Genomic DNA, 72,089 nt, shown 5'->3' with positions numbered 1-72,089 from the left:
GACTACTAAATCTACTTAGTTCTGTGAACTAGCTGTGTATGAACATATCCTAACACGTTTGGACTTTGTTAACTACTCCAATCTCTTTTTCAAACAATCTCTACTGAACTGCTTTCAAGAAAGGCTTTTGGTAAACACAGTTTCTTACTAAAACCTTTTCAATTTGTGTCTATCACTTCTCACTCTACTCTTAGTCAATAAGTTCTGCCCCCTTTAGTATGTGTACTGCCTTGGGATCCATTGAGAACCCTATGAACTCTGGCATACTAAGTGTCACACCTCCTTTTTCCTACACCCCCGGAAGGGGCATATAAGGGAGTTTTTTCCAATTTAAGTGACAATCGAAACAGGATTATTTTATAAAATAAGTCAGAGTCGCCACTTGGGATAATTTATGGTGTCCCAAGTCACCGGTTCAAATACCGCGTCGAGGAAAAGATTGACTCTGTATTCGATCCGCGAACCAAAAATCCGGGTAAATTCTGTTAACCCGGGAGAATGTGATAGGCATTCCCGGATTCCATGGTTCTAGCACGGTCGCTCAACTTTTATAATTGGCCTATTATCTGATTTTTAATACATGTTTTAGCCTATAGTATAACTTTAATTTTATAACCGCTTTTATTTAATATTAGGAAGATTTCAACGTTATTTAAAACATGTCTTGGACAACGTCACATAAATGCATCTGCGGTCCCCTACATATTTTATCTAACGTTGTTGAGATTTGAATTTGGGTCACATAAATTCACACCCGAGTTTAGGAAGGTAAATTATTGAATAGCGCGCCTAAAGCAAATACGCATTTTAAATTTGCGAGGGCCATGGAAATTCAACTAAATGGTACGCCTCGAATTCTAAAGATAAAAACAATTAAATGAGGGCCACGAAGGGATTTTGTTTTGCACGACACGCCTCGATTCCACTTTTAGAGGAAATAGCATCTAACTAAGTGAACTACGGATATGCATATTCAAAACTAATTTGAAATTATATCACAACCACTTCACAGGAACCGTACCCGTAGTTGTGATAGTTTAATTACGGGTCTAAACCATTGGAGTCTCTGATTTTCAAATGATTACTAGAAAATGAACTCATACGGTAGCATCCAAATATCTGCATCCATTAACCAACTTCATATTTAAACATAAGAATGAAACTATCATAATCTTCTAAATGAACCAGAGATTTTCTCAATGAATCAGGGACAAAGAATGAAACATGGACAAAGCACGGGCATGCCAAGATACATATTAAACTCGATCATAGACAGAGCACACCCAAAAGCAAACGATTCAGTTAACATTATGCTAAGAAGATTTGCGTCGTAGTATCACCATTTCATATATCTACTTAAGGAAACTCCAATATATACAAGAAATATAAAAATGAGAGCTGACAAGAATCACTAAAGAAGAATTTAAAACTTAGTTAAACAAACAGAAGGACTCATCAAGCAAGTCATATGCCAATACCTAAAAGGGAGACTTCAAACTAGGGGAAAAAGCAAGTCTAGACAGTAACTAGGATCGAAAAAAACCCAATTGCTTTATTCCATTGTTGTAATTCAAGTTCCTGGTGTGTGCCTTAGTGATAACCAAATGGAAGAGACAACTTAATGAAGAATACAACCAGAGAAGAGGAAAACTGGCATGTAGCAACAAATCTGGGAGGTCATGCAGCAACTAAAAAACTCTGTTTAATATGTAAATTTTACAGCTCAGAATAAACAAAACACTTAAAATTGTTTAGTCCTATGTCGTCAAGCTTCATCACATTCAGCTTGTTATCATTCCACACCAGAACTATCAAACGATCAAAGTTAATCCAAGCATAATTAAGATTTTTATCCAGCAACCCATCTCTGAACTCATCTCCTTGTTAAACCAACTTATCTATCTCCTTCACAGGTCGACACAGATTCATAAACGAGGATTCAACAATGTACTTTTATGCATCCAATCAAGATGGCAGTTTAAAAAAAACTTTCCCTGGTTACAAACTTGCGACTCAGTCGCTAGCTCGAGCTAGACACTGCCAACTTCTATAAAATGAAACCAAAATGAAACAACATGCATTAACCATCGATTAGAACAAAGCACTTTACCGTTTAAACAGGGACTGGATTCTCATCCTTTCCGCTTCAACAGGACAAAAGATTCAAGAAGAGCTAACAAATGCCAACTGATTTCAAGGAAAACAAAACACACACTAATAAGTTTCAGATTAAATTCTGTTTTAAGAAGTTCAACAGGCAGAAATGACTGCTGGAAACATGAACCTCACTGGTCATCTCAATATGGTAAACCATAAGGAGCACATACTATTGAGGAGAGCTTCAGCAGCTCCATACCAGCAAGAACAGGGCAAATAGTTACAAAATCAAGGGAAATAGAAAATTAAACAATCCTTTGAATTCTAATTAAAAAAATTCTGATAAACAAATAGATTTCACATTAATAGGTCATTTAGAATCCGGAAAACACACATAACGAGAAGTAACCTCATAGTTTCATGCTCGCTCATGCTTTTCAAAGCTGAACTCATCATTCATTTGAAAACGATGACATCTTGACTCGATAGTGATAACTCGACACCAAAATAGCGGTTAAAGCATAGAAAGCATAGAGGACGACTACTCAAAACGACTTACTGATTGAACGTACTCAAGCACATCATACCATTGAGAAGAAATTCATCAACAAGAAATCCAATTATAGAACAAAACACCATTCTGGACAGAGTCTCACAGCTCAAGAACACTTTAAAACAGAGATGCGGAAGAGAAAGAAATTGAACCTGAAATTTCAAACTTCTTTTAATAATTATAGACTCAACAATACACCTTTTGACTCCAAATCCTAGTGAAGTTCAGTAGTAACTCAGTAGGACAACAGTAGAAAACCAAGCCGACGGGTCTTGAACTTCAACTAATTTTTTACCTACTTGGGATTCGAAACCGGATTGAGGAATTAAAGCAAATGTATATGCTTCTTTGAACCCTTGAAAGAAATTTTTTAGAGAAGAAAGATTGGAAACTGAAAAATCCTCCAAACTTTTTTCTCTCCGATTGTTCTCTCCAAATCATTTCTACCAGAATCCCTCCCCCCTCAAAATCGGATCCAGTTCCTTTTTGAGAACGAACCCCTTGATGAATGTGGGGCTTGGATTGAGTGAAATCAATCCAACGCCTCACACACATCCAGCGAATCCTCCTCCAGAACCTTGCAATCATGAGATAAATCCAAATTCGAGCGAGTGAGAGGAGAGGGGAATCTTGACGTCAGAAACCATTAGAACGGCAAGAGGAGAGATGGAAGGACGCGCGGGTTAGGGATTTGTGACCACTCGCCATGGATTTGGCGAGTTGAAACGCGACTTTGTGAAGGAGACGATGAACAACGCGCGTCTTTGGGGATTTAGGGATTTTTGGGTCTCTATATGACTGTATGCATATTTGTTTGAGATGGGTCGGGTTTGGGAATGATTTGGGCCGGGTTTACACGGGTTTGGGAAGAGGAAATGCTTGGGCTGGGTGGAAAAGCTAAAGAATGGCCCAACTAATTCCTTCTCTCATTAAATTTCTTTTGTTTTCTCTTTTTTTTTTCAAAATTAAATTAATTCCTAAATTAATTCTTAGAGCCTAATTACTTAAATAAAACATTAATTAAACCTAAATAATAATTAACACAATTTTAAAAAATAAACTAAAAGAAAAACTAGTCAAAATTAAAAGTGCAAATTTAAACTATCTTTGTGATTTTCCCTTTTTATAAAATAACTTAATTACTTAATTAATCCTAAAATTCTAAATTAAATCATAAATGCAAATGCTCATATTTTGTATTTTTCATTAATTAAAATACATAGACAAAATGCAAACAATTAACAGAAAATGCCACAAAATCCATAAAATTGCAAACAATAAAAAGAAATTAATTTCTTTTTGAATTTGTGGGAGTAATTCATATAGGGAAAAAATCACGTACTGACAGCTGCCCCTCTTTGCTCGGAAACAAAAAGAGTTTTCGTGCAAAGATAAAGTGAGCGGATACAAGAGATTTTTGCCCGTTTGAATACTCCGTGGGAAGCATTTTTTAAAGAGTTGACCGCACCTTGCTTCTGAGGTTGCCTACATATCCTTCGCTAAAAAGGAATCAGGCCAGTGTAGTTCAGGATTGTCTGGTAGTTGGGAGTACCATGAAGCTGCAACTTCACTGTTGTTGTTGCTGTTGCTACTGCTTACTGAACCCTCTTATTACACCATGATAAAATAAAAAGAAGCTAGAATAGACTATAATCTATGCATTACAAAATCCTATCTACATCTTCAAACTTGCTCTTGTGGTTCTTGTAGACTTGCATTCTCCCAGTGGAGCCCCTTGTTGCCGCCTTGAATTGTAATCTGAGATGTTTACCCTTTATCGGGGTGGACGCCTGATTGCTAAAACTTGAATGTATTCCCTTGTTCTCCAGGTGGGCGCCTGACTGCTGAACTTGAAATGTATTCAATTGTTCTCTAGGTGGGCGCCTGATTGCTGAAACTTGAAAATGTATTCCCTTATTCTCCAGGTGGGCGCCTGATTTCTACAAAATAAACAAAGAAAACTTCTACCCGAGTTTGACATGTTACCAAATATCACTAAGAGCTTGAAACCTGAAACTTGGACTATACTCCCTTGTTCTCCAGGTGGGTGCCTGATTACTGAACCTTTAAATGTATTCCCTTGTTCTCCAGGTGGGCGCGTGGTTGCTGAATTTGAAATGTATTCCCTTGTTCTCCAGGTGGGCGCCTGATTACCAAAACTTGAAATGTATTCCCCTGTTTTTCAGGTGGGCGCCTGATTGCTGAACTTGAAATGTATTCCCTTGTTCTCCAGGTGGGCACCTGATTACCAAATCTTGAAATGTATTCCCTTGTTCTTCAGGTGGGCGCCTGATTACCAAAACTTGAAAGGTATTCCCTTATTCTCCAGGTGGGCGCCTGATTACCAAAACTTGAAATGTATTCCCTTGTTCTCCAGGTGGGCGCCTGATTGCCAAAAACTTAAACTGTATTCCCTTGTTCTCCAGGTGGGCGCTTGATTTCCACAAAATAAATAAAACAAAGAAAACGTCTGCCTCGATTTGATGCTGGGCGCATTGAATCATGTTACCAAATATCTCTATGAATTTGAAAGCTAAATCTCATTATCCAGGAGGGTCCTGAAAACTCCTAGTTAAATGACGGCTTTAAAAATCTAAATCATATCTTCTAAAGGTGTTACTCCTGCTATATCTTGTTATCCAAGAAAGTCTTAAACTACATCCCATTATCCAGGAGGGTCCTGACAAAAAAAATTAAATCCCATTATCCAGGAGGGTCCTGAAACCTTAAAACTAAATCCCATTATCCAGGAGGGTCATGAAAATTTAAAAACTAAATCCCATTATTCAGGAGGGTCCTGAAAACTCTTAGTTAAATGACGGCTTTAAAAATCTAAATCATATCTTCTAAAGGTGTTACTCCTGCTACATCTTGTTATCTAAGAAAGTCTTAAACTACATCCCATTATCCAGGAGGGTCCTGACAACAAAAAATTAAATCCCATTATCCAGGAGGGTCTTGAAACCTTAAAACTAAATCCCATTATCCAGGAGGGTCCTGAAAACTTAAAAGCTAAATCCCATTATCCAAGAGGGTTCTGAAAACTCCTAGTTAAATGACGGCTTTCAAAATCTAAACCATATCTTCTAAAGGTGTTACTCCTGCTACATCTTGTTATATAAGAAAGTCTTAAAATACATTCCATTATCCAGGAGGGTCTTGAAACCTTAAAACTAAATCCCATTATCCAGGAAGGACCTGGAAATTTTAAAACTAAATCTCATTATCCAAGAGGGTCCTGAGAATTTCAAAACTAGATCCCATTATCCAGGAAGGTCCTGAAAACTTAAAAAACTAAATTCCATTATCCAAGCAGGTCCTAAACACCTAAAACTAAATCCCATTATCCAGGAGGGTCCTGACAACGAAAAATTAAATCCCATTATCCAGGAGGGTCCTGAACACTTAAAACTAAATCCCATTATCCAAGAGGGTCCTGACAACGAAAAATTAAATCCCATTATATATGAGGGTCCTGAACACTTAAAACTATATCCCATTATCCAGGAGGGTCCTGACAACGAAAAATTAAATCCCATTATCCAGGAGGGTCCTGAAAGCTTAAAAAACTAAATCCCATTATCCAGGACGGTCCTGACAATGAAAAATTAAATCCCATTATCTAGGAGGGTCCTGAACAGTTAAAACTAAATCCCATTATCCAGGAGGGTCCTGACACGAAAAATTAAATCTCATTATCCAGGAGGGTCCTGAAAACTTAAAAACTAAATCCCATTATCTAGGAGGGTCTTGACAACAAAAAACTAAATCCCATTATCTAGGAGGGTCCTGACAACGAATAATTAAATCCCATTATCCATGAGGATCCTGAAAACTTTAAAAACTAAATCCCATTATCCAGGAGGGTCCTGACAATGAAAAATTAAATCCCATTATCCAGGAGGGTCCTGAACACTTAAAACTAAATCCCATTATCCAGGAGGGTCCTGACAACGAAAAATTAAATCCCATTATCTAGGAGGGTCCTGACAACGAAAAATTAAATCCCATTATCCAGGAGGGTCCTGAAAACTTAAAACTAAATCCCATTATCCAGGAGGGTCCTGACAACGACCAATTAAATCTCATTATCCAAGAGGGTCCTGAAAGCTTAAAATCTAAGTCCCATTATCCAGGAGGGTCCTGACAACGAAACATTAAATCCCATTATCCAGGAGGGTCCTGAAAACTCCTACTTGAATCCTATCTCAAACATGCAAACTTTGAAACCATCTTACATTCCTTGGAGTACATTTATGCTAGATTTTACTACTCATGATTGTTTTGAATTTTAAACTAGGTCCCATTTTTCAGGAGGGTCCTGAGAGTTTACGGTCAATCCTGATTAGTGCTTGCTTTTCCCTTACGGAGCGTTCCTCCAAAACAAACGAATTTTTTTGCCCCTGTTTCAATCAAAGGAAAATCTTGTCAATTTAAAATGGTGGTTAGTTGACGACATTCTTGCTGCAGGACTCTCCGCTACCATGTTTTGCTTTAACTGAACCCGAACTGGCTAAGAACCTTTTGACTTCCCGGCTGACTTTTAAACCTCCATGAATTTGGATGACCCGAGTGTTCTATACCTGAAAAGTTGTTTCACACCTCTAACCCCTTTAACTGAACCTCTACATCTCCATGAAATTATTGAATCATTCTGCCGATGGAACTTTGCTGGCACTTTATCCCACTTTACATCATGTTATCTTTGGTATGTTCTGGCCACACTGTGATTTGCAATTTTGAAGTCGGTAGTGAGCTTTGATATTCCTTCTTATTTGCTTAAACAGAATTGACACTGGGAACGTCTTAGAGAAATAAACCCAAAAGAAATGAAATGCAATGACTTTCAGAGTTAAAGATAAGAAAATCCAAGACTGGAAGACTATCTGAAGGGGAAAAGGAAAAGAGACTTATCTGAGTGGAGCAGCTAGAACCAATGATCATGACATGCATTTCGGACTAATCGGCCCAATCCGTCCAACCAATCAACTTTCAATTGCCATACTTTGCTGCCCCGGAGTTTCCATAACCTGATTTCTTTACCAAAACCTTGACCTTGTTCAGCCTGCGGTGCCCTGAAGGGTTTTAACCGATAAGCCTCTCTCATTTGTTCATCTCTCAACTTACTTTCGCCTTATGGTGCCTATGAGGGTTTTCACCAAAAAGACTCTCTCGTTTTGATTTCTCTCAGGTCCCGTCACCTTATGGTGCCCGTGAGGGTTTTCACCAATAAGACTCTCTCATTTTTAATATTTTCTGCTTGGATCAGAGTTTTGCCCTTGATATGAATCACCTCCACTTGCTTGACTTGACATCTCTCGAAGACTGATCGGAAGGTCTTTCTTTGGACCGTAACGCGGGCTTTTGGATAAGGTTTGAAAGAAAGGGTATAAAAGGCTCAAAACAATTCAAATGGGTTAAAACTACAACTTTCGGAATCAGATTTCTTACAACAACCACAACTTCTACCCCAGTTTCTTGCTTGGGGACTTTGGATTTTTATTTCGATGAGACCGAACCGTGAGGCTGCCTACGTATCCTTAAAAGGAATCAGGTCGAACGTAGTTCATGTCATATGAATTGCTTCGTTTTTGCACCTTTCTCTCTCTCTCTCTTTCTCTCTCTCTCTTTCTCTCTCTTCTTCTTCTTCTTCTTTTTCTTTTTCTTTTTCTTTTTCTTTTTTTCCTTTTCTCTTTTTGTCATTTTTCTTTTTTTTTTCTCTTTCCATTTTTTCTTTCTTTTTCATTCTTTTTCTTTCTCTTTTCATTTTTTTCTTTCTCTTCTTCCTTTACTTATCTTTCACGCTTGCGTTTCTGATATTTACTACTGATTCCGAAAGAGGGGTATGGAAGAAAATAAATAAGGCTCAAATGGGGTAACAAAGGATAAAGTGTTTAGATAGCAGAGCAAAATGCCTTCGTCATTCCAAATCTTCAAAAATATGCCAAGTACAAACAAATACAAATTAACCAGAGAAAATCATACATATTATCTCTTGACCGCATCAGAATTGATGACCATTTCTTTACACTTGCCTTCTATATCTGTTAAATACAAAGCGCCATTTGACAACACTCTAGTTATGATGAATGGCCCCTGCCAGTTTGGAGCGAACTTGCCTTTGGCCTCAGCCTGATGTGGAAGGATACGTCTTACCACTTGCTGACCAACTTCAAACTTCCGTTGATGCACCTTATTATTATATGCTCTTGCCATTCTTTGTTGATACAATTGGCCATGACACACTACTGCCAATATTTTTTCGTCGATCAAACTCAATTGTTCCAAGTGGGTTTTGACCCACTAATCATCATCGATCTCAGCCTCCGCGACAATTCGAAGGGATAGAATTTCCACTTCTATGGGTATCACTACTTCGGTGCCATACACCAACAAATAAGGAGTCTCCCCTACTGAAGTACGGACAGTAATGCGATAACCCAGCAATGCAAACAACAGCTTTTCATGCCACTGCCTAGAACCCTCCACCATTTTTCGAAGTATCTTCTTTATATTCTTGTTGGCTGCCTCGACTGCTTCATTCGCCTTGGGGCGATATAGGGTGGAATTACGATGTGTAATCTTAAATTGTTGACATACCTCTTTCATCAGATGACTATTGAGATTAGCCCCATTGTCTGTAATGATCACCTTTGGTATCCCAAACCGGCAAATGATATTTGAGTGCACAAAATCAACCACCGCCTTCTTGGTTACAGACTTGAATGTTTTAGCCTCTACCCACTTGGTGAAATAGTCTATGGCCACCAGAATGAACCTGTGCCCATTTGATGCTGATGGCTCAATTGGCCCAATGACATCCATGCCCCATGCAACAAAAGGCCACGGTGTAGACATCATATGTAATTCCGATGGTGGAGAATGAATCAAATCTCCGTGCACTTGGCACTGATAACATTTACGCACGAAACTGATACAATCTCGCTCTATAGTGAGCTAATAATAACCTACTCGGAGAATCTTCTTTGCCAACACGTACCCACTTATGTGTAGTCCACAAACTCCAGAATGTACTTCAGCCATAATAGTTGTAGCCTGCCTAGCATCTATGCATCTCAGCAGCCCAAGATCTGGAGTCCTTTTGTATAGATCCCCTCCACTGAAGAAAAAAAACCGCTTGCCAAATGCCTAATTATTCTCTTTTGATCACCTGTGGCTTGTACCGGATACACCCCCATCCTAATGTATTCCTTGATATCGTGAAACCAAGGCTCCCCATCGAGCTCTTCTTCCACCACATTACAATAAGCATGCTGATCGTGGATCTGAATCTGCAAAAGATCCACATAGCCTTATCGGGATGGTGCAACATTGACGCCAGAGTAGCCAAAGCATCGGCGACCTCATTGTGAATCCTTGGAATGTGCCTGAACTCAATTGATTGGAACCGTTGAGAAAGATCCTGCAAGCACTGTGGGTACGGTATGGGTTTTAAATCTCATATTTCCCATTCTCCCTAAATCTGGTGCACCAGAAGGTCCGAGTCACCCAAGACCAAGACTTCCTGGACATCCATATCCACAGCCATCCTCAAACCCAGAATGCATGCCTCGTACTCAGCCATGTTGTTAGTAGAGTCTTACCGAAGCTGAGTTGTAACATGGTAGTGATGCCCTGTTTCAGAAACAAGTACCGCTCCTATCCCAACGCCTTTCATGTTAGCATCCCCATCAAAGAAAAGTTTCCTTCCTGGCTTTGCAATCTGTTACAATTCATCAACATTCATTACCTCTTCATCAGGGAAATAGGTCTTCAAAGGTTCGTATTCTTCATCTACAGGATTCTCAGCCAAATGGTCGGCCAATGTTTTTGCTTTCATCGCAGTCCAAGTCATGTAGACAATGTCAAATTTTGTGAGCAAAATTTGCCACTTTGAGAGCCTCCCTATAGGCATAGGCTTCTGAAAGATATAATTTAATGGATCCAAACGAGAGATGAGGTAAGTAGTGTAAGATGACAAATAGTGATTCAACTTCTGTGCCACCTAAGTGAGGGCGCAACACGTCCTCTCAATATGAGTGTACTTAACCTCGTAAGATGTGAACTTCTTGCTGAGATAATAGATGGCCTGCTCCTTCCTGCCGATAATGTCATGCTGACCCAACACACAACCAAATGAATTGTCCAAGACCGTCAAATATAGAATCAAAGGTCTCCCTGGTTCTGGCAGAACCAACACAGGTGGGTTTGACAAGTACCCCTTTATCTTATCAAATGCTTCATGACATTTATCTGTCCACTTGACCGCAACATCTTTCTTTAACAATTTGAAGATAGGCTCACAAGTTGTCGTGAGCTGAGCAATAAAACTGCTTATGTAATTCAATCTCCCCAACAGACTCATTACCTTAGTTTTCTTCTTTGGGGGTGGCAATTCCTGGATAGCTTTGATCTTTGACAGGTCTAATTCAATACCTCGGTGGCTGACTATGAATCCCAACAACTTTCCAGATGGAACACCGAACGCGTATTTTGCAGGATTGAGCTTGATATTGTACCTGCGAAGCCTTTGGAAGAACTTTCTTAGATCTCTAACATGGTCAGACTGCTTTCTAGACTTTACAATCACATCATCCACATAAACCTCGATCTCCTTGTGTATAATATCATGGAATATGGTTGTCATTGCACTCATGTAGGTTGCTCCAGCATTCTTCAAACCAAATGGCATAACCCGATAACAGTACATTCCCCATGGCGTGATGAATGTCGTCTTTTCTGCGTCCTCCTCATCCATTAAGATTTGGTGGTAGCCTGCATAATAATCCACAAAAGAACCAATCTCATGTTTGGCACAATTATCGATCAATATATGGTTGTTCGGCAATGGGAAGTTATCCTTGGGACTTGCCTTGTTGAGATCTCGATAATCAACACACAGCCTGGTCTTACCATCCTTCATCGGCACAGGCACAACATTGGCTAACTAGGTGGGATACCGGGTGACCCGAATGACCTTGGCCTCAAACTATTTGGTGACCTCTTCCTTAATCTTGACACTCATATCAGTTTTAAATTTCCTCAGCTTCTGCTTGACAGGGGGGAATTTCGGGTCAGTGGGCAATTTGTGAACCACCAAGTCAGTGCTTAGACCCGACATGTCATCATAGGACCATGTAAAAACATCTTTATACTTGAACAATGATTTAATTATCTCCTCTCTGAGTTGTGGTTCAAGATAGACACTTATTTTAGTTTCTCGGACATTATCTTGGTCCCCTAAATTGATTGCTTCTGTATCACTTAGGTTAGGCTAGGGTTTTTCTTCAAAATGGCTTAATTCTTTACTAATCTCTTCAAAGGCTTCATACTCTTCATATTCCGATTCACCATCACACTCTATTTCTTGAATTACTATTTTAGAATTAGATTGGCTTTTAAGACTGGGCCGGAGATTCCTCATGCATGTCATATCATTGAAGCCAGCATAAAAAGAACTGTACAAGGAAGAAAAGAAAAACAACAATAAAACTATCAGGAAGGAAGAAAAAGGGAAATTGCATTTCATTAAAATTAAAGATAACAAAGTTTATACATCCAAACGGACGGAACCTAGAATCTGAATTACAACCCCGGCATAATCCAGATAAACTGAAAGAAAATCAAAGCAAACTACCAAAACTCCTTCCTGGTGGAGAGAGGAGAAACTTACCAATTGTTAATCTTTGCACTGGGCCTAACAAACTGCACGTCCACTATACTCGAGCCCTTTCCAGCTTCCAACATGTTCATATCGGCGAGTAACCTCTCGAACTTTTCAATCAAATCTCTATCTACATCAACCGCTGAACTGGGAACTGTTGCCACTGGGTGTTTCTTCGTGCAAGACCTAACAAATGATCTGAAGAGCCGTGGGATGGGCTTTGGGAGGACCCATGCCCTCTGTTTCAACTTTCTAGCTCTTTTCACGTCCGCAACTATGGGCTTGAATCCCAAACCAAACGTATCCAAGTTTTAGGGGAGAGACACCGGCTGTACGATACCTTGCAGAGATGCACCCAAACCCTTGCCCTGTACAAAACCATTTTTCTACATTTCGGTAGCTACCATGACTGATGCGGCTACTACCCTCGGGGTTGGAACACACTTCCCTTCTAGAATTTTCTCTACCAATACCGTGTCAAAAGCCTGATAAACCCATGGCCCCTTGTCATCCTCGAACTCTATGAACAGAACAATGGCATCGCTGGGAACACACTAGTTATCTTCGTCGTGCACAACAATTTACTGTCTATCCCATTCAAACTTGACCATTTGATGCAGAGTAGACGGGACCGCTTTGGCATCATGAATCCAGGGTCGACCTAATAGCAGATTGTAAGAAATAGCAACATCGAGCACCTGGAACTCCATGGTAAATTCAACTGGCCCTATTGTAAGCTCAAGCACTATGTCCCCAACTGAATCTTTCCCTCCACCGTCGAATCCCCGAGTGCAGATACTGTTCTTGTGAATTCTTTCATCATCCACCTTCAACTTGTTCAGAGTGGAGAGAGGGAAAATGTTTGCGCTGGAACCATTGTCAACCAGCACCCGAGTAACCATAGCATCTTCGCATTTCACTATCAGATAAAGGGCTTTATTGTGCTCGGTACCCTCCATGGGCAAATCATCATCAGAAAAAGTGACCCTGTTCACCTCAAATATCTTGTTAGCTATATTTTCCAAGTGGTTTACTGAGATTTTGTCAGGAACGTGGGCCTCATTCAGGATTTCCAGCAAAGCTTGACGGTGCTCGTCTGAATGGATCAATAATGACAATAATGAAATCTGAGCCGGTGTCTTCCTCAACTGCTCCACAATGGAATAATCCTGCACTTTCATCTTTCTCAAGAACTCCTCTGCTTCTTTCTCAGTCACAGCTTTCTTCGCCAATACCGGGTTGACTTTGGAATTTTTAGCTTTTCTCAATTCTTCGGGGGCAAAGCATCTTCCCGATCGAGTCAAACCATGGGTCTCACATACTTCTTCTTTAACTTCCTTCCCCTTGTAAGTCACAGTCACTCATTCATAATTCCATGGGACCGCCCTACTATTGACTATTGGTAATTGAGTTACTGGCTTGATGATGACAGGGTCTATGCGGGCACGTTCTACAATTACAACAGGATGTTTGCCACTCCCGACACAATCACTTTCGCTCTTTCATGTTTCCCTGTGATGTCACTTAAGGACCCCTTCTTGACCACCACAGATGGTTCACTATTTGCCCCATTCAACTTGATCATAGACTTCTCACTTGTTGACTTTTCAAATGGCCTGGCTTCACTGGACCAAATCATCATGACAGTTTGCAAAGGCTTCTTAGGCTCCCCTCCCTTATGCACTATCTCAATCATATTTATCTCATGATGGGCTGGCAATGGGTTCTGGTTGATATTAGGTGCCTCCGGATCCTGGACCTCAATTCGATTAGTATCAATGAGCTCTTGAATAGCTGTTTTCAATTGCCAGCAGTTCTCTGTGTCGTGCCCCGGAGCACCAGAACAATATTCCCAACTCACAGAGTGATCAAGATTCCTCGGGGGAGGATTTGGCAATTTTGGCTCGATCGGACTCAGCATACCCAATTGCCTTAACTTGTGGAACAAACTGGTATAGGATTCTCCCAGTGGAGTAAAAGTCTTCTTCTTCTTCTATAATCTATCATTCTTGGTGGCCTGATTGGGCCTGAAACCTATTCTAGGGGAATTTCGGTAGGCTCTCGGTGGTGGATAAGTATTTTGCGGGGCTGGGTAGGGATTATGTGGAGTTGGCGCACGCCATTGCGCATGGGCAGGAGGTTGAGGGTATGCTTGTGCATGATGGACGGGAAAATGGGGATCTGGTGGTGGGTAATAGTGTTGTGGTGGGCTATATGGAGTGTGGGGGTATGTTTGGTGATAGGGTCGAGGCTGGTTGTAGTAACGTAAAGGGCCCCTAGGTCCAACCCAAGCTCCTGACTCAACTGTCGCAACATCCTGTTTCTTCTTTTTCCCAAGTATACCTCCAGTACCGTTTTGAATGGCCTGGGTCGTCGCTTTGATTACTGAATAACTCATGATCTTGTTGGACTTGAGTCCCTCCTCAACCATGCCTCCCATTTTTACAAACTCGTTAAAGGACTTGCCCACTGCTGACACCAAATGACCAAAATAAGTGGGCTCCAAGGCTTGCAAGAAATAATCAACCATCTCGCTTTCTTTTATTGGAGGGTCGACCCTCGCGACTTGCTCCCTCCAACGGAATCCGTATTCCCGGAAACTCTCACCAGGCTTTTTCTCAATCTTCGTCAATGACAGACGGTCTGGGATAATTTCAAGATTGTATTTAAAATGGCAGGCGAAGGCTTGGACCAAATCGTTCCATGTGTACCACCTTTTGTGATCTTGTCTAGTATACCATTCCAATGCCGATCCGCTCAGATTTTGGCTGAAATATGCCATCAATAATCCATCTCTTCCGCCCGCCCCTCTCATATTGCTGCAAAATCCTCTTAAGTGTGCTACTGGGTCACCATGCCTGTCGTACAGATCAAACTTAGGCATCTTGAACCCTGATGGTAACTGAACATCTGGGAACAGACATAAATCCTTATAGGCCACACTTACTTGACCTCCCAACCCCCTCATATCTCTAAATTATTATTCCAAGCTTTTGACCTTTCTGATCATCTCCTCATGTTCGGGATTTTTGGGTGGCTTCTCGGTCTCTGCCTGGAGATCAAGATGAGGGGTGTAAGAATATGATTCTGGAACTTTGAAGGTGGGTTTAGGGGGATAATACTAGTTGTCGTGAGTCTGGAATAGAGGTTCACTGGAAGATCGGTGTAATTCAGCAGGTGGAGGTGCCACAGAAACGGGAGTGACTGGTGGAGGAGGGTATGGGACTTGTTTGGGTGGTGGATCTTGAGAAGTATGGGAAGTGGTGCCATAGCATTGTTGGTAGAGGGGAAAGCCTGGAGATGAGTTCACAGTGGGAGGCTCCTGAGGTTAGGCCAATGGTGGGATATAAGCAGGGTTGGCGGGATAAACCGGTGGTGGATGCCCCTTTGCCCAGGCCTGGTACATTTCAACCATTTGCTGTTTTTACTTATACATCTCTTCCTTCATCGCATTAACATCCAATTCTTCCACCTCTTTTGATGGATCAACAATACTTGCCTCCGATTCTTGGTTGGCCATATTCAGCTTGTCTTTTGATCGAGTGTTGTAGGGGTGAGTTGCCAGAATGCCAATCAACTAACCACCTGCCGGAACTAAGTATATCAACAACAACCTTGTTAGTGATTAGGGCTTTAACAAATTGGTAACTGCACATTTTGGGGAATGAATGCACCTAAGCAGTTAACCGTTTCTATTATGCATTTGATCGGATGCTTGTGTCATCCCGACCTTTCCTTATTTCCATTTGCAATTTCTCTTTTCCCCCCTTTTTCTTTCTTTTCATTCTGGCCTTTTCTTTTTCTATATTTTTATCCTCTCATTTCCCTCTTGTTTTGCCATTGTTTCTTTCTCTTGGTTTTTCTTATTTTTCTCTCTTTTTTTTTCTCTCTTGTTTTTCCTCTCTCTTTTTCTTTTTCTTCTCTCTTTTTTTTCTTTTGGTTATGGTCGAATCCTATGGAGATTGCCTACGTATCATGACCCCGCATGAATCAGACCGAGCGTAGTTCTGGGAGATAAGTGAAAGTAAATAATAAAACATTTTGGGATTTTCATAAAGAGCAAATGCTTTGACTACAAAGACTCAAAACCAACAGACTCCAAAAGAAACTAACAGACTCTGATGTAAAGACGAAATACAGACTCCGAGTATAAACTATCATACTCCAACAAAAGAAAATACATACTCGAAAACAACTGACAGACTCCAGCGGAAAGAAAATACCGACTCAAAACAACTGACAGACTCTAACGGAAAAGGAAATACAGACTCAAATGAAAAATCATGAATACATTAATGTTCCTAGAGCCCGCGGGACATCATTCAATCTCGCCATGGGCCTATATGCAAGATCCCTTTGAAGTTGATCCAAGTCACTCATTATCTGTTTAACAAATGTCATCACTGTCGCAAAGAAGGTGGTGCGAGTCATGTCCTCATAGTCTTGGCACTTCACAATGATGTAATCGGCTATGGTTCTAATTCTTTCTCTTATGACTCCTTTTTCTTGCAACAAACGCCCGATCTGCTGGGCCCTGGCTTCCAAAGTTTGCTCGGCCACATGATTCTGCTCCTGAAGTTGTTGTAAATCCATTTCTAATTGTGCCAATGCTGTATAACAATTTTCTCTTTCTGTCTTAAAGTCTTTCGCCTGCTTGATCACTTTGTTCTCTGCGGCAACAACTCTTTTCTTTAATCCTGCGACCTCATTGTCGTACTTTTCTTTCAACTGCTTAACCAGGCATGCTCGTTCATCTGCATTTTTAGCCAATTGCTTTCGAGCCTTGGCTAGTTCACTTTCTGCTTTGTACAAATCAAAACTATAGTCACTCACTTTCCGCCTCAGGTTACCTATAAGTTTTTCATCTTTGGCACTTCGGCCGGGGTTTTCTGCCACTACTTTCATTTCCTGAATTTGGGCTCGAAGGGCCTCATTTTCCTTAGCTAGCTTTTTCTTTTCACCTTCGTCTGCCGCGGCTTGCAAGCTATTCTTGAATTGAAGTTCTTTGACTTGTTTCTCTAACTTTCCTATTGTGGCCCTGTACTCATTCTCCTTGGCCAACCAAGCCCATTGTTCTTGTGACGCCTCGACGAATTCCTGAAGGTGGGGTCTTTTGGTCGGCCTCCCAAACTTGATTTCTCTTCTATACCAAGCCAGGTATCCCGGTGAAACTTCACCTTTGGATCGATCATGTACATAGGTACTTACTGTTAAGTATTGACATTCACTCCAAATTTAGCGGACTGCTGCTTCATGAAACTGACCGTTGGGTCCGATCTTGACTACTTGGGCACTAAGATCTTCATCTTTCGGAACTATTTGACATCTCCCCAGCTGCCTCAAAATCCGATATGGGGCATAAGGTTGGATACTCCTGTGTCCCATTAAGAGCAAATGAGTCCTGGTGGCTGGTATATATATGATTTCATCCACAGGCGGCCATCCAAATGTCCACTCTATTTGGTTTGCAGTGATGTAACGGAGGCGCGCTACCCACTCTGTGACCCCTTTTGGCAAGCTGATACCATCAACCCTCGTATAAAATTCTTCTATGCATGTTTTCTTTGTCGACCCATAACTCATAAATTGAGGACGATGGCATAGATGTTCAATCACCCACATCTGCAGCAACACGTTGCACCCCTCAAAAAAGTCTCCTCCGGCTTTGCAGGCTGTGAGAGCGCGAAAGATTTCAGCTACTATCATGGGTGCGAGGGTGTTGTTGGCCTGAGTAAGCAAAGTGCTGACAACTTTGCCTACTCGTATGTCAATATTTCCAACTTTTCTAGCAAACACCAAAAGTCCCAAAAAGACCACCATAAAAGCAATACACTTGTGTTCTTCCCACTTAAGGCGGTTTCCTTTGCTGTAGATTTTATTTTCTGGCTTTTTGAACCCCCTATATGACCATATTTGTTGTATATAAACTGAAAAGTACAAAAACCAGCTGCCAAGTCCGGGTTGTGGACCCCTTTGCTTATTTTCAAAAAGTCTAGGAACCTGTGTACGGCTATGACCCTTGGAGAAATCAGGTACTGGTGTCTCAGAGGAACTTTGGGAACCCCAATATATCGGGTTATTTCTTCCAATGTTGGGGTAAGTTCAAAATCTGAAAAATGAAATACATTGTGGGCCGGGTCCCAGAATGTAACCAACGCCTTTATGATGTCCCCCCTAGGATTGATCTTCAGCAACCCGGTGAGGCCTCCCAGGTATAAATTGACCGTGTCTTGTCCCGATTTACCCAGATCATCCCACCACATATGCAACTCCAAAGGGATCTTGTTCATGATTGTTATTGGCAAATTCTGACTTGTGCTCATTTTGCACATTTATTAGGGTGGTTAAGCAAAAATCACGATTCAATTGACTCAAAAACAAAGCTGACACTTTTTAAGATTTTTATTTCAAAAGTAAAAACCTGGTTTTGTAAATACGGCCTTTCAGCACTTTCGGAGGAAGATTTTAAGGCTGTGCTTGCTAACCGACCAAAATTTTGAAAAGGAGACCAAAGGCGGTTGTTCTTGCAAAAACAGCCTTCCAGCGTCCTTTTGGGGAACATTCGGCTATTTTTGACAAGAATGGCATCACCTTACTTATTTAAAATAAAATAGGATTTTTGTTCTTTTTGGGCTATTTTTCAAAAGGAAAGTTGGACTCGATGGGGGTTACTTACGTATTCCACATCCGGTGAGAATCAAACTGGCATAGTTCGGGCAATTTTGACAACTATTTTTCCTTTCTAAAACACAAAGATTTTTCCTTTTTTTTTCTTTGAAAACCACAAAATTCTTTTTTTAAAATTTCGGCAGAGTTTTGGTATGTTTTGGGACATTGGTTTTTCAAAACAGACACTTATCCCTCTCAACCATCTTATTAACCTTTCTAAATTTTCTTTATAAGCCGGTCAACATGCAAATCTGAAGCAAATGAATGCACAAGTAGCAAGTAAGATGCATCATAATGGTCTTTACATTTCGGGTACACCTGTCCTAGACAGACCCAACCCCTGTGTTGAGTCTCCAAAGTCAAATGCACATGATACAAACAAACGTTCCTACTAGGGATCTAGCATGAGGCTGCGTTATTCTAGGTTCAAAAACCTGGGTATGTGTTCTAGACTGTGTACCCGAGCGGACAACTCGAACCGAGGAGGGGGCTACGTACCGGGAAACAAAAGGCCATCCGGCTTAGTAACTTGTCCGAGCCTCTTTCTTATTTCAAGGTATGACACTAACAGAATAGGGAGTATCGACCAGCGGGCACATCCTCGAAGATGAGAAGAGAAGGGTTTCGTAGCAGTTTATATACAGTTCAGATGATATCAAAGCGGTAAAAGCAACATTTAGCACATTAGGCCCAAACATGTAATAAAATAACAAATAAAGCCAAATGCAACAATTCATCTAAGCTCAAATTCTGAACCCTGAACCACAGATTCTGGGTTCGATCCCCAGCAGAGTCGCTAGAGCTGTCACACCTCTTTTTCCCTACACCACCGGAAGGGGCATATAAGGGAGTTTTTTCCAATTTAAGTGACATTCGAAACGGGATTATTTTATAAAAAAAAATTCAGAGTCGCCGCTTGGGATAATTTATGTTGTCCCAAGTCACCGGTTTAAACCCCGCGTCGAGGAAAAGATTGACTCTGTATTACAGTCTGCGAACCAGAAATTCGGGTAAGGAATTCTGTTAACCCGTGAGAAGGTGTTAGGCATTCCCGGATTCCGTGGTTCTAGCACGGTCGCTCAACTGTTATAATTGCCCTATTATCTGATTTTTAATACATGCTTTAGCCTATGGTATAACTTTAACTTTATAACCGCTTTTATTTAATATTAGGAAGATTTCAACGTTATTTAAAACATGTCTTGGACCACGTCACATAAGTGCACCCGCGGTCCCCGACATATTTTATCTAATATTATTAAGATTTAGATTTGGGTCACATAAATGCACACCTGAGTTTAGGAAGGTAAATTATTAAATAGCGTGCCTAAAGCAACTACGCATTTTAAATTTGCGAGGGCCATGGAAATTCAACTAAATGGCACGCCTCGAATTCTAAGGATAAAAACAATTAAATGAGGGCCATGAGTTTAGGGTTTTTGTTTTGCACGGCACGCCTCAATTCCACTTTTAAAGGAAATAACATCTAACTAAGTGAACTACGGATATGCATATTCAAAACTAATTTGAAATTATATCACAACCACTTCACGGGAACTGTACCCGTAGTTGTGATAGTTTAATTATGGGTCTAAACCACTGGGGTCTCTGATTTTCAAATGATTACTAGAAAATGAACTCATACGGTAGCATCCAAATATCTGCATCCATTAACCAACTTCGTATTTAAACATTGGAATGAAACTATCATAATCTTCTAAATGAACCAGAGATTTTCTCAATGAATCAGGGACAAAGAATGAAACATGGAGGGCATGCCAAGATACATATTAAACTCGATCATAGACAGAGGACACCCAAAAGCAAACGATTCAGTTAACATTATGCTATGAGGATTTGCGTCGTAGTATCACCATTTCATATATCTACTTAAGGAAACTCCAATACATACAAGAAACTTAAAAATGAGAGCTGACAAGAATCACTAAAGAAGAATTTAAAACTTAGTTAAACAAAGAAGAAGGACTCATCAAGCAATTCATATGCCAATACCCAAAAGGGAGACTTTAAACTAGGGGAAAAAGCAAGTCTAGACAGTAACTAGGATCAAAAACAACCCAATTGCTTTATTCCATTGTTATAATTCATGTTCCTGGTGTGTGTGTCTTAGTGATAACCAAATGGAAGAGACAACTTAATGAAGAATACAACCAGAGAAGAGGAAAACTAGCCTGTAGCAACAAATTTGGGAGGTCATGCATCAACTAAAAAACTCTATTTAATATGTAAATTTTACAGCTCAGAATAAACAAAACACTTAAAATCGTTTAGGCCTATGTCGTCAAGCTTCATCACATTCCGCTTGTTATCATTCCACACCAGAACTATCAAACGATCAAAGTTAATCCAAGCATAATTAAGATTTTCATCCAGCAACCCATCTCTGAACTCATCTCTTTGTTAAACCAACTTATCTATCTCCTTCACAGGTCGACACAAATTCATAAACGAGGATTCAACAATGTACTCTTATGCATCCAATCAAGATGGCAGTTAAAAAAAACTTTCCCTGGTTTCAAACTCGTGACCTAGTCGCTAGCTCGAGCTAGACACTACCAGCTTCTATAAAACGAAACCAAAATGAAACAACATGCCTTAACCATTGATTAGAACAAAGCACTTAACCGTTTAAACAAAGACTGGAATCTTATCCTTTACACTTCAACAGGACAAAAGATTCAAGAAGAGCTAACAAATGCCAACTAATTTGAAGGAAAACAAAACACACACTAATAAGTTTCAGATTAAATTCTGTTTTAAGAAGTTCAATAGGCAAAAATGATTGCTGGAAACATGAACCTCACTGGTCATCTCAATATGGTAAACCATAAGGAGCACATACTATCGAGGAGAGCTTCAGCAGCTCCATACCAGCAAGAACAGGGCAAATAGTTACAAAATCAAGGGAAAGAGAAAATTAAACAATCCTTTGAATTCTAATTAAAAAAAATTTCTGATAAACAAAGAGATTTCACAGGAATAGGTCATTTAGAATCCGGAAAACACACATAATGAGAAGTAACCTCATAGTTTCATGCTTGCTCGCGATTTTCAAAATCGAACTCATCATTCATTTGAAAACGATGACATCTTGACTCGATAGTGATAACTCGACACCAAAATAGCAGTTAAAGCATAGAAAGCATAGAGGACGACTACTCAAAACGACTTAATGATTGAACGTACTCAAGCACATCATACCATTGAGAATAAATTCATCAACAAGAAATCCAATTATAGAACAAAACACTATTCTGGAAAGAGTCTCACAGCTCAAGAACACTTTAAAATAGAGATGTAGAAGAGAAAGAAATTGAACCTGAAATTTCAAACTTCTTTTAATAATTATAGACTCAAGAATACACCTTTTGACTCCAAATCCTAGCTAGGTTCAGTAGTAACTCAGCAGGACAACGGTAGAAAACCAAGCCGACGGGTCTTGAACTTCAACTCATTTTTTACCTATCTGGGATTCCAATCCGGATTGAGGAATTAAAGCAAATGTATATGCTTCTTTGAACCCTTGAAAGAAAATGTTTAGAGAAGAAAGAAACTGAAAAATTCTCCAAACTTTTTTCTCTCCAATTTTTCTCTCCAAATCTTTTCTACCAGAATCCCTCCCCCCTCAAAATCGGATCCAGTTCCCTTTTGAGAACAAACCCCTTCATGAATGTGGGGCTCGTATTGAGTTAATAAATCCAATGCCTCACACTCATCCAGCGAATCCTCCTCCAGAACCTTCCAATCATGAGATAAATCCAAATTCAAGCGAGTGAGAGGAGAGGGGAATCTTGACGTCAGAAACAATTAGAACGGCAAGAGGAGAGATGGAAGGATGCATGGGTTAGAGATTTGGGATCACTCGCCATGGATTTGGCGAATTGAAACGCGGCTTTGTGAAGGAGACGATGAACAACGCGCGTCTTTGGGGATTTAGGGATTTTTGGGTCTCTGTATGACTGTATGCATATTTGTTTTAGATGGGTCGGGTTTGGGAATGATTTGGGCCGGGTTTACACGGGTTTGGGAAGAGGAAATGCTTGGGCTGGGTGGAATCTTTTTTTTTTCAAAATTAAATTAATTCCTAAATTAATCCCTAGAGCCTAATTACTTAAATAAAACATTAATTAAACCTAAATAATAATTAACACAATTTTAAAAAATAAACTAAAAGAAAAACTACTCAAAATCAAAAGTTGAAATTAAAAGTGCAAATTTAAACTATCTTTGTGATTTTCCCCTTTTATAAAATAACTTAATTACTTAATTAATCCTAAAATGCTAAATTAAATCCTAAATGCAAATGCTCATATTTTGTATTTTTCATTAATTAAAATGCATAGACAAAATGCAAACAATTAATAGAAATTGCCACAAAATCCATAAAATTGCAAACAATGAAAAGAAATTAATTTCCTTTTGAATTTGTGGGAGTAATTCATATAGGGCAAAACTCACATACTCACAATGAGGCTGGTCTTTCCACACTGCACTTGTTCAATCTTTGGTTACTAAGTCTAGGTGTAAGCACTGTCCGGGATCCTTGAGATCCTTAGGGAACTTTGATGCACCTAGACTCTGATTTATCTATGGAACTGAGGTGTATGAGTCCATTGGAAGCTTTGGGAAATCTGGGCCTAATTGAAGGCTCCCTATAGAATAGCTTCTTGATTTTCTAAATTACTTATGTAATTCATTCATTGGCCTGTAATAATTTGTAAATAGATATTGGGGTATTTAGTAAAAAGGGTGGGTAGATGCATACTTCATGGGGTAATACGGGTAGAAATCATATTCTTAGGACCTTACTTTTGATTTGATTGCTTTGGCTAAATAGAAAACATGCTCATAGGACTTTACTCTTTTGAATCTGATTGCTTTGCCTAATAGAAGTCATGTCCATAAGGCTTTACTTTTAAGTTTGTTTGCTCATCGAGTAGAAACCATGTCTATAAGGTTTTACATTCTGTCACGTTTAGAAACATGCTTATAGGTCCCAAACAATCATGTCTTAAATTAGTTCAATAATAGACACCATGCCTATAGAACTTAATTCAGATTTAGTTATAACAAGCATTTTTGTATGTTTCCAGGCCTGCAAATTGATTAAAATCAGTAACACACCTAGATATCATGCCTATAGGGAGCTCTACTCACCATTCTGTCTATTAATCCAATTTAGTCTAATAAATAAACTCGATCGCGACTAGTTCATTTCTGATTTGGTCTTATTAAGTATTAAACATTTTCTGAAATAAGTTCTTTAAACTGCATGTCTCAATAGATATCATGCCTATATATATTAAAGGAGCCTATTTCAAAATCTGTTTGTTCCTGCAATAATATAGATATCAATATTCTGCGTATAGGCAAGCCTTTAGATCGTTTTCAAAACCACATTTCTCTGAAACTATCTCTATCGCTCAACGTTTTCTGATCCTAACAGGTTTTTAAAAGAGTTCCTAGGCAACTGCTAGGGTATAATTTCTGAGTCTAAAGAAAAAAGGTTTGTCTGTTTCTGCATATTCACTTAGATATCCTGCTTTAGGACATTGGTTAATAAAAGACCTTAACTGTGTTTGAGTCTTGCTGCTTGTGTGTTTGTTTGAGGAGGAAATTCTGAGCCTTTTAATTGCTCCCATTATGTGTGAAAGTCCTAAATGTTTTTGATTGTCGCCTCAAAATTTTCGCCTTTCTAAACCTTAGGGGTACGTCTAGAACTACCTATAAATAGAGGTCTTAACTCCCTCCAGGACCATTAAGGAGAGACGGGTATCAGCACATAATAGGAATCTTTGACCAAACACTCGCTTTGCATGACAAATAAGGGGATGAGAAGGGTAGACATGGGATATGATGACTACGCGTTAATGTCACGTGTAGCCCCTCATTGAGGAGTGTTTACCGGACATTGCGTGGGATGATCCTATAGGATAACCAACCTAGGACCCCTCTTTACTAAATCCTTTCTTTATTTAAACTTGTTCAAACCTTTTATCTTACTACTTGATTTGTCCAATGTGCTTTACTTGCAACTTATTTATTCAACTGTTTATATGGACTAATTTGTGAATATAAGTTCAGCCGGGACCCACAGTTGTGGACCAAGAGGGGTGCCTAACACCTTCCCCTCGAGGTTACTTCGAGCCCTTACCCTAATCTCTGGTAATGCAAACCAACCCAAGAGTTAATCGCTCTAGGTTCCCTAACACACCATAATCTGCTAGGTGGCGACTCTTCAAATACCTAATTCCTAAAAGGAAATGAGTCATTACACCCGTGAATGTCGAAACCCAGACCTCTTCCCCGTCAAAAATGGGAGGGAAAAAGGAGGCGCGACAGCAAGACAACTCTGCTGGGGATATTTTTTAGGCTCTTACCATAACGAACTTGTCTTTTACAAATTAGTCCAAGCATGCTCTATCCCATACCCTTCTCCCTTATTTGAATTTAATTGTCCGTTTTTAAATATTTATGATACTTTATTCTTGGAACTGACCTGTCTCTTTGTTTCCTTTTCTTGTAACTATCTTTTCAATTATTTAAATACTGTATTTATTTTTCCTACGTGAAAATACTTGACTACATGTTATTGATTGCTGCATAAATCATGCTCCGCATCATATTCCACTTGTGCATCTCAAATCCTATAGAAATGCTTTAATGAGTGGTTGCGCTCTTCTTAATTATTACCCTTAAATTCGAAAAATCTTATTTGCGGTAAAACCAGTCGATCAGCGGTGCAGTCGACGGTTCTGTGCCTTCTCCCTCAAGTTGTCCGCTTGAGGGTACCAGTCTAAAACCCCCTAGAAACCTTACTATGTTTAAATTGTGCATGCTTCATGGTCAAACCTAGTCGGATCAGTTATGTCGTCCAGATAATGATCCTTTAAGATAAGCCTTATCCAAAGTCCAGCAGGTTTTCCATAATCCCAACAGACGCAACCACGTTCTATGCATTAATTTGGAGAAGTAAATGCCGATATTCTGATCACAAAATATATAAATAGTCGAGTCCGATGGGGGTAAGGTCTAACCCTTTTGTTTTGTAGAAAATAAGGCACGAGGTCCCAAATTCGGTATGGTTAGCAACATCCCTTCATTGCTGCTAGACTGGTGGGAGGACCTTTCCTCAAGTGACAAGAAGCATGTAAAAAAGTACCTAGACAACTTCCCTTCCTTGCTATATATTGAACCAAACAACAAATTGATTGAGGCTACCACCTTATTCTGGGATAGTGAAAGAGCTGTATTCCGTTTTGGTGACATAAAGATAATACCGCTTCTAGAGGAAATAGGAGGACTTGCAGGGTTGACTTGGGACGGTCCTGGGCTTTTGGTGCCAGAAAGTCGTACGGGCAGGGGATTTTTGAAGATGATGGCGCTGAAAAAGAATGTCGACCTGGTGTGCTTGAAGGACTCCTACATACCTTTCAAATATCTGTACAAGAGGTACGACCATAGCAAGGCTTTCCGCACTTACCATGATGCGATTGCCCTCACTTCACTGGGCCACATCCACCGTAGAGTGTTTGTGTTCATTGTGTGCTTTTTAGGGCTGATAGTGTTCCCAATTAAAAAGAAGAATCCACACTAGGTTAGCCATGCTTGCTGGAACTCTGATGGAAGGGATTATTGATCATAGCTGACATCTACAGGGCTCTGGAGCGCTGTCAAAGAGGGGTCAAGCATTTCGAGGGTTGTAATTTATTGCTGCAGTTATGGTTGTTGGAGCATCTCCAAAAGGGTCGCCACCATCAAGAATTTGTGCGAATGGCTTGGAATGACCACATTGCCTTCCATTACCCTAAGCAGATGACCTACATTTTGGACATATTTGCTCAGCCGAAAAGTGCCAGCGAATGGGTAGAGTCCTTCGACAATCTGACCGAGGAACAGGTGCAGTGGATGGTTGAATAGTTCCTGACAGGCGAGTTTATTATCAGATCTAGGGATGCTCTGCACTTGGTATTGATCGGGTTGAGAGGGATATATCCATATGTCCCTATGCGAGTTATGAGGCAAGCAGGCAAAAAATGGGTTGTACTAAGGGTCGTCAAGATGAGTCATTTCAGGGTGGATTTCCAAGATGACGACATACCTCACAAGTGCCAAGCTCAGCACATGTGGCACTGCAAAATCATTATGGAGAAAAGCACTATTGAGCCAAACAGATATCATGCGGGTTGCGAGCTCTCTGCCCAGCATGGTTGGAGGACAATCTGAAAGGAACGATGACACTAGGGAGTGGTCGAGGGAATAGAATCATAGAAGAGGACGATGAAGCCCAAGTCAAATACAATAGGCTGCGCAAGAGGGTCCATGACTCTAAGAATAAGCATCGGGAAATACCTGAGAGGAATATGAGGTTGATTGAGGAATGGAAAGAGATGGCAGTCACTTCCAACAGGAAACTGGAATATCTAGAGTGAGGAATAGTGGAGCTGGAGGGCAAAGTCATAAAGAGGATTGAAAACTGCTAGAATGCCAAGGGAGCTGAGGGAGGACACCTGGCCTGAGCCTACTTGCTGCTAGGACTGGGTGAGCTGGGAGATCTGTTTGATGGAGTCCGAAAGATCGAATCTGAGGAAGGTTCTTCTGGGACCAAATAGATTAGATTTACTTGCTTTTCTTAAAATGTAAAAGGGCCAAGTACCAATAGCAACTTGTTTTATTATTATGTCAGTGTCATTTTCTGATTCATATACTTTTATATTATGAAATGAAGCATTTATTGGCATTTGAAGTTCTCCAAATTTATTTGACGCTAGGCCTACCTCGGGCACAACGAGGCTCCCAAATTAGGATGTGAGTTTATATTTCGCAATATCTGTTTAAATACTGCAAACATTTCAGTATCCTCACTAACTTGTTACCTTTTTGTATTTGTTTATTTTTATTATTATTCCCATCCCCTTAGGCTGGTTCATCCATAGTGGCCTCATCAGCATATCATACCAGATCTAGAGGCCCTCCACCTTCTCCTCCTCCAAGCAACACAAAAAGCAAAGGGAAAGCAAAGATGGACGACTTAAGAGGAATACGAAAGGAAAATGGTGAGAATGCAGAGACTTCCGACGGCCGTAGTACTCTGGCCCCGAATGAACTGGTTTTGAGACTAGAGCAAAAGATACTAGAACTGCAAAGAGAACTTGAGCAGGTCCGCAATCTGGAAAATTCATCACTCACCCTCAATGTCCCTGATATCCACCAACAGAACACAAAGAACCCAACACCTCTTCAGAACACACAAAACCAACAGCCACAAAATCCTACTATACCAAATCAATACACACTCCACCCCAAAACATCAATCCACTGCCAATACCAACTCCACCATAACATCATCATCAACCAATCCTGTACCCACCAACCACCACTTACCACACTCCCAAAATACACCACCACTCATTCCTGATCCACAAAACTCCACTAATGACCATCACTATACCCAAGTCCCTGGCACCCATCAGAGCAACCCCATATACATGGAAACTATACCACATTCTACCCAACCCATCTCCTGTGCACCAAAACCCTCCTAAAAGGACATGCTCATTAAGAACATGGCCGAAGATCTCGAGAAGTTAACAAGCCGAGTTCAAGGTGTTGAAGGCGATAGAGGAATAGAAGGTTTAAACTATGAAGATCTGTGCATACGACCCAATGTGGAATTGCTAGAGGAGTACAAACCTCCCAAGTTCGAAATATTCGATAGTACAGGTGATCCCAGGGTTCACCTAAGGACCTACTGTGACAAGCTTGTCGGGGTTGGAAAATATGAAAAAATTCGGATGAAGCTCTTTATGGGGAGCCTTACTGGGGATGCTTTGTCTAGGTATATCAGCCAGAATCCCAAGAAATGGTCCAATTAGGTAAGCATGGCATCAGATTTCATGGACCGGTTCAGGTTCAACATAGAGAATACACCATATGTCTTCTACGTTTAGAATCTCAAGAAGAAACCTACTAAAATTTTTAGCGAATATGCTACTCGTTGGAGGTCAGAAGCAGCCAAGGACATGCCCTCTCTAGACGAAGAGCAGATGAATAAATTCTTCGTCACGACACAAGATCCGTAATATTATGAGAGGTTGATGGTTATCAAAAATCACAAATTCTCTGATATCATCAAGCTCGGGGAAAGGATCGAGGAAGGAATCAATAGCGGGATGGTAACGAATTTTGAGGCACTACAGGCCATAAATAAGGCACTGCAATCAGGTGGTATATCGAAGAAAAGAGATGTTGGGGTAGTAATGGTGGCCCAGGGCCCAAAAACTCCACTCACATATCAAACACCTCCACCCACCTATCAAACACCTCTACCCACATATCAAACACCTCTACCCACATACCAAGCATCACCACCTACATACCAAGCATCACCACCTACATATCAACCTTCATCTCCCAGATATTCCCAACCAGCCACTGTCCATCACACCTATAATTCCCAACCATCCAACTTCCAATCACCACCAACACGCCAAAATTATCCAAGACCAAGACCCAACTTCGACCGCATGCCACCCAGACAATACACCGCCATTGCTGAGCCCATCGACCAATTGTATGAAAGGTTAAAGGTCGTATGTTACGTCACTCCTATTCCCACTGTGGCACTAGAAAATCCATCCCAATGGGTCAATCCGAACAAAACCTATGCATACCACTCCGGTATGAAAGGGCACACCACTGTTGAGTGCCGAACATTGAAGGATAAGATCCAGACACTCATTGACAACAAGATCATACAAGCAAAGGAAGCCGCACCTAATATCCGCAACAATCCCCTCCCTGATCATAGAGGTGACGGTGTACATGTTATAGAAACAAATGAGGAATGGGAACCTAAGGGGTCAATCAGGCTTATCGAAGAAGGCAATGACTTTAAGGTTGCAGTTACACTTACTCCTATTGTGGTTCAGACTCAGGGACCTATTGATGTTGAGGTAACTGCATCAGTTCCATTCGAGGTGGCCCGCAACCACCTCTGCTCCATTTGAAGTAGAAGTGGTCACACCTTTTACTGTGACGGTGTTGACCACACCCCCATTCAACTCAAAAGCAATACCTTGGGATTATGTCGACGAGGCTCGGGGAAAAGGGAAGACTAAGATAGGGGAATCTGATGCCTTACAAGGGATGACTAGAACTGGAAGAGTCTACACACTTGAACACCTGGGAGGTTCAAGTAAGGATGCCACTGCTAGGCAGTCTGTCATTGAGACCAGGCCGGATGACCTGTGGAGGAAAGTACAGATGAAAGAGTATTCAGTTGTTGATCACCTGAACAAAGTCCCTACTCAGATATCTATCCTGTCTCTATTACAGAATTCAGAGGCACACAAGAATGCCTTGATGAAAGTACTGAGCGAGGATTATGTACCCAATAATATCACTAGTGGAGAAATGGCCAACATGGTCAGTAAGGTGCTGGTGAGCCATAAGATTATCTTCCATGAAGATGAGCTGCCACCCGAAGGTTTAAATCACAATCGAGTACTGCATATTACAGAACAATTTGAAGACATGTTCATTGCCAGGGTCCTGGTTGATGGAGGTTCGAGTCTAAATATTTGTCCACTAGATACCTTGAAAAGGTTGGACAAAGGTTTCCATGAAATACGGACCGGAAGCATGAGTGTGAAAGCTTTCGATGGGTCCAAGAGATCCACGATCGGGGAAATCAACATTTGCTTGCAGATGGGACCAACTTGGTTCGATGTTGAATTCCAAGTACTTGACATACTAGCCTCATATAATCTTTTGTTGGGCCGCCCATGGATCCATGCTGTTGGAGCCATGCCCTCCACACTACATCAAGCCGTAAAATTCGAATGGAACCATCAGGAGGTAATCATTCATGGAGATGGGAGTATCCCCATCTACACTAGTCAAACCATCCCGGCCATTGGACATAGAAGGAAGCTAGGAGGAGAAACCTATCACATATTGAACGGGTCAATGCCGTCGAGAAGGACAAGTGGTGGAGTAACAAAATAGAAAGCATACTAGCATGGTCTGGTTATGAACCCGGTAAAGGGTTGGGAAAGAACCTCTAGGGTATCACCAAGCCGATACGGCTAAAAAATTATTGTACCACTTTTGGGCTCGGATACCAGTATACATGGCAAGAGTACAGGGAGAGGTCGCCTCTATAGCATGGACTGTATTACCTTCTTAAGAAACCGGTACCACGTTTGGAACGAGCTTTTCATTAGGCAGACACATTATAAGGAACTGCAGAAGAAGAAGAACTAGCTGGACTAAAGGATTTGTTCTTGGAAGATGAGGATATGGACTGCAGTGCCATAGTTGAGGAGGAGGAGGAAGAAGGCCTCACCATTCAGACTGCGGAAGAGGGAGCTGTTCGCATAAACTGGACCGTCACACCATCTCGAGCCCGCCGAGTCCCTGGGTAGCTTGGCAGAATTTATAGCCGTTCTAGGCATTTTAAATTTCCAGCAATTTCGTTTTAAGATTTCTTTGCGTCAAATTAAATGCTCGATCCATCGAGCCAAGCTTTGTTTGAACAATTTTCTCAGTTCTAATCAAATGCATTTATCCTTTATCATTATTCATTACTATTTTATACTTTTCCCTTCTATAGTGTTATTATTACTTTTCTTGATGAACTAGTGACTATGACATGTAGTGAGGCAATGCAACATGAGAATAGTGACTCAGAGGAAGAATATGAGATACCCGAGGAAATTGTCAGAGAAGTTGAGAATTTTGAGAACAAGCCTAAATCCAACTTGGACGAAATAGAGGCAGTAAATTTGGGAGACGCCGAGACTGTCAAAGAGACCTGCATCAGCATCCACTTATCGCCAACAGAGAAGGAAGAATACATTCATTTTATAAAGGAATGTTAGGATATATTTTCATGGCCGTATGACGATATGACTGGTTTGAGAACATCTATAGTAGCTCACAAGTTTCCTACCAACCCCATGTGTCCGCTAGTCAAGTAGAAACTCAGAAAATTCAAACTAGACATGACTTTGAAAATCAAAGAGGATGTTACCAAACAGATCAAAGACAAAGTTCTCAGGGTGGTTGAGTACCCAACCTGGTTAACTAACGTTGTGCCAGTTCCGAAGAAAGACGGGAAGGTCCAAGTATGTGTTGATTATCGGGATTTAAACAGGGCAAGTCCCAAAGATGACTTTCCACTGCCAAATATACATATCCCGATCGATAACTACGCCAAGCATGAACTCCAATCTTTTGTAGATTGCTTTGCAGGTTATCACCAGATCTGGATGGATAAAGAAGATGTAGAGAAGACGACTTCCATTATGCCTTGGGGTGTATACTGTTACAAGATGATGCCATTAGGTTTAAAGAATGCTGGGGCCACTTACATGAGAGCCATGACAACCATTTTTCATGATATGATATACAAAGAAATAGAGGTATATGTGGACGACGTCATTATCAAATTCAAGAGGGTCGCATATCACATAACAGACTTGAGGAAATTCTTCGACAGGCTCAGGAGGTACAATTTGAAGTTGAACCCCGCAAAGTGTGCATTCGGGGTTCCTGCAGGAAAGTTATTTGTATTCATTGTCAGTCGCTGAGGGATCGAGCTAGATCTAACTAAAGTCAAAGCTATTCAGGAGTTACCACCACCTAAACGCAAAAAGGACATGATGAGCTTCTTGGGACGACTCAACTACATCAGTCGATTCATAGCACAGTCCACAGTTATATGTGAACCCATCTTCAATATGCTAAGAAAGGATGTATAGACGAGTTGGACCAAAGATTGCTAGAAAGCTTTTGACAAGATCAAGGAATATTTGTCCACATCACCAGTTCTGGTCCCGTCAAAACCAAGACGACCTTTGCTACTTTATCTATCCGTGTTAGATGGAGCCTTTGGATGTGTTTTAGGACAATATGATGAGACAAGAAGAAAGGAGCAAGCCATGTATTACATGAGTAAGAAATTCACACCTTATGAAGCTCAATATTCTCTTCTTGAACGCACTTGTTGTGCTTTGACCTGGATAGCCCAGAAATTGAGGCATTACTTTTGTGCCTACACTACATACCTCATATCCAGGATGGATCCTCTAAAGTACATATTCCAGAAGCCCATGCCTATTGGAAAGTTGGCTAAACGGCAGATACTACTGAGTGAGTTTGACATTGTCTATGTAACTCAAAAGGCAGTCAAGGGACAGGCATTGGCAGATCACCTCGATGAAAATCCGGTGGGAGGATAATATGAACCCTTGAAAACATATTTTCCTGATGAAGAAATATCATTCATAGGAGAAGACATTACTGAAGCATATGACGGTTGGAGGATCTTTGACGAAGCCGCAAACTTTAAAGGAGTAGGCATTGGAGCAGTTTTTGTGTCAGAAACGGGTCAATATTATCCTGTATCTACTAAACTCAGATTTTCCTGCACCAACAATATGGCAGAGTACGAAGCCTGTATACTAGGGCTCAATATGGCAATCGACATGAGCAATCAAGAGTTGTTGGTGATCGTTGATTCAGATTTGCTTGTGCACCAGGTACAAAGAGAGTGGGCCATCAAGAATTCCAAGATATTGCCATATCTGCACCACATGCAGGAATTGAGGAAGAGATTCACAAAGATAGAATTCTGACATGTGCCCAGGATCCAGAATGAGTTTGTCGATGCATTAGCCACTTTGTCATCCATGATACAACATCCAGATAAGAACTATATTGATCCCATTCCGGTGAGGATCCGTAATCATCCGTCATATTATGCTCATATCGAGGAAGAAGCAGATGGAAAGCCTTGGTTCTATGACATCAAGGAGTACTTATCAAAAGGAGAATACCTAGAGCACGCAAATCACACTCAGAAATGCACGCTCCGGAGATTGTCAAATCACTTCTTCCACAGCGGAGGAAACTTGTACAGAAGAACTCCTGGTTTGGGTTTACTAAGATGTATTGACGCAAAGGATGCTTCTAAGCTACTTGAGGATGTGCATGCTGGGACATGTGGTCCGCACATGAATGGTTTTATTTTGGCCAAAAAGATACTCAGGGCAGGTTACTTTTGGATGAACATGGAGACGGATTGTATTCAGTAGTTCCGCAAATGCTTTCAATGTCAAGTGTATGCCGACATGATAAAAGTGCCGCCAAACGAGCTCAATGCACCAAGCTTACCTTGGCTATTCGCTGCCTGGGTAATGGATGTTATTGGTCCGATTGAGCCCACTGCTTCAAGCGGACACCGATTTATTCTGGTAGCCATTGATTACTTCACAAAATGGGTAGAAGGTGCATCTTACAAAGCTATAACCAAGAAAGTCGTCGCAGATTTTGTCAAGGGTCGTATTGTCTGCCGATTCAGGGTTCCTGAGTCCATTATTACTGACAATGCCGCCAACCTCAATAGTGATATGATGAAAGCTATATGTGAAACTTTCAAAATCAAGCACAAGAATTCCACCGCCTGTAGACCTCAAATGAATGAAGCCATAGAAGCCGCCAATAAAAACATTAAGAAGATAATAAGGAAAATGGTAGAAAATCACAAACAGTGGCACGAGAAGTCACCCTTTGCTCTGTTAGTGTACCGCACCACAGTTCGCACGTCAACCGGGGCAACCCCCTACATGTTGGTTTACGGTACTAAGGTTGTCATCCCAGACGAGGTAGAGATTCCTTCTTTAAGAGTCATGCAGGAAGCTGAACTCAGTGATGTGGAATACGTAAGGAGCCTCTATGAACAATTGGCCCTTATCTATGGAAAGAAAATGAACGCAGTATGTCACAACCAACTTTATCAGAATAGAATGTCCAGAGCTTTCAACAAAAGGGCCAAACCAAGACAATTCACACTAGGGCAGCTGGTATTGAAGAAAATATTCCCGCATCAAGACGAAGCCAAAGGGAAATTCTCTCCCAACTGGCAAGGTCCATACATGATTCACAGGGTCCTGACAGGAGGAGCACTCATACTTGCAGAAATGGATGGAGAAATCTGGCTAAAACCAATCAATTCAGACGCAGTCAAGATATACTATGCCTAGATTATTTAACATTTCTTTTCTGATGTAATTGAACTATGCTTGACCTGATTCCCGTTTAAGAGGTGATACGTAGGCAGCCTTATGGGTTCGGTCATATCATAATAATATTTTCATTTTTTTCCAAAATCAGAAACTGGGGCAGAATTTTGAAGAGGGTTTTCAAAATTCCAGAGCAAGTCCAGCCAGCGTCATCACATGCCAGGAAGTCAGTAATCAGTCAAGGACTGAGGCAGAATTTTGAGAAGGATTCTCAAAATTTCGAAGAAGATTTAGCAGAGCTTGTCATCCGCAAACAATTAAAAATCATCTACTAAACTGGGGCCGAATTTTGAGGAGGACCCTCAAAATTCCAACATAAGAGAGCTGCAATACCTTTGAAATGTGTCACAGTCACTAGTTCATCAAAATTACTTGATATATCAATACGCTTCCAAAATGATTCTTTTTATCAATGAATGCATATTTTTCGAAAATTCTATTTTTTTTAGCGGTCAGGTGCTACCTAGGGGAACTCAAAGGGGGGTTTCCAGAGTAGAGTAGAGCCAAGCCGGCAGACGGAGCAAGAACCAACCTCCCCTCATAAAACTTAGGATTTTTCTTTGAACGCAGGCACATTTGATGTAACGGTAGCATTCGCGAAACACGTATACACAAAGCAAACTCACCATCTATCCGGCCATCAGACACTGAATATATCCTAGCTAAGACATACTCTACCCTTATATGCTATTCCCTATTTGCATGAGTCTAACTCTTGACTCCACATTTGCATGAGTCTAATCCTTGACTCCATATTTGCATGAGTCTAACCTCTGACTCAACATTTGCATGAGTCTAATCCTTGACTCCATAATTGCATGAGTCTAACCTATGACTCCACATTTGCATGAGTCTAAGACTTGACTCCATATTTGCATGAGTCTAACCTCTGACTCCATATTTGCATGATTCTAATCCTTGACTCCATATTTGCATGAGTCTAACCTCTAACTCCACATTTGCATGAGTATAATCCTTGACTCCATATTTGCACAAGGCTAAGCACTGCCTTTTCTTTGCATGATACTATGCTCTGTCTCCAATATTGCATGAGTCTAATCCCGGACTCCATATTTGCATAAGGCTAAGCACTGACATCTCTTTGCATGAGATTAAGCTCTACCTACATACTTGCATGAGGCTAACCCATGCCTCCCATTTGCATGAGTCTAATCCTTGACTCCATACTGTCATGAGTCTAATCCCTGATTCTATACTTGCATGAGTCTAAGCCCTGACTCCATATTTGTATGAGGCTAATCCTTGCCTCTATATTTCCATGAGCCTACTCCTTGGCTCCATATTTGCATGAGGCTAATCCTTGCCTCCCAACTTGCACGGGACTAAGCATTGTCCCTCTTTGCACAGATATTGCTCTCTTTCTACTACTATTTACATGCTTTTCAATCGGGCTAAGCTCTGCCCTCCATTTCACAAGACTAATCCCTGCCTTGTTACATCATATTATTGCATCTCATGGGCTGAAACATCATCAATCTATCCGAAAGCGTCATAGTCTAAAGGCACCATCCTCATAGCTGGAAGACAACATGCCATGGCGTGAGGATCTCTCAAACTTGCATATCATTATTCAAAGGCGTCATGGTTCGGAGGCACCATTTTCATGGCCCGAGAACACCATTTAATGGCCTGTGAATCCATCACTAAACTATTCATGGCCCAGGACTTCATGGTCCAAGGACGTCATCTTTAACCGTCCGAAGACAACCTTCTTGGTCAAAAGGGAATTTGCATCATGTTTAAATTTTCGCAAATACGTTTGTAACATCTTTTATCTGCAGGTAACCAGCAAGCAACCGCTATCCTAGCAGGAGTGATCTCGCTCCAAGTTCCTTCCAACAGTCTCGAGCCTTAACCGCTCATCGTAGCCACTTCCGCATCTCGTGTCCGTTCTTACAATAATTTCATCAGATACTCCGCAGGTGAATCCAGAACTACACATGGCCTAATTCCTGTAAAACCAGGGATATGTAGGCAACATGAAAACCGGAGCTCAGCCTCTATCTTTCAAAACATCCCATCTGGTCAAAATTGGCCATCATTTCTTTACCCGAAAAGTCTTTCATCCTTCCCGGGTAAAGAGGGGAAGCTGTTGATATCCAATTTTTCCCTATATATTTTAAATATGCATAAAAACCTTCAAAATAGCATTTATATGTGTATATATGCATACACAAGGTTTTTATAATTTTTCCCATAATTTTAAGGGTTTAGATTGATTTATTTTCTTCCTTTTTATTCATAAAATCCCCAATAATCATTTCCCAAATTATTGTTATGATGATTTATTCATTTAATTTCTATACATATGCCAAAATATGCTAATATATTTTTCATGCTCTTTTATAATTACATTTAGTATAGCTAAATTGCATATAATTGCAATGTTAGCCCATTTTAATGTATAATTATATTTTATATGCGTGAAATTGGTCCCTATATTTTAAAAGTGATAATTATATATTTTAAATCATTTTGGAACATTAAATTATCTTCCAGAAATTACTTACTATTTATTATAAATAAAATAGGAAAAATTGGCTATTTAATTTATAACCAGATTTGGCTTTCAATATTAGCCAAATTGAACCCACTCCCCAATCCAATTTCCTATTATATAACCCGACCCAGGCCCCAAACACTTTCTACCCGACCCAAAACCCATTAAAACCTGGCTGTTGATCTAAATATCAACGACCCACATTTGTTCTTTCCTTTTTAGTTCCAAACACCCCCTAACCTTAATCATTTCCAAACCCCCGCCGCCTTTAGATGCTCTCGTCTCTTGTCTTCTCTCAAACCTAACCCTAGCCTTCTTCAACCACCTCCTCCCTCTCCGGTCATCTCTGGCGACCACCTTTCAACCCCAAGCCTCCAATGGTTCCTCCATCTCCTTGCTCATCATCTCTGAGGCCTTCAAGGGCCCTAGGCTATGCCGATTTGTGTCTAGAGTTTCTGTTTTGGTTGTTCATGGCTTCTCTGGTGTGATTTTGAGCAAAATCACGCTACATTCGTTACGATCTTTGAAGTTTATAGCAGGTTTTCCCGTTTCTATTTGGGTTTCCTTTGAAACCCTAACTTTCGTTTGTATCTCTCAGATTTGTGCTCTTTTTAATGATTTAAGTCTGTTTCTTTCTATGTTTTACACTATTCTCAAACTTCTTTTAAACAATCCTCAACTTTAAGCCATTTTTACTTTCTTTAAAGTTAGGGTTTCTTAGAGTTTTTTCTACACTTGTTTAAACTGATTTTTCTTTATGTTTAAACCTTTTTCCTTGCATATCTTGACTGATTCTATGTTCTTACTTCTTTTTCAACTCGCCTTTGTTAAAAGCCCTAATTTTGTAGATCTTCTTTGTTTTGGTTCTGTATGTTAGCATGACCACTCGATTCCTGTTAAGTTCTGTGGTTACCATGCTTCAAATGGGTTTACTGAGTCCTTAGCCTGCTTATATCACCTCTGTGTGATTGTATTCATCTTGATTGTTCATCTCTTGCCTCTTTCTGTCGATATTGCTGACCTTGCCTGTTTGCTACGCGTATTTGTTCTTCTCTATTTATATGTTGAAGTATAGAATCATGACTCCCTCTTGATTGATTCTGATTTCCTTATTTGATGGTTTGATTGAAAGATTTTCTTTTGAAACCTCAAATTCTACCTCGTCTGTTTAAGTTGACTGATTCTATTTCCTTATTTGATGTGGTACTTCATTCTTACTGAATCCTTTCCTTAATTGGAATTTTCTGAACTTAGTCCTAATTGACTACCTTATGCTTACTGAACTTTGATTCTTTCCTTATTAATCATGCACTTATTTTTCTTGCCTTATATACTGGTTCTTACCGTTTGAATTAATTCCCTTAACTGAAGGGAGTACTTGCCTTGATTTTTTGACTGACTGATTCTAAGTTTCTTAATTACCATGCTACTATGATTCTTACCTTATTTACCACCTATTTTCAAACTATAAATACTGTAGTCTTTCATTAACACACACTTGGGTTAAAAAACTACCTCTCTTATTAAAAATATCTGCTCTCTCTCTTGTGCTATTTGCTACTGTTAGCCTGCTACAAGCCAAGGCTAGCCATTTGTGCTCTCTTGTTCTTTTTATTCTTCTTGCTCTCCTCTTCACTAGTATGTTCTAGTTTCAATTCAAAGGTCCAACAACAACATGCTTCTCTTATTGTTTCAGTTTCTCTTGTTTCTAGTTTGCTTCTATTTGTGGTTCTGTTGTGAAGCTTGTAGTTAAGATTTACATTTTCAGCATGTTATTGTGCCTTCCCCTTCCTTTAGATTAGTATATTCCCCTTATGTGTGTTTCTGAGCATGCCTTACCAATTGTCTCTTACTTGTTGTGTACTTACCATCCTATATCCCATGAATCCCCATATTCCTATCACCCCTCTATGTGGTTGTATTCTTCATGTCTAGTTTTGTGACATGCCAGTGTTAGCTGTTTTTGAGCATGTCTAAACCAGTCCTAAGTTTTTTTTGGGTTATGTATTTGCAGCCAAATGTTCTATGTGTACCAAACCCCCTAACCCATGTGTGTGACTACTGAATCTACTTAGTTCTGTGAACTAGCTATGTATGAACCTATCCTAAGGTGTTTGGACTTTGTTAACTACTCCAATCTCTTTTTCAAACAATCTATACTTAATTGCTTTCAAGAAAGGCTTTTGGTAAACATAGTTTCTTACTAAAACCTTTTCAACTTGTGTCTATCACTTCTCACTCTACTCTTAGTCAGTAAGTTCTGCCCCCCTCTTGTATGTGTACTGCCTTGGGATCCTTTGAGAACCCTCTGAATTCTGGCATACTGAGGTTGGCCTTTCCACACTGCACTTGTTCAATCTTTGGTTACTAAGTCTAGGTGTAAGCACTGCCCGGGATCCTTGAGGTCCTTAGGAAACTTTGATGCACCTATACTCTGATTTGTCTATAGAACTGAGGTGTATGAGGCCATTGGAGGCTTTGGGAAATCTGGGCCTAATTGAAGGCTCCCTATAGAATAGCTTCTTAATTTTCTAATTTACTTATGTAATTCATGCATTGGCCTATAATAATTTGTAAACAGATATTGGGGTATTTAGTAAAAAGGTGGGTAGATGCATACTTCATGGGGTAATACGGGTAGAAATCCTATTCTTAGGACCTTACTTTTGTTCTAATTGCTTTGCCTAAGTAGAAAACATGTTCATAGGACTTTACTCTTTTGAATCTGATTGCTTTGCCTAATAGAAATCATGTCCATAGGGCTTTACTTTTAAGTTTGTTTGCTCATCGAGTAGAAACCATATGTACAAGGTTTTACATTCTGTCATATTTAGAAACCATGCTTATAGGTCCCAAACAATCGTGTCTTAAATCAGTTCAATAATAGACACCATGCCTATAGGACTTAATTCGGATTTAGTTATAACAAGCATTTCTGTATGCTTCCAAGCCTGCAAATCGATTAAAATCAGTAACACGCTTAGATATCATGCCTGTAGAGAGCTTTACTAGCAATTCTATCTGCCTGTCTAATAAATCAACTCGATCATGCCTAGTTCATTTCTGATTTGGTCTTATTAAGTATTAAGCATTTTCTGAAACAAGTTCTTTAAACTGCCTGTCTCATTAGATATCATGCCTATAGCTATTAAAGGAGCCTATTTCAAAATCTGTTTGTTCCTGCATTAATATAGATACCAGTATTCTGCCTATAGTCAAGCCTTTAGAGCATTTTCAAAACCGCATTTCTCTAAAGCTGTCTCTATCGCTCAACGTTTTCTGATCCTAGCAGGTTTTTAAAAGAGTCACTAGGCAACTGCTAGGGAATAATTTCTGAGTCTAAAGAAAAAGGGTTTATCTGTTTCTGCATATTCACTTAGATATCCTACTTTAGGATATTGATTAATAAAAGACCTTAACTGTGTTTGAGGAGGAAACTCTGAGCATCTTAATTGCTCCCATTATGTGTGAAAATCCTAAATGTTTAACACTGTCACCTTAAAATTTTCGCCTTTCTAAAACCTTAGGGATATGTCTAGAACTACCTATAGATAGAGGTCTTTACTCCCTCCAGGACCATTAAGGAGGGATGAGTAGCAACACACAATAGGAAACGTTGACCAAACACTCACTTTGCATGACTAATAAGTGGATGAGAAGGGTAGACATGGGATATGATGACTACATGTTAATGTCATGTGTAACCCCTCATTGAGGAGTGTTTACCGGACATTGCGTGGGGTGATCCTATTGGATAACCAACCTAGGACCCCTCTTTACTAAATCCTTTCTTTATTTAAACTTGTTCAAACCTTTATCTTACTACTTGAGTTGTCCAATGTGCTTTACTTGCAACTTATTTGATTCAACTGTTTATATGGACTAATTTGTGAATATAAGTTCGGTCGGGACCCATAGTTAAGGACTAAGAGGGGTGCCTAATACCTTCCCCTCGAGGTTACTTCGATCCCTTACCCTAATCTCTGGTAATGCAAACCAACCCAAGAGTTAATCGCTCTAGGTTCCCTAACGGACCATAATCCGTAAGGTGGTTACTCTTCAAATACCCAATTCCCAAAAGGAAGCGAGTCATTACACCCCGTGAATGTCGAAAGTCGGACCTCTTCCCTATCAAAAAGGGGAGGGAAAAAGGTGGCGCGACACCGACCCAATGTACTCAATAAGTAACAGGACTAACCTTGGGCTAAAAGCAGGAACAAGCTTAGAAGGGTATAGTCAGAAGAAATATATTTCCAACACATATATAATAATGAGAATGACAGTATTAAATTAGGAAAATTTCCAAATTCATCTCGTTCATGGTACAGAAATTTAGACATGCTTTCAAATTCATAATTACAGGACAACACGGATAAGAACATATCAAGTATAGCCAGCATGAGGAATGGTACATCTTTATGCCTACATGTCAAATATGCATGTCAATTACAGTATCACAGTAATATTTCCAGTTACTCACACTCTTAGAGTACTCAATCAATCTATCACCAATCTTCGACCATCACACACAATCACTCAGCACTATACGAGTGCTTGGCATCAATGCCCCTTACCAAAGCACGTGTGTGTATATCACAGTGCATGCGCTCACTGCTAGTATGTCAGACTCCGGAAGGGAAGATCCTGCCCAAGTGCTAATATAAAACCTATAAGGCCTGCTACGTCATGCAACCTGATCTACAATAAATAAATAAGCCAATAAGGCATGCTGCGTTGTGCAACCCGATCCACAATACCACGCTCAAGTTGGCTCTCAGGCCCAACTTAGTCATTAATCTCTCGAGTCTCACAGGGATCGAAGTCCCATACTATTCAGCCCAACTCAGTAAAAACATATATTGGAACAGTGAATGATAATAGAGACTGAGATATGATATGCAAGTAAAGGATCATGATAGAGCACATGGTTGTAGTTAAAGGAGATAGTAGAAATAACCTCACTAAGCCTCAAAGGGATAAGAACATAGCCTAAACATGTTTTCTACATGAATTACAGTTCAATTACTCGAACAAGTAAGGAGTTCACAGATAGAACAAGACTTGATAACTACACAATACAAAAGAATCAATGGGGTCATGATTTCCACGGTGCACGCCCACACGCCCTTGACCTAGAATGAAGTATCACTCACCTCAAATTATAGTGAAGATCGGGTTTCTTACCTCAGTTCCAAGTTTAGAAGTATCACTTACCTCAAAGTGTACAACTCAAAGCTCCAACAAACCCTTGACTAGCAAATCAGCTTCTGAATGTCTCGAATGTAGGCAAACAACTTAATATAATCAATACAAGCTATATAAATCAATCCCATACGATAAAGCTAAGATCTTTAACAAATTTCAAAAAGTCAACCTCGGGTCCACGCCTCCGAACCTAACAAAATTTATAAATTTCGAACACTCATTCAATAACGAGTCTAACCATACCAAATTTATCTAATTCTGACTAGAAATCAAACCACAAATACCCTAATATCACTCCAATACATAGATCACAAATCCCCCGAATTTCACCTCAAACACACATAATCTAGCTGTAAAAATCCATGGGTATCAATATTAATGGACAAATGTGATCAAAAGTTGCTTACCTCTTGAATTATGGTGAAATTCCAAACATCGCCCCAAGCCGAGCTCCACAAGTTAAAAAATAAAGAAAATGGCTCAAACCATCAACTATCATTCTGTCGAGTGATTCTTGCTTATGCGGCTCATCAGTCGCACTTGCGGCTCTACTTTTGTGGAAATTCCTTCTATTCTATGAAAATTCATTAAACTCTCATACTGTCGCATCTGTGGCCAAAGCCCGTTTCTGGGGGTCCACTTCTGCAATCCAAGGTCTACTTCTGCAGAACTACATCTATGTATCTCTCCAACTTCTGCGACTCCAGCTTCCCCTGACCAAAATCTGCATCTGCGATAGCCTCTTCGCACTTGCGGGCTCGCAGATGCTGAAATTATCTCGCACCTGTGGCCACTTCCAAAGATAGCCAAATCACGCAACTGCACCTTCTTGGCCGCTTCTGTATCTCTGCACCTGCGGCCAATTCCTCGCAAGGTGCGGTTACACCAGAACTGAACCCAACAAATTTTCTCCAAGTCCAAACTTCATTCTGATTTTAATCTGAATCACACTTGAGGCTCTCGGGACCCCATTCAAACATACCAACAGATCCTAAAACATGATACGAACTTAGTCAAAGTCTCAAATTACATCAAATAACATAAAAAAACACGAACCGCACCCAAATTTAGGCCATTTGAAACTAATGGATTTCTAACTTCTAAGATCGATGTCGAAACATATCAAACCAACTTCGATTGACCTTAAAGATTGCACACAAGTCATAATTGACACAATGAGCCTACTCTAACTCCTAGAACCAAAATTCGAGCCTTGTATCAATAAAGTCAACTCTCTGTCAAACTTCTCAACCTTCCAAACGTTCAACATTCCAACTTTCTCCAATTTAAGCCAAAATGACCTACGGACCTCTAAATCAATATAAAAACATACTCCTAAGACCAAAATCACCATACAAAGCTATCAGAACCATCAAAACTCCATTCTGGAGTTGTTTACACATAAATCAACATTTGTTCTTCAACTTAATCTTCCAACCTTGGGACTAAGTATCCCAATTCATTCTGAAACATCCTCGAAACGAAACCAACCATCCCGGCAAGTCACATAACCACAAATGAACATCGAATATGCAATAAATGGGAGGAATGGAGCTACAATACTAAAAAAGACCGGTCGGATCATTACAAAGACATAAATTCATAATCTGCCAACGTAGTGCACAAAGACAATTTAATAAGGAAATGTTAATTGGTGTTCAACATATAAGCGTGAAAGGTAACTCAAATTAGGAACAATCTCACAACTCCAAACTTGTCCAATTAAGGAATTACGATCCTAAAACATGATTTGTAGCATGTAACATAAGCTCAAGTAAACAACCAAAGTGAAACCACGTAGTGCAGAGATCTCTCAATTAAAACAAGGCAATAAGAGCAAATCTCTGGTCAAATTTGATCATAAATCACACATATAGCCATGTACACACTCGTCACCTCATGTACACATCATTTCTCACATATCATAATTAAGAAATTAAGCCATATCCTAAGGGGTAATTACAAGGTTATGTAAGATACTTACCTTAATTAGCTCCAATCAGTACTCTACAAATGCTTTTCCTTAAAATTCACCTCTGCTCGGCTCAAATCTAGCCAAAAAGGATTTAATAATATCAAACAATGCAAGAGAATTTAATTTCAATTAACAATGTTAAGAGGTTTACGCATTTTCTCAAAAGTCAAACAAAGCTAACCCGCCCACCTCGGCCCAATCAAAACCTGAGTCAAATGGTAGATCTCGACTACCCATAACCTCCGCAAGTCCAAATATGAGTTTAGTTTTCAAATCCGAGTCCAAATTGATTCTCAAATCTCAAATTTATAGTTTTTAAAAACATAGTTAAAAATTCCCGAAATTTCTCTTCAAATCTCATGGATTAGATGTTAAAATTCATAAATAGTCATGTTCAAATATCAAAATTGCTTACCCAATAGCTTTGTATGAATATCCGCTCAAAAAATTGCCTCTCATGGAGTCTAGGGCTCAAATATAATAAAATGAGACTAAGCCCCAAAATCACATCCTTTTGTTCAGTTGCGGATGTCGCAAATGTGATCTGGGTTTCACAAATGACACCCCTCATAAATGAGAGAAAGGCATCGCAATAGCGACCCCTAATAAGCCCTGAGAATGTTGCAAATCTTACAGAGACTTCGCATTTGCGAGATCAGTCCTTTTCGCAAAAGCGCCCAATTGGTCGCAAAAGCGACCTACCCCCAGTCCAGCCCCACTTCGCATTTGCAATGCTAGCTTACCAAACGCGAAGCCTTCCACCCTACTATCCCCTTCACAAATGCGTTATACAATTTGCAAATATGGTACTCGCAAATGCGAACTAGTGCTCGCATTTGCTATTACAACGACACCAGCACACTAGTAGGTATGGATCAATTCCAAACCATTCTGAAACACGTCTTAAACCCACCCGATCCCTCGAGGCTTCACATCAAACATCCACACAAGTCTAAAAATATTATCAAACTTGCTCTTGAGCTTAAAATACCAAAATAACATCAAGAACTACAAATCGAACACCAAAACACATATAATTCACAATGAAACTCAAGAATGCAAAAAACACAACCAAGCGTGCCATTCCTACCAAACCAACTCGCAATGACATGAAACTTTCCACAAAAGTTCCAAATGACAAAACGGCTCTATTCCAAGTCCCGAAACAAAAATCCAAACTGGATAGCCCTAAAGTCAAACTATGGTCAAACTTAGAAAATTTCTGAACCTTCAATCTAGCCTAGGAACCTCCAAATCGAAGTCCGAACATATTCCCAAGTCCAAAATCACCATACAAACCTAATGAAAAAATCAAAATATGAATTCGAGACCATTTACACAAAATTCAAACCTTGGTCATCTCTTTAACTTAAAGCTTCTAAATTGTGAATTTACTTTAATATCGAAACCAACCAAACACACAAGTCGTAATACCTTAAATGAATTTACTTGAAGTTTCAAACCACCAAATGGAATGATAAAGCTCAAAACGACAAGTCAGATCATTACATCTCCCCCACTTAAACATTCGTTCGTCCGCGAACGTGCTAGGAGCCATTCCAAGCCATTGAATCACTGTATAAATGTTACACACCATGTTTTCGTACGTGAAAGTACTCCATAAGGGAATTGATGAAAGCTATAAAATGAGATGTTACATCCCGAATTTTTGTACATTCAAGTTTCGTCGTAAGTTAATCGATGTATGTTCGGGAATGAGATTATTTTGAGATTACAAACATTATTTTATTTCTAACAAGTGATGAATAAATATGTGAAGGTGAGAGGGTAAGAAAATCGAAGAAAATGAATTTCGTCGAAGTTTGACATTTTGGGATAAAATACGGCCCGAGCTAAAATACCCAATATTTATGGACTAGTACCATACAAGGTACCACATGACCATGATAGTAAGGTGTATAAAGTAAGTTAAAAGTGAGTATTATAAGTAATTTGAGAAAATTCTTAATTATGTGGATAATTAGGTAATTATTGATTTTTAGTGGGAGATTACCATGTAATTAAGATGTTTGGCGGATAAGATTAAGGGTAACACCATCCCCAACGTGGAAGCCCAAGTAGTCTTGATCAAGACCCATGTAATGACTCTTAAATTCACATAAAAGGTGGCAAAATTTGGAGAAATCTTTGGCCAACTAAGCCACAAAGTGCGGTCCACTGCCAAAGGTTAAGAGAACCTTTCTAATTAATTTTTTGAATCTCTACAATGACAAAGAAAGCTTAAGTAATTCATTCAAAATGTTAGCAACGCGATTTTGCTACAAAAATCATATGAGGCTGCATAATGTTATAGCAACAGGATTTTGCGATTCTAAGGGAGTACGGTGCAATCTTTCTCAATAAATATCATATGGATTTTTCCCTACTTCGATCCTCCATTACATGTTGTGTCGCAATGAATGTGTGTTGGAGGTATTGTCAAGAGAATCGGTTCAGGTATGTTAAGGATATCCCTCCTTTCCTTCTGGAATGTTCAATACGACACAAACGAAACGAGCAAATACACAACTTCCATAAATGACTCTAATCATAGAAGTATTAAAGGTTCCTATGTTCTTGAATTCCCACGTGTCTTATTATTACATCTTCTATTCATGGGTCTCAGAAAAATACGCAAGTACAAAAAAATTTACTTCATGATATTACTCAAAATCATATTGGTCTTATGACATTCCGAGAGATTTTATTGATACACTTCTCATGCATTGCATTCATTTATACATGTACATTGATACATGACCAGATGGCATTATATATATATATATATATATATATATATATATATATATATATATATATATATATATATGTATGTATGTATGTATGTATGTATATATATATATGTGTGTGTATGTATGTATGTATGTATGTATGTATATGGGATATGGGAAAAGGTTACGGCGTTATATACGCACCACTACCTGATCAGTTGGTATACGTAGATTATTTTGCCCACAGTGGCCGAGATTATACGATGGGAGGCCCTCAAAGGCTTATGATGTTATGAACACATGTACCTATGCACGACATGACATTCATATGCATATGCATGAAAGTATAAGTATTTCATGATTTACAGAGTTATCCAGACTTACCGGTTGAGTCATTTACTCCATGTTTCTTCCATGTCTTTTATATACTTATGTCACGACCCCAAACCGGCCCGGTCGTGATGGCACCTCTCGTGAAGAGAAGGCCAGCCGACACAACACTCACCTTAACCCTTTAAGCATTAAGAGTCATTTTTAAGTCTTTAAATTAAACAATGTTTCATAATAAAATCCTGGAATAACAGTGCGGAATAAAATACCAGCCCGACATCGGGGTGTCACTAGTCATGAGCAACTATCAAGGTTTGAATACAACAAAAGTCTAAAAATGTACTAAACACAGTGACAACAATGAGGGGAAGGAAGCGATGCTGCGAACGTCATGCAGCCACCTTGCTAACTCTGATGACTCCGTGGCTGATCTATCAACACCCGCTACCGGGTTCCGATATACCTGAATCTGCACACGAGGTGCAGGGAGTAATGTGAGTACTCCAACCCAGTAAATAATAAGAGTAAATAAAGGCTGAGCAGTAGGAAACAATGAATCCACATTTACGCTGGGTTCAATAAACACAACAGACTTTCAAATCATTATACGAGTCAATCTTCCCTTTTAAAATCCAGCTTTTAGTAAAAATCATCTTTGAAATACCTTCGAACAGTTTCAGTAATGGTTCAATACCATTTAAAATAATAATAGAGATTAAAGACATAATCGGCCCCTCGAGCAAGACATAGTTCGTAAAACAGCCCCTCGGTCAAAACAGTAATCACAAACACTTCATATCTTGAAAATCTCAGTGGAGATAACCAATGTCAAATCAGTGATTAATTTCTGAGCATCTCATAAACCCCAATTTAATTAAAAGTTGTTTTAAAACATTTGTGCAACTTTCCGACAGAGGCTCAATATAAAGATGAGTGAAAACAGTTAATAAATCAACATATTCAATACAAACTCATTTTAAGAGGAGTGAAATCAATAAGTCAATAAATAGGCCTCTCAGGCAAAACACCACTCATATGCATGTATATTTCGCCCATCGGGATAGCCTCTCTGTCACTCGTGACTCAACTCTTACCAATCAGTACTCACACTCAACATTCACGCTCAATTGGTACCATATAGTAACCGTTGCGGCGTGCAGCCCGATCCGTATATCTCTCACAATAACTAAAATCAAAGTAACTGCTGCGGAGTGCAGCCCGATCCATGCATCGCTGTGGCGCACAACCCGATCTTTATAAATAGTCTACTGTGCTCACTGGGGGAATGCAGACTCCGGAAGGGGTTCCTACAGCCCAAGCGCTATATTGCTGCGGCGCGCAGCCCGATCCATATAAGTATCGCTGCGGCGTGCACCCCGATCCATATACATATATATATACATTGTTACGCCGTGCAGCCCGATCCATAAATATATAATCCACACGACTAGGCCCTCGGCCTCTCTCAATCATTAACCTCACCATCAGACTCTCAGTCTATCTCAGTCATCAATCTCATAATCAAACCCTCGGTCTATCTCAGTAAAACTGGGAACTCATCCCAAAACAATTTCCACATGTTAAGAATATAGTGATAAAGCCAGATTTGAGCAGTAAACAGGTAAAACATGACTGAGAATATGCTTTCAAACAAATAGAGTGAGGAAAGATAGTAAAAATACCCCTAAGGGTCTCAACAAGTCGGCACAAGGCCCCAAACATGGCATACAACCCAAAAATATAATAATGTCAAACAATTAACTATCAAATACGCATTAAAATATTCGTTCGGGATGGACTAGGTCACAATCCCCAGCGGTGCTCTACCCCACGATCGTCATCCAGCGTGCAAGTCACCTCAAAGTAACACAACGGCGTATAATCCGGGGTTTCAAACCCTCAGGACAATATTTACAATCATTACTTACCTCGATCCGGTCCAAAATCTAGCCCGCGATGCCTCGCCCGCATGAATAGACCTCCGGATGCTCCAAATCTAGCCACAATCAATACATATCATTAAAATATGCTAAGGGAGCGAAGCGCACTCGAAAATATCCAATTTAACATCAAAATCCCGAAATTGCTCAAACCTGGCCCCCAGGCCCACGCTTCGGAATTCGACGAAACTCACAAAATCCGACAACCCATTCAACCACGAGTCCAACCATACCAAAATTACTAAATTCCGATAACAATTCGGCCTCGAAATCTTTAAATCTTATTTTCAAATCCCTAGGTCCAAATCCCCAATTTACACCTCAAAAACATGTAATCTAGTCGGATTATTCGATGATAATTCAATATTATGGAGTAGAAATGATCACAAGTGACTTACCTCAAGATTTCCCATGATTTCTTGCTCAAAAAATCGCCCCAAGCCGTGTTCTTTCACCAAAAAAAGGTCAAAATGAGCAGAAAAGCGCAACAGCTTTAATAAACCTATATTGGTCGCTAAAAGAGCCATTCCCGTTGCTAAAAGTGACAAATCTGGTCGCTAAAGGTGCGCACCAGATCCTGTTGCACCAGTAATGTTTAATTTCACTAAAAAGGCTCTAACTCCATCATACAAACTCGGAATTCGATGATTCTTGTTCCTATGAGTCACAAATAATGATAAGAACATAGTCCTTCAATCAAAACTCAATTTGGAGCTTGTTTGCTCAGTGCGATATCCATTTCGCTCGTTAAACAATTAACTCATGATTCACGTCAAAAACCCAATCGCGACTTGATGAAATTAGACCAAATTTTCCAGATCACTCCTATAATTCATTATTGATATTTTGGAAGTCTCGTAATCAAATTTTGATATCTAGAACTAAAAATGGACCTTTGGATCATTACATGCTTATGCTCAAAACGGCAAAAATCTTCCAAAAACTCTTCCAAAACTTATCCTAGCCTCATGGGACCCCGACCAAACTTGCCAACATAATTAATAACATCATTAAAACCTGTTCCAATCATCAAAACACCTCAAACAACATCAGAATACCCAAACCTCATCGAATTCAAGCCTAAGTTTCCAAAAACTTCCGAAATACACTTTCGATCAAAAACCCGACCAAACGATGTCCGAATAACCTAAAAATTTTCACACGCATCACAAATGACATAACGAAGCTACAGCAACTCTCGGAATTCCATTCCGACCCTCGGATCAAAATCTCACCTATCAACCGGAATTCGCCAAAATACTAACTTTGCCAATTCGAGCCAAATCCTTCCACGGACTTCCAAAATGCATTCCGATCGCGCTTCTAAGTCATAAATCACCTAACGGAGCTAACCAAATCAGAAAAATTCTGATTTGAGATCATATACAAACTAGTCAACTCTTGGTCAAACCTTTCAAATTCAAAGCTTTCATCTAAGACTGTTCTTTCAAATTCCTTCCGATTTTCCTGAAAACCAAAACCATCGATCTACATCAGTCATAATACATCATACGGGGCAAGTCATGCCCGAGAACTAGTGATCAAAGTACAAAAGCTCAAAACGACCGGTCGGGTCGTTACATCCTCCCCCACTTAAACACACATTCGTCCTCGAACGTACTCAGAGTTGTTCTAAAAGCCAACCAATAGCTGAATAACTTTACCATGCATAACCCGGGGGTGATTCCATGTCACCCTATCTCATATCGGTGTGATAACATATAGAAGCTGAAATTACACAACCCAATCTAGCCCATGAATCATAGAACCACATGTTCACTTCTGAAACCATCAATATGATCAAAACCTCACACTCATACACTGAATAGGCCCGAACCAGCTGTAATAGCCCATACCTGCAACCTCAGGTGCAATTATATGATATACCACATAACTCAAACTCTCGTAGCGATAACTTCTATTCACAGCAGCTGCACACAACAACCGAATACCGACAGAAAACCTCTTATCAACTAAAGTCTCATTCCAACACTTTCATATACTGCCAATGATAAATGAAACACGCAATAAACCATAACCATTTCTCAGATCAACCACTCATAAGGCCACTTCTCATTTGGCAAGGACAGAAAATTTCTGAGCCGAACCTCGATATTTATCCTCCCGACATGCTGAAATGAATCTGTTTGTATTCATTAAAGATCCCAACGATATCCTCTAATCCAACACACTACTTTGGTGACATGACACATTCGTACAGGCCTAAAACACCACTTGCATAATACGCGCACCAATAAGGAACGGTCCGAACATACTCAAATCATGAAAATGACTCAATTGAAAGAGTTGTACCTCAAGCTCACCAGTACCGCCACAACACAAGGCTGAGAACCCGTCTCGCATTGTAGGAACATAACATATGAATCTAACCCACAAGGTCATACCTCCACATAACTTAGTTGTGATGCGCGATCCTATCCAACACTGTTCCACATGAAACACCTCAAGTCATTATGCTTGAAATCGACAACCACACATAATTTGATGTTTGGAACCAAATCAATCATTACACACACGGTGAAACAAATAACATACACCACGCACACCCGATAGGACATAACCAATACGCCGTTAACCGAGCAACACCAAATTACTCTTCCCGCTCGACTTCAACTATGAAACCCTAATAGAACGGCACCATATGTGCCTATAACCAACAAATCATAACGCCTCGCAACACAGAAAGGTAACTCATAGGTCTCCCCAGATTACTAATAAGCTCAATAACAGACGAATCAACACACACCTCACCATTGGCAACTCGAAGTCAACCAAGCCGTCGTGATACAGAACACACATCCATATAGGTCTACCAATGACGGAATCATAGTACATACTGATATCTGACTAACTTACCCACATCTTGCCATTCACAACCACAATCTAACCTATATATGAGAACTCCCAGTCTCCAAGTCCATAAAACACACGAATTACCATATCTGATCCCAATTCCGCCACTCTCATATATAACTCACCTCTAGTAATCAATCATCCCATGAGAGATACTCTAAGAATTTTCTATGCTGCCAAGCAAATTTGAATATCAGCAGCCGATCTGACGAAAAGTGCTGCAATACTACCGAAGTACCATCAATTTAATCACATTGCCTCTTACAAGAACATATACCCTCGTCAATCACCTCAATTAGCATTACCATTTCCTTAATCATCTTCAGATCATTTCTCAAATCATCTGAAGCTCATTTCTCTAATTATCTGAAATTGCCCGCGAAACACCCGTAGAAACTCATTATCTCAAAAACATCCAAAGAGTTAATCATATCCTTACCATACCAACTCGACCTACTACCAAGGTATCCCAGCTATCTGAATTCCTTCTGATTTACCTTCAACTCGATACTCATTCTTGCTATAACATTACAATTCTTTCAACCTAGACTTACCACACGGAACCCAAGCATAAAGCCACACCGTCTAAGGCTCATAAGCTGCCGAATACTTTCTCAGATATTCCCATGAGCACCACGATCAAAATACTTTATCCTGAAGAGACTTTATGTGAATCTAAATCTGCTACCTTTACCTTCATGATACCGATACATAGAATCCCATAATTACATAGAAGTTCCACAAGTCTTGAACCCTTCCAATGAAAACTCGATTTCTAGCCACATATACTACTTTGAGATACCCAATTGTTACATGTAGGATCTTGAACACATTAGAACCTTTCTCGAGCGTCATTCACACTATTCCTATAGCAATTAGCCTGATCAAATAAACAGACCACCCATACCTCATAAGCAATCTGACACCGCAAGATGTAGCCTTATCTCAATACAACCAAGCAACCTCCTGCTCTATGCACCAAGCACCCTTTACCAACGATAACTCAAGACATCCCTTGATTCTCTTTCTCCATAAAGCATAGTATAACCTTTGTCAAAATCTTCCTTTACTCGAGCCATTCTCGGTCTCAATTTCCGCAAGTCATAGCTAATTCACTCGCACACCTCAAACTGAAACTAACATAGCACCTAACCGTGCAATCAACTGCTTACAACAGACTCCCCCACTTGGCTCGAAGCCATAGATCAAGATACCCTCAATAACTTATAACACTTTTACTCTATTGATGCCACAATACCATAATGAGATTAAACTCAAATCATTTGTAAGCTTGTGAAAACACAGATCATCCAGTACTATAAACCTTCTACAAATCTCGCATTTATCCCCATAACAGTTATGCCCACTCTCTTAAGCGACACAAAATTTCAAATTTCAACACGTACTTTTCACTTACACATGAGATCTTCTAACATACACATAAGGATCACACCACTTCAGAACACCGCAGGAGATAACCCGCCTGCTTCGCCTCAATATAACATTTTTGTATACCTTCCACTGTCATACACATTTCACAGTCACTTAGTCTTCCTGAGTCTGAACTCATGCCGCAACATGAAATTTACTTCACTCCAACTAGGGGACATGAAAAGATTCTTCACACGCCCATTACTCGGGGCTACATATCCAATCACAATGGAAAAAAAACACTTAATAGTTCATCTATCATCCAACAGACCTTACTCGTCACTTCCGAGTCATATAGATACATCTCGCAGTACTAACATACTCGCCACATAGCTATCCAGTCATCATTCCCACTAATAGGGACAATACCGAACATATAAGTTCAAAACACTTGCTCACAGAATCAGCACCTCGGTGCTCAAGCCCTAGGCAAAGATTCGGCCTCAAGTCCTTCAGACTGGCCCAACATCAACTCATAGAGATCACATCTCGCCCCTGGATCAGGGGATCACAAGCTAACAAGGCACATTTGATACTGAGTGCTCATGCGCGCATGCGAACACATGGAAGGAATTTAAGAGTTACTTCCCAAGCTGAATCAAGGACGCACGATAAGAATTCCAAGAATGTGAAGTTTTTCCTAAAGGTTCTGCAGGCTCTCGAGGATAAATACAGACGTCTCCGTACCGATCTGCAAGACTCTACTAAACCTGCTTATGACTCGTGAGACCTATGTAACCTAGGCTCTGATACCAACTTGTCACGACCCCAATCCGGCCTGGTTGTGATAGCGCCTCTCATGCAGACAAGGCCAGCCGACACAACACTCACCTTAACCCTTTAAGCATTAAGAGTCATTTTTAAGTCTTTAAATTAAACAATGTTTCATAATAAAATCCTGGAATAACAGTGCGGAATAAAATACCAGCCCGACATCGGGGTGTCACTAGTCATGAGCAACTATCAAGGTTTGAATACAACAAAAGTCTAAAAATGTACTAAACACAGTGACAACAATGAGGGGAAGGAAGCGATGCTGCGAACGTCATGCAGCCACCTTGCTAACTCTGATGACTCCGTGGCTGAGCTATCAACACCCGCTACCGGGTTCCGATATACCTGAATCTGCACACGAGGTGCAGGGAGTAATGTGAGTACTCCAACCCAGTAAATAATAAGAGTAAATAAAGGCTGAGCAGTAGGAAACAATGAATCCACATTTACGCTGGGTTCAATAAACACAACAGACTTTCAAATCATAATACGAGTCAATCTTCCCTTTTAAAATCCAGCTTTTAGTAAAAATCATCTTTGAAATACCTTCGAACAGTTTCAGTAATGGTTCAATACCATTTAAAATAATAATAGAGATTAAAGACATAATCGGCCCCTCGAGCAAGACATAGTTCGTAAAACAGCCCCTCGGTCAAAACAGTAATCACAAACACTTCATATCTTGAAAATCTCAGTGGAGATAACCAATGTCAAATCAGTGATTAATTTCTGAGCATCTCATAAACCCCAATTTAATTAAAAGTTGTTTTAAAACATTTGTGCAACTTTCCGACAGAGGCTCAATATAAAGATGAGTGAAAACAGTTAATAAATCAACATATTCGATACAAACTCATTTTAAGAGGAGTGAAATCAATAAGTCCATAAACAGGCCTCTCAGGCAAAACACCACTCATATGCATGTATATATCTATCGCCCCTCGGGATAGCCTCATTGTCACTCGTGACCCAACTCTTATCAATCAGTACTCACACTCAGCATTCACGCTCAATTGGTACCATATATAACCGCTACGGCGTGCAACCTGATCCGTATATCTCTCACAGTAACTAAAATCAAAGTAACTGCTGCTGAGTGCAGCCCGATCCATGCATCACTGTGGCGCACAACCCGATCTTTATAAATAGTCGACTGTGCTCACTGGGGGTGTGTAGACTCCGGAGGGGCTCCTACAGCCCAAGCGCTATATTGCTGCGGCACGCAGCCCGAACCATATAAGTATCGCTGCGGCGTGCACCCCAATCCATATACATATATATATATATATATATATATATATTGTTACAGCGTGCAGCCCGATCCGTAGATATATAATCCTTACGACTAGGCCCTCGGCCTCTCACAGTCATTAACCTCACCATCAGACTCTCAGTCTATCTCAGTCATCAATCTCACAATCAGACTCTTGGTCTATCTCAGTAAAACAAGGAACTCAGTGCAAAACAATTTCCACATGTTAAGAATATAGTGATAAAGCCAGATTTGAGCAGTAAACAGGTAAAACATGACTGAGAATATGCTTTCAAACAAATAGAGTGAGGAAAGATAGTAAAAATTCCCCTAAGGGTCTCAACAAGTAGCCACAAGGCCCCAGACATGGCAGACAACCCAAAAATATAATAATGTCAAACAATTAACTATCAAATACGCATTAAAATATTCGTTCGGGATGGACTAGGTCACAATCCCCAGATGTGCTCTACCCCACGATCGTCATCCAGCGTGCAAGTCACCTCAAAGTAATACAATGGCGTATAATCCGGGGTTTCAAACCCTCAGGACAGTATTTACAATCATTACTTACCTCGATCCGGTCCAAAATCTAGCCCGCGATGACTCGTCCGCATGAATCGACCTCCGGATGCTCCAAATCTAGCCACAATCAGTACATAATCATTAAAATATGCTAAGGGAGCGAAGCCCACTCGAAAATATCCAATTTAACATCAAAATCCCGAAATTGCTCAAACCCGGCCCCAGGACCCACGCATCGGAATTTGACGAAACTCACAAAATCCGACAACACATTCAACCACGAGTCCAACCATACCAAAATTACTAAATTCCGATAACAATTCGGCCTCCAAATCTTCAAATCTTATTTTCAAATCCCTAGGTCCAATCCCCAATTTACACCTCAAAAACATCTAATCTAGTCGGATTATTCGATGATAATTCAATATTATGGAGTAGAAATGATCACAAGTGACTTACCTCAAGATTTCTCATGATTTCTTGCTCAAAAATCGCCCCAAGCCGTGTTCTTTCACCAAAAAAAAGGTCTAAATGAGCAGAAAAATGCAACAGCTTTAATAAACCTATTATGATCGCTAAAAGAGCCATTCCCGTCGCTAAAAGTGACAAATCTGGTCGCTAAAGGTGCGCACCAGATCCTGTTGCACCAACAATGTTTAATTTCACTAAAAAGGCTCTAACTCCATCATACGAACTCGGAATTCGATGATTCTTGTTCCTATGAGTCACGAATAATGATACGAACATAGTCCTTCAATCAAAACTCAATTTGGAGCTCGTTTGCTCAGTGCGATATCCATTTCGTTTGTTAAACAATTAACTCATGATTCGCGTCAAAAACCCAATCACGACTTGATGAAATTAGACCAAACTTTCCAGATCACTCCTATAATTCATTATTGAAATTTTGGAAGTCTCGAAATCAAATTTAAATCTCTAGAACTAAAAATGGACCTTTGGATCATTACATGCTTATGCTCAAAACAGCAAAAATCTTCCAAAAACTCTTCCAAAACTTATCCTAGCCTTATGGGACCCCGACCAAACTTGCCAACATAATTCATAACATCATTAAAACCTGTTCCAATCATCAAAATACCTCAAACAACATCAGAATACCCAAACCTCATAGAATTCAACCCTAAGTTTCCAAAAACATCCGAAATACACTTTCGATCAAAAACCCGACCAAACGATGTCCGAATAACCTGAAATTTTGCACACACATTACAAATGACATAACGAAGCTACATCAACACTTGGAATTCCATTCTGACCCTCGGATCAAAATCTCACCTATCAACCGGAATTCGCCAAAATACTAACTTTGCCAACTCGAGCCAAATTCTTCCACGAACTTTCAAAATGCATTCCGATAACGCTCCTAAGTCATAAATCACCTAACGGAGATAACCAAATCATAAAAATTCCGATTTGAGATCATATACAAACAAGTCAACTCTTGGTAAAACCTTTCAAATTCAAATCTTTCATCTAAGACTGTTCTTTCAATTTCCTTCCGATTTTCCTGAAAACCAAAACCATCGATCTACATCAGTCATAATACATCATACGGGGCAAGTCATGCCCGAGAACTAGCGATCAACGTACAAAAGCTCAAAACAACCGGTCGGGTCGTTACAACTTATTTATTTATGTGCCTTACATACTCGGTAAATTATTCCTACTGAAGTATTTTGGTTGAGGATGCTGCATTCATGCCTACATGCATAGACTGTCACACCTCCTTTTTTCCGAGGGGTATAAGGGAGTTTTTCCAATTAAAGTGACATGAATCGAAATGGGATTATTTATTTGTTTTTCAGAGTCGCCACTTGTGATAATTTTATGGTGTCACAAGTCACCGGTTTATTTTAAATACCGAATCGAGGAAATTTGACTATGTTCTAAAAGTCTGCAAACACAGAAGATCGGGTATAGAATTCTGTTAACCCGGGAGAAGGTGTTTGGCATTTTTGGGTTGCGTGATTTTAGCACGGTCGCTTTAATCATACTTGCCTTAGTTAAATTATTTAATTACGTATTTTAGAACCTATGTACATTTTATCTTTTACCGCTTTTAAATTGCTTGATTATTTGTAATTATGGAATTATCCTAAAACGAGTCATGCGTACGTATACTCATTTCATTCGGCGCATCAAGAATCATGTCACACACATGTACACAATTAATAACACTTTATTATTATTAAGAAAAGCTGGTCTAAAGTCGCGCAAACGCGTTCTTCGATTTATTTTTGAGAATCGTAATTATGTCACGCGAACGTGTACACAATTACAATAATAGATTAAAAGTTCACCTAAAGCCAGCTACGATGTTCATCAATTGTTTATTTTCCTAAATCTAATTTGAGATTATTGTAAGGCCATAAATTATGGAGATATAAAATTGTAGAAAGATATGTAGGGTTTCAATGATATTTGATCCCCTATATTACAAATTAAAGACAGTTCATTATCTATTAAGTTACCAAAGGCCCAAAGTTTATCAACTAAATATCTCAATAGCACATGGCCCATCGGCTTAAACACTGACCAAACAAACGGACCATTAATAAAACACTTAAAGCCAAAATCACCATCACCAAACTTATCAAATTCACGTCATATTTCCAACTAATCATGAAGCCAACAGAAAACTTATAACAAATAAATTTATCTTAAGAACACCAACAAACAAACATACTAACAAAGAGCTAAACATATTCTAATGCTAACAAGCACAAACCAACTTTTAAGCAAACTCACTTTGAGGCATGAAATGAATATTTACATAGATATAAAAGAAATTAATGAAATATTTGTTCAACCCACATCCATGAATTAAATTGTGAAGACACGATACATATGTAAAGAAACGGACCTTTATTGCCGAATTTGAATTTCAAAGGTTTGTAAATCAATAAATGAACCAAATACCAGCGATCATGGCCGGAAACTAGCGACAACGAACTCGACCTCTTTCACTTCGTACTTCAACTAGGTTAAAACCCGAGGGGGAGGGGTAGAAGCGGGCTGTGTTGGGAGGTTTCATGAGCAGATTTTGGGGCAGTTCAAAGCTGAATTTTGTGGTGAAGGAGAAGAAGAAAAGGGCAGTGGCAGTGTCATAAAACGATCGCTGGCTGTCAACTCCGGTGACTTTGACGGCAACTAATCCGAGTCGTGGCTCCCATAGAAGCCGTTTTAGGACCAAATTTGAAGGTTTCAGTCACGTCTATGGCCCTTCATCACTGTTGGTCGCCATTTTAGGTAAGAATCGCCTCTTTCGGCGTGATTCGATTATCTTGCCTACAAATCTGTGATGAGCAAGATGAGGAAGGAGGTGAGAGGAAGAGAGGTCGAGGGTGGACGTGACAGACCCACCGATTGTCATGTCCAACGGCTGGTTCTCTGGAAATGAGGGTAGAGGTCGGGGGCTGCTGTTCTGTAAAGGACCTTTTTGAGTGAAGAAGATGATGGTCTGATTCAAAAAGATGAAGGGGGAACGACTGATATGAAGATTAGAGATGATCAATGTCCTCTCTTTTTTTTTAGTTTTAAATTAGGTCTTTATGTAGAGGGAATAAGGGTGTATTTTAGAAATGAGGGGATATTAGGTTTTGAGTAGTGAGCTAAGCGAATTGGGTTAAGTTTTGGGCTAATTTAAACTTTTTGGCCCGGTATGAACAAGACCAAATAAAACCCCTCTTTTCTTTGTTTTTCCCTCTTTTCTTTAATTTTAAAAATATAATATCATCAATAAAAATCATAAACAAGCTAAAAAAATCCTAAATTAAACTCTAACTTAAATCTAATAAGCAAAATTAATTCTATTTATCTATTAGCAAATGCATGTAAAATTTCAAAAATATTTTATTTGATTTTTATGTATTAGTTCTAACAATTAAAGAGTGACTAATTCCTAGTGCAAATTAAACCTAAGACGACATGAAATTAATTTTATGGGTTTTCTATGATTATATGATATTAAATATGCATAAAAATACAATAAATAAAGCAAAACTGCTAAAATCTATTAAAATTATTTTTGGTTTATTTTTAGGAGTAATTTCCATGTGGGGAAAAAATTAGGTGCTCACAGTTGCCCCTCTTTGCTCGAAAATATGAAGAGTTTTCGGGCAAAGATAAAGTGAGCAATTACGAGCAATTTTTGCCCATTTGATACTCCATTTGGAAGCATTTTGAAAACGTTTGGCAGAACCTTTCTTCAAAGGTTGCCTACATATCCTTGGTTATAAAGGTATCAGGTCAGTGTAGTTCTGGGATAATGATGGAATAATGAGTTCGAGAGTCGAGTGAGGTTTTGTCGAGGCTCCGGTCCGTGGTCCTGTTATTACATCAAAATAAAAAAAACTAAACATGCCTATCAGCTATGAGTTACAAGATTCCATCAATAAGCCTTCTGAAACTTGATCTGGAGTCTTGACTGGTTCTTCACGCAGACTCTAATATGAGCCTTGATGCTTGCTAGCTTTAGGTGTTAATTCATCCTCTATGGCTTCTTCTGATTGAAACGGAAAATGCAATGCTCATGACTTCAGTCATGTCTTGAGCAGTCCATATCCTTTTCATCCGCTTTTTACATTTTGGATTCACCTTTTTTTTAGATTGAGACTTCTTCTTTTGGTCATCTCAAACCTTGTGCCTCGAGGCAAAACTTACTTAGACACCAAAACAGACAAACTAACGAAATTTTTCTTCCCCAGTTTCACGAGAAAAATTCGTGAGTTATTTGTAGGAAAAACGCTAAAATACTTCATTATTGAAAGCAATAGAAGTCGGGAATGGTGTACCCCGAAGAGATCATGATGATTTTTTTTGGATGGTATTTCTTTATTGTCAAAAGTCATCTCAACTAAGGATTGGTGTACCTTATGTTTGGGAAATGTGACAGGGAATGTTATACCCTATTTTGGCAAAGATATCAGGTAGTGGTGTACCCTACATTTAAAATCAAATCAACTAGGGAGTGGTACCCTATGTTGGAAAAGCTACTAGGGAGTGAGACCCTACGTCTAAAACAAAATCAAATAGGGAGTGAAGACCCTATGTTGGAAAATTTCATTCTTTTGTTTTTTTGAGAAAATCATTCTTTTAAATAGATTACCCCGATGCTTACTTTTTGAGGGCATGAGCAAATAAATTTTCTTTTTTTTTCTTTTTACTTATCCTAGGAGAAAATTCATTATACGGTTTTCTTATCTTAGGAGAAAAATTCATCAGACTAAGACTTCGATCATAGGAGAAAATTCATTAGACTAGATTTTTTTTTTGGTTATCTTAGGAGAGAGATTCATCAGACTAAGATTTTCGATTCTAGGAGAAAAATTCATCAGAGTAGGTTTTTTTTTTGTTATCTTAGGAGAAAGATTCATCAGACTAAGATTTCTATCCTAGGAGAAAATTCTTCAGACTAGGTTTTTTTTGTTGTTATCTTAGGAGAAAGATTCATCAGACTAAGATTTATATCCTAGGAGAAAATTCATCAGACTAGGTCTTTCTTTTGTTATCTTAGGAGAAAGATTCATCAGACTAAGATTTCTATCTTAGGAGAAAATTCATCAGACTAGGTTTCTTATCTTAGGAGAAAGATTCATCAGACTAAGATTTCGATCCTAGGAGAAAAATTCATCAGACTAGGTTTATTTTTTTTTGTTATCATAGGAAAAAGATTCATCAGATTAAGATTTCTATCCTAGGAGAAAATTCTTCAAACTAGGTTTCTTATCTTAGGAGAAAGATTCATTAGACTAAGATTTCTTATCCTAGGAGAAAATTCATTAGACTAGGTTTTTTTTTGTTATTATCTTAGGAGAAAGATTCATCAGACTAAGATTTCTTATCCTAGGAGAAAATTCATCAGACTTGGTATATATTTTTTTGTTATCTTAGGAGAAAGATTCATTAGACTAAGATTTTTATTGGGAGGAAAATCCATCAGACTAGGACTTTTTATCCTAGGAGGAAAAATGTGAAGAGCAATGGCAAAATTTAATGCACACTAGCATGACAAATAAAGGTAAAGATTTGAGAAACTTTCCTTTGTCGGCTCTTCTCTTCTTTTCATTTTCTTTTTCATTTTTTATCCTTTTTATGGAACTACTTTCTCTGCACTGCTTTGTTCCTACTTCAAACAAAGAAAATTTTGTCAGTTTTAAAAGGTGGTGGTCGGTTTGTGGCCTTGATGTCTTTGGCAGCTTGGCTTTGTGCTCAATTAGATGGAGTCGATCTCAACAAATTTTGGTCTTCATCAACCCTGATTATTTGACTCCCAGTACCATTTGTATTTGTGGCTCAACCCGCCTTATCCCAACTGGACATCTTTGCTTAGATGACCTTTTCTGATATTTTGAATGGCTTCTTACTTTTTGAGCAATTTGTTTGCTAGAGAGAGAGAGTCGCAACTGGGTATGCGCCTTTTGCATGATGTGCACACTTTATAGTCTCTGTTCAGTACTACAGAGAGCCCCTGATTAACCTTGTGGTTATCTTTACTTGCACCAAGTAGGCTGACAAGAGTCTTTTACGGGGGAGCCTTTGCACGAATCCTCAAGGCTTGTTGACAGTAATAACTGAGTTCGCTGGCCAAACTTACTTTGTGCAACTGAAAAGCTGGTAGCAGATTTTGAAATCTTTTCTTGCTTGTTTTGATAAGAGCGAACTCAGAATGAAGGACACAATGATGCAAAGAAATAATATTAACAAGAAATGCCCCTGTCGGGCAGGAAAGAAGGAAATTTTTTTTCTCTTTTTTTCCTCTTTTTATAATAACTAGCCTTAATGATCATGACATGCATTTTAGACTCAACGACCTAATCTATCAAACTGTAATATTTTCTTTTACCATTCCTATGACCTTTGAAGTCGGGCTTGCTTATGCCAATCCTTCGCATCATCTTCATGACTCATTTTCAACTAGTGGTGCCCGGAGGGATTTTCACCAAAAAGTCTCTGTGATTTATTTATCTCTACTTACCGTCACCTTACAGTACCCCTGAGGGTTTTCACTAGTAAGACTCTCTCATTTTTTTCTTTTTCTTTTGCTTTCTTGTATGAGCAACTCGACAGTGTTCTATATTGCATGACAACCGTTGCTCATTGCATGCTTCTCTTGGAATTCTTGAAGGCATATCGAGAGGTCTTTATTTGGAAGGTTTTTTATAGGGTTTGAAAGAAGGGTCAGCATGAAGGCTCAAAGTAGACTCAAGCTAAGGGGTTGTAGACTTACAACTATTGGAATAGATTGTTTCAAAAGTGAAATAGAATCTTCGCCCCAGTTTCAGATATTGGGGATTATTGGATTTTTTTTTTTGAAATCTTATTTGGTTGGACCGAACAATGTAAGGCTGCTTACGTATCTTTTTAAAAGGAATCAGGTCAAACGTAGTTCAAACATCTGACCTAACTAATTTTTTTCCTTTTATCTTTCTTTCTATTTTTCTTTCTATTTTTCTATTTTTTTCCTTTTTTTTTTCAAAACATCTTGCCCTAACTTTTATTTTCTGGGGGCATGGATCTTCGATGTTCTTTTTTTTTTGAACTTGAAATTTCTAAGAGTTGCCCCAGTTTGTACTCTTGGGGCATGGACTTTTCTTTTCATTTTGTTTTCATTTCATTCATTTTTTCTGTACTTTTGACTCTAAACTTAATTCTAAAAGAGGGTGGTCAAAGAAAATAACACAAGCTCAAAAGGGGTAACGAAGGGTATAAAGTATTTGGATAGTAGAAAAAAGGCCTCCCAACCTTGAGAACACCAAACATAGTATCCTTTCGCGATCACAACATTGATGATCACGTCTGTCTTCTTTGTGTGCCTTGGTTGAAAGACACTTTCCATCCATTAATGTAAAACTTTCCACCCAACTTCCATTGATACTTCTTCAAACCCGATCTTCACTATGATTTGAAAGTAAAGATCATTAACATCCATAGGTATGACTATTCTAGTTCCACAGGAATTTGAACCAAGCTTAATTCCAAAGTGTTTTGGCTCTGGATTTATCCTCAGAAGTGCCTTTTTTCCAATTCAAGCTTAAATTAATTTTCTAAAATTTTGCCAATAATTTCGCATGCATGTCATGTCACTAGAACTAGTAGGAAATGGATTAAGCATAGAATGACACAAAAGGACGAACTTTATTTCATTGAGTGAAGGATGGAGAGGTTGTACAAAAAGACAAACAACTTAAAATCCGAGTTTCAACCCTAAAATAACCTAGATAATGAAAATAGCAATAGAAACAAACAGACAAGACTCAAATAGAACAGATGGACGAAAATGTTTGACTCAATAAAAAATAGAAAATCTAGATCATAACCCTGAAATAACCTAAATAATAGCATGAATAAAAAAACAAGCTACCAAGATTCCTTCCTAGTGAGGAGGGAATGACTTTTCAATTGCTAAGCTTGACATTTAGCTACAATTTGCTCATCAGAATCACTAGGGCCTTCTCCAATTTCAATCAGTTTTTCCTGGATCATCCTTTATATTTATCTTTTCAAATCCCGATAGCTTTCAATATTGTGCCCCTGGGCATTGGAATGGTATTCACACCTTTTAGAAGGGTCAAAGATTCTTGCACGTGGGTCCACATGATTTGGAGGAATAGGTGCATTCATGTCATAATTCTTTAATTTCTCAAACAAACTTGCATAGGACTCTTCTATTAGTGTAAAATTATCTTTCAAACTTTGCCCCCCTCTATACCTCTTGCTTGTATGTGGGTTATAGGGAATTTGAAAATTTTGTGGAGGCTGGCAGAGATTTTGCGATGTTAGTGCTCGGTTTCTAGGGTGTCTTGGTGGCTGGACGATATACTGGGGTGGATCAATAGAGTATTGTGGGTTCTAAGGTGGGTAGTAGTGTTCAGGGGAATCATAAGAAACCAGACGAGGTTGCTCATACCTTCAAGATGTTCTCCTAGGACCCTTTCTCGACCTTGACGTCATAATGGTTTCTTCATCCTTCTCATTTATGTCACTAAGATTATCAGATACAATCTGGACAGCCTGAGTTGCGACTTTGAGAACTTCTTGACTTAAAATTTTGCCTATCTTGAGGGCATTCTCAACCATTTCCCCAATTTTGATTGCTTCTGAGAAAGATTTGCCCACTAAGGACATCATGTTTTAAAAATAATCTGGCTCTTAAGCCTGAAGGAAGACAGTGATTAGCACGTGGTTATCCATGTGTGTCTTAACTCTTGTTGCTTGCTCTCTCCATTTAATGGCATATTCCCTGAAACTTTCAATTGGTTTTTTCATCAGGTTTGAAAGGGAATTGCGATCTGAAGCGATGTCGATGTTGTATTGGAACTATTTGACAAAGGCCTGGGCCATATAATCCTAGACATACCCGCGAGATGTGTCTTAATCCATAAACCATTCGGAGGCAACTCCCGCAAGGCTTTCCCCAAAGTAAGCTATCAGTAATTCTTTCTTTCCTCCTGCACCTCTTAGTTGATTGCAACACCTTTGCAGGTAGGTTATGGGGTCTCCATGTCCAACATACTTTTTAAATTTGTGAATCTTGAAACCAAGTGGCAAACGTACATCGGGGAACATACAAAGATCCTTGAAGGCAATACTATTCTGAACTGCCAACCCTTGTATATTTTTCAACTGTTGTTCTAAGCTTTTCACCCTTTGGGTCATTTCTTCATGTGCCTTCTTTCGGGCAGGCTTCTCAATCTTTGCAGAAAGATCAAATAGGTGCGAGTGGTGCTCAGTAGAGAGGTACTTTTCTTGCTGGGTAGCAAATTGTGACTCATGACTTTTCTTCTGTACCACTGTTGACTATGGGACAGTAAAGACGGCATAGCAACAGAGGTTGTCTAATTGGTTGTCAATGGCACACTTTGGGAGCGTGCAACAGAAGTTTCAGCTATAGTCGTACAGTTGGGATAAAAACTGAACCCAGGTGGATAGAATTGATCAGACAATGGACCGGAGTGGTAGTAGTCGAGATGGATGTGAACTCTGGGAAACCATGAATAGAAAAAGTTGGTCCTTGGCCATTGTCCCATGTTTGACACATTTCAGTCATTTGCTGCTTCAGTACTCTATTTTCCTCAACCACAGTAGACTCTTGTTGAACCCTCTAACCCCGAATCTCTTGACCTCTCGTAACAACTTCAATATCAGTTGTCATTGACATTTTTCTCTTGGACCTTGTGAATTATGGATGTGTTGCAGCTTACCACAAACCGACCACCTCAAACTTTCTTCATAATTCAAAACAAACAACATGTTAGAATGGTCACTCTCTTGTATTTTAAGTACTTTTCTTCCATTTTTCTCTCCTTTTTTTTATTTTTTTAAATGATTTGATCGAACCTGATGTAGGTTACCTACGTATTATGTGGGAACATGAATCAGATCTTGCTTAGTTCGGGAAGATCAACAATATAATTAAATAAACTAACTTTTTTTTGGATTTTGCATTTTATTATCTTTTTAATTTTCGAAAGAAAAACTTCTAAAGAAGAAAGAAAATATTTTTGATTTTGATTTTTTTAAGAATTTTTTAAAAGAAAGACTTCTAAAGAAGAAAGAAAATATTTTTTTGGATTTTTGATTTTGGTTTTTTGAATTATTTGTGAAATTTTTGAAAGAAAGACTTCTAAAGAAGAAAGAAAATATGTTTCATTTTTTTAAAAATTTTTCCTTTTGGGATTTCCAAAGAAAAACTTCTATAGAAGAAAGGAAATATTTGTGGATTTTTGGAATTTTATTTTGAATTTATGAAAGAAATACTTCTAAAGAAAAAAGAAAATACTTTTTGAATTTTCAATTTTCTTTTCAATTTTTGAAAGAAGAATGAAAACATTTTGGATTTTATATTTTGGTTTTTTTGATTTTTTTTTTCAAATTTTTTTTAAGAAAAACTTCTAAAGAACAAAGAAAATATTTTTTTGGATTTTTTTTTTGTTTTTGTTTTTGAATTTTTGGGAAAAAGACTTCTAAAAAAAAGTAGAAAATATTCTTTGGATTTTGATTTTATTTTATTTTCGAACGAAAGACTTCTAAAGTGAAAAACATTATTTTTGGTTTTATTTTTTTTATTCGGGATTTTCTAAAAAAGGAATTAAAGGAATTTGTTTTTTTGGATTTTTGAAAATTGGGGGCCGGAACAGATGAGGTTTGCCTATGTATCTCACATCCGGTGAGAATCAGACCTGCGTAGTTCGGTTAGTTTTGACATAATTGAAAAAACATGATATTGACTCACTTTAATTTTGAAATACATTTTTCTTTTTCCTTCTCTTTTTTCAAAAATTATTGTAGACTTTCAAGGCATTTTCAAATACCGGAGTTTTCAAAACCGAGTGAATTCTCTATCTTACCTCACTCTTGGTTTTTTCTGTTGTTTTGCTTTCCTTAGCCGGTCAACAAACAAGCTGAAATAAATAAATGCACACATAGCAGGTAAGATGCATCAGGATGGTCTTTTATTTCGGGTACACATATCCTAGACAGACCCAACCCCTGTGTTGAGTCCCCTAATTCAAATGCATGTGATACAAACAAGCGTTCCTACTAGGGACCCGTCATGAGGTTTTGTTATTCTAAGTTTAAACCTGGGGATGAATTTTAGACATGGCTTACCCAAGCGAACAACTTGATTCAAGGTGGGAGCGACGTACCGGGAGCACGAAAGTCTACCCGACATTAGTGGCTGATCCATCCTCATTCTATTTGCTACAAGCTCAAACAGAAACGCGGGCCACGTGAACGTGTGCACTATGTTTATTAGAAGACTCAGAAGGGAGGCGTAAGAACAAATTTCAACACAGTTCAAATAATATCAAAGCGGTAAATGAGCAGCAATTAGCACCTTAGGCCCAATAATACAGTAATATCAACAATCAATAAAGCCAAGTGAAGATCACATTAACAAGCTCAAATTATTGAACCCTGAACCAGGGATTCTGGGTTCTAGTCCCTAGCAGAGTCGCCAGAGCTGTCATGCCTCTTTTTTCCCGAGGGGAATAAGGGAGTTTTTCCAATTAAAGTGACATTAATCGAAATGAGATTATTTATTTATTTTTCAGAGTCGCCGCTTGGGATAATTTTATGGTGTCCCAAGTCACCGGTTTATTTTAAATCCCAAATCGAGAAAATTTGACTATGTTCTAAAAGTCTGCGAACATAGAAGACCAGGTAAGGAATTCTGTTAACCCGGGAGAAGGTGTTAGGAATTCTCGGATTTCATGATTTTAGCACTGTTGCTTTAATCATATCTGGCTTAATTAAATTGTTTATTTACGTATTTTAGAACCTATATACATTATATCTTTTATCGCTTTTAAATTGCTTGACTATTCGTAATTATGGAATTATCTTAAAACGAGTCACGCGTACGTATACTCATTTCGTTCGGCGCGTCAAGAATCATGTCACGCGTATGTGTACACAATTAATAACACTTTTTTATTATTAAGAAAATCATGGCCAAAGTCGTGCGAACGCGTACTTCGATTTATTTTTGGGCATCGTATTTATGTCACACGAACGTGTACACAATTACAATAATAGATTAAAAGTGTGCCTAAAGCCAGCTACGATGTTTATTATTTACCGTGAAAATGGTAATAACAATTAAATTTGATTTTGTGGTTCTAAAAATACGTGATCTATTTTTATGCTAGCTTTTAGGCAGTTGATGCTATGTAAAAGGCTTAGAAATGAAATAAGAGCTTGAGAGTAAGGCGATAACCAGATCGAACGATCAACAATCGGGGCCTCGAGCTTGCCTATTTGAGGGTCTCGGGGTCGAGTATGAAGCTCAGTTGGGAGCTATCGAGGGTGGTCGATGGAGACTAACAATGACAAATAAATTAATGACGGCTCTTTATGGCTAATAATAAGCAATAAATGATGAACTTTAAGTAGAACACAATAAATATGAGCAATAAATGTAGTAATGAGATCAAGAGGATATGTTAGAGAGCAGAGAGAATGTTCTTTTATCCTTTGTATTGAGCAACATATGTTTACATAATGATAAGGATCTCCTTTATATAAGATGGGGAATCCTAACATAGTACAAGTGCATTTATTACAAAGATATGGAGATGAGACAGCTAGTTAATGCCATGATATGGGCTTAGACTAGCCTGACAGACTTTGTCGGCTCTAGCTTCATGCCTTGGGTACTCCCCACTTTCTTTCCATAACCGTCAGTTTCTTACTGCCCCGAGGTCGAGCGTCGATGGCCCCCGAGGGATGAAACTCAACCATGGTCTCGATCTTTCGAGACGTTCCTATGAGGTGTCGTAACGATGGAAAATTGGACCCTCCAATTTTACCGTATACATTTATCAATTATTTATTTTCCTAATGCTAATTTGAGATTATTGTAAGGCCATAAATATTGGAGATATAAAATTGTAGAAAGATATGTAGAGTTTCAATGTTATTTGATCCCCTATATTGAAAATTAAGGATAGTACATTTTCTATTAAGTTACCAAAGTCCCAAAGGTTTATCGACTAAATATCTCAATAGCACATGGCCCATCGGCTTAAACACTGACCAAACAAACGGTCCATTAATAAAACACTTAAAGACAAAATCACCATCACCAAACTTATCAAATTCACGTCATATTTCCAACTAATCATGAAGCCAACAGAACCTTATAACAAATAAATTTAACTTAAGAACACCAACAAACGAACATACTAAGAAAGAGCTGAACATATTCTAATGCTAACAAGCACAAACCAGCTTTTAAGCAAACTCAGTTTGAGACATGAAATGAATATTCACACAGACATATAGGAACTTAATGAAATATTTGTTCAACCCACATCCACGAATTAAATTGTGAAGACACGATACATATGTAAAGAAACGGACATTTATTGCCAAATTTGAATTTCAAAGGTTTGCAAACCAACAAATGTACCAAATAGCAGCAACCATGGTCGAAAACTAACGACAGCGAACTTGGCCTCTTTGACTTCGAACTTCTACTGGGTTAAAACAAGGGGCAGAAATGGGCTATTTTGGGAGGTTTTACGAGTTGATTTTGGGTGTATTTGGGGTAGTTCAAAGCTGATTTTTATGATGAAGGAGAAGAAGAAAAGGGTAGCGGCAGTATCATAAAACGATCGTCGGCTGTCAACTCCGTCGACTACGATGACAGCTAAACTGAGTCGTGGCTCCCATAGTAGCCATTTTAGGACCTGATCTGAAGGTTTCAGTCACGTCCATGGCCCTTCGTCACAGTTGGTCGCCATTTCCGGCGAGACTCGCCTCTTTCAACATCATTCAATTATCTTGCCTACAAATCCGTGAGAGCAAGATAAGGAAGTTGGTGAGAGGAAGAGAGGTCGTGGGTGGACGAGATAGACCCGCTGGTTGTCACGTCCGACGGTTGGTTCACCGAAAATGGGGGCAGAGGTCGATGAGAGAGAGGGGTGGTCCAAGGGCGGCGACTGTTGTTCTGTGTAAGGCCTTTTTGAGTGAAGTAGATGGGGGTCTGATTCGAGAAGATGAAGGGGGAAGGACTGATCTGAAGGTTAGAGATGATCGGTGTCCTCTTTTTTTAGGTCTAAGTTAGGTCTTTATGTAGAGGGAATTAGAGTGTATTCTAGAGATGAGGGTATATCAGATTTTGGGTAGTAGGCTAGGCGAATTGGGTTAAGTTTTGGGCCAATTTAAACTTTTTGGCCCAGTCTGAACAAGACCAAATAAAACCCCTCTTTTCTTTGTTTCTCTTTCTTTTGTTTAATTTTAAAAATATAATTTCATCAATTAAAATCATAAACAAGCTAAAGAAAATTTTAAATTAGACTCTAACTTAAATCTAATTATCAAAATTAATTCTATTTATCTATTAACGGATGCATGTAAAATTTAAAAAATATTTTGTTTGATTTTTATGTATTAATTCTAACAATTAAAGAGTGACTAATTCCTAAAAATGCAAATTAAACCTAAGATGACATGAAATTAAAATGTGACAATTTTATGGGTTTTCTATGATTTTATGATATTAAAAATGCATAAAATGCAACTAAATAAAGCAAAACTCCTAAAATTCGTTAAAATTATTTTTTAGTCTATTTTTATGAGTAATTTCCATGAGGGGCAAAAATTAGGTGCTCACATAGACAATCAGTTTGACGAGCCCTCATAGTAGACGAGGTTAGAGCGAAGGATTGGTAAGACTCCACCTCATTCAAAGTGCAACCGAGTCCACGAGTCATCGTGTCAGAATTTTGCTACATACTTATGGGTAGGCCGGTACCCTATCCCATTTGATGTCAAATACTCTAAGAAGCTTTGTAGACAGAGGTTCGTTTTGTACAGTATGTCAGAGGCCTTGACGACCCATATGTATTCATGTTTTAAGAAAGATGGTTCATTGATACAATGCTTTCCCACTTATTGTTATACATTACG

Source organism: Nicotiana sylvestris, chromosome 6 (assembly GCF_000393655.2).
Source record: "Nicotiana sylvestris chromosome 6, ASM39365v2, whole genome shotgun sequence".
Lineage (NCBI taxonomy): Eukaryota > Viridiplantae > Streptophyta > Magnoliopsida > Solanales > Solanaceae > Nicotiana > Nicotiana sylvestris.
Note: the sequence above shows the minus strand (reverse complement) of the source record.